Source organism: Pygocentrus nattereri, chromosome 8, assembly GCF_015220715.1.
Source record: "Pygocentrus nattereri isolate fPygNat1 chromosome 8, fPygNat1.pri, whole genome shotgun sequence".
Lineage (NCBI taxonomy): Eukaryota > Metazoa > Chordata > Actinopteri > Characiformes > Serrasalmidae > Pygocentrus > Pygocentrus nattereri.
This window is the reverse complement of record NC_051218.1, coordinates 28,470,329-28,542,417: the sequence shown is the minus strand read 5'-3', so window position 1 is coordinate 28,542,417 and position 72,089 is coordinate 28,470,329.

Here is a 72,089-nt window from a genome sequence, read left to right as displayed (position 1 = left end):
GGCACATTAAGTAACCACAATAACTTTTATTACTTACCAAAAACAGCCAGAAATGAGCTGCAAGCACATGATGAGGGCAAGCACCTGCTCAGAACCAGTCAGTGTGGGTGTTCACCAATAAACTAAATTGATGTTAATAGTCCATATTAGCCAGGGCATATTACAAGTTTATGTCATAAAAAGTGTAAACCTGCGAGCAGAATTCTTAAAATGAAGTATTAAACAGCCATTTTAGAGTCTGCATTGGCTAAAAACGTTCATCAATTAACTAAATTGATGCTTATAAACAGGAATGACAGCCAGAGCATGTTATACAATCTAGTGTAACAAAAATGTCAGCATGTAATATTAAATGTCAGCAGAAATGAAGTGTCAAATAGTTGTTTTAGACTGCATTCGCTAAATAAGGCTGAATGTCAAATGGCTCCCTCCTCCCTGTATAGGGCACTAATAACAAATAAAATATGTCTAACAACAGGTTATTTGAATTGGGTGCAGTTCTTGGTTTTGCACTATTTGGGCTCAAACTCAAAATGTCATTTTTTATAGTGCACAATTTACGTAGTAAGCCTATGTTAACAGGGATTAACTTGCTAATGTTAGCAGAAAGCAAGTCAGGTTTTTTTGTTTCATAGTACCTAGTTTTTGTTCCCGAAGAAAAAAGATGAAAGTTGTTTACATGTCAGCAATTAAAGAAAATTCTTTGAAAAGTCTTGGTCCAACTCTATATTCTAACTTAAATGATGGTTAAATTATTTATTTGTCCTTTTTCCTAACTTTTTTCTAAATTAGGCTAGTTCATCGATTGCACAAGGGGGCTGTTTTTCCATTAGTCAGTCTATGTGCATTTGAGTGAATATTTTATTTTAAACTTGTAGAGAAATTATTTCTTTTAAATTGTTGTAGGTAATAGAAGTTGTTACAGTGCCAACTTTTGTTCAGGTGCCTTACTACTGCAGTATGCAATACCACCACTAGAAGTCAGAGTGGTGAGGGTGGGTATCAAAAGTCATTTTAAAATAATAGATCTACGTGTTTGCATTAAGGCTTAAAACAGCAGTGTTTAAAAGCATATTTTTGAAAGTGAAGTTACATTAATGGCAATGAAATTCACCAGGACAGAGCTGTTCAGGAAGAATTACGTGGAGTTCAACTGAGGTGAATTCTGATGCACAAATTCACATTCTTGACCAATAGCACTAACAATGTGGCTATGTGGACATGTGACGGCGCTGCATTGAATACCCAAAATGGAGGAAAAGTTAACTGAAACAGTGACTAAGCAAGAAACTTTTAACGATTCTTATGCAATCGCTGTACATCAGGAGTGGAGAACTCCAGTCCTGGAGGCCAGATTTCTGCGCAGTTTGGTGATTTTCCTACTCAAGCAAACCTTGTTCAGCTCATCAGCTAATTACCAGGTTTAGTTTGGGAGCCGGAGCAGACAAAAATCATCAAACAATGCAGGACTATGGCCATCAGTTCCCCACCCAACTACACATAAACAAATAAAAATAGATTGTGTGTTACACAAGGGTGGGAAACTGAATTTGCATCTTTACTTTTGCTATTTCACTGTTTGGGTAACTGCAGCTGCACACCCGACTGCCACCAACCATGCCAGTTATCTATTTTTATCACAGATCAAATCAAATCAAATTTATATGTATAGCACTTTTTACAACTGATGTTGTCACAAAGCAGCTTAACAGAATTCCAGCGAAGACAAAGTTTTAACATGAAATGTAAAACCCCTAGGTGAGCAAGCCAGGGGGCGACAATGGAAAGGAAGAACTCCCTCAGAGCTGAGGAAGAAACCTTGGTAAGAACCAAGGCTCACAAGGGGGGACCTATCCTCCTCTGGTCAAACTACCTACAACATTATTATACTACTAATATTAACAGTAGTAGTATTAGTAGTAGTAATAGTTAGGAGTTGTGCAACATTATATTTTGTGCATATCTTTACTGTTATTAGGTTAATGTTTTTACTATTTCTAGTTATTGAGTTAGCAACTTGTTAAACTGAACAAAACGTTTTTTTTCTTTCTTTTTTGTCGCCAAACTTCCAGCCCAGCTTCAGTCAAGGTAATGTTAAATGTAAACATCTAGTTTGAGTGAGGCTTTGGGTTAACTTAGTTAAACTCAGGCTAACATTGGGAGATGTGTATTGTTCAACATAAAATGTGAAACAACACAACTAAGGCTAATGGAAGCTTGTATTAGACCAGAAGCAGCACTATACGGTGGCAAAGTGCAGCATTTCAGTAAGGTGTATGTTCTACATCATGTGTTAATAAGTCGTCTGAGTGTATTTTATAAAAGAGCTTAAAACTACACTATGTGCACACATGGCTGGTAGTGTGGTTACCACTTCTGATTTGAAATGCACTTTACACTGACCTTATGGGAAAAAAAGGATGGTTCTTTTGTGGTCATAAGGGTAGTTTTGGTGTGATCAAGTCTAGTTTTGTGATCTACAAGCCTGGAGTCTTTACTGCTAACCATAATCTAAAGCACATGATCTAATTTGCCAAAGCCTACAGGAGCATCAGAGCCAGGCATTTCGGGACTAAATTATTCAGGGCGGTAGATCACCTGAACTGGATGTGAGCACTTTAGCTGCTAGTAAAAAACAAAATTGACCAGAGGCAAGTAAGGCTGGTCTCAAGGACAGTTTATGAGTCCCTCTTTTCTGGAGACCGAGACTAGGTGACTGTCACACTATCATATTCACTCAGATCCATTAGCACTCAGAGCTTTCTGGTTCCCTTTAGTCAATAGATTCAAAGCTGTTTTGTAACTGTTGTTATGCTCCATCTGACCTCAGCAGTATATATTGTGCTATGGAGGTCGAGGCTTTCAGCTTTCGATCGTATGTCTGGAGCAGGATGGATGTGTGGTGTGATGAGAAATGTAGCCACAGGTTAGTACAACATTTTGCCTTTAACGGCTGTGTAGAAGTGGTCTTTCCACTTACCGACCTCAGTGGTCTTTTCACTTTCAGGGAATAAAACTTGTTGGTTGGGCTTCCAAGAGGTTCCAGTGGTTAAAAGTCTCATTGCTGTATTGAAAGTGGCTTTCAGACTGAAGCTTTGATATGGCCAGATGGTGTTAAGAGATGTCTTTTTATTAATGGCCTGGAAGCAACAGTAGAGGACTAACCCATCTTCATAGAAAGCACAATTTAAATGGTCAGACATGCATGGATAGTACATTCTACACTTAAAATTAAAAGACCTTTAAGTGACATTTGTGTTACATAGCTGTTTGAAACATTAAAAAATGTAAATAATATTCAAAATGTAACATATGATAAATTCAGCCTGAGTAAACTAATAATAAATGTTAATAATAAATAATAAAAGTAAATAAAAATAAATGTTTAATTATATTGAAATAGTTACCCAACACCAACTGGCTCTGTGTGAAAAAGTAATTGCTCTCTTAGTTCCTCAATCAGCCAATCAACAAATTTAACTGATATTTGGGATCAGTAAAGTGTTTTGGAAGACAGGGTCCCTTTGTATCTACTTGTGAAGCTAACACAGCTTCCTGCCAACAGGGAAACATGGTGATGGTAGTATGATGGTGCACTTTACTGTTTCAGGGCCTGGGTGAATTACCATAATTAACAAAACCACAAATTCTGTCCTGTACCAGAAAGTCAATCAATGTGCAAGTGCAACTCAGTTATGCAAAATTATAAAAATAAAAAATCTAAATAATGTGTAATCTAAGCTTGTAATCTGCAAAATTTCTATCAATCCAGCTGTCTGAAGAGGTATGTATGAGGTATGAATACAAAAGGTGAAGGGCAGTTAGCATTTTCAAGTACTGTTGAAAAAAAAAACAAACAAAAAAAAAACTAGCTGTTAGATTTTGACGTGACAGCAATGGCAAGTAAAGAAGATGTGAAAGGTGCAGAAACCACACAAAGGGAATGTACTACTATATATATATATATATATATATATATATATATATATATATATATATATATATTGGCAGTTCCATTTTCTTTTGACTCTGGTTAGACTGAATCGCACTGGTTAGACAGAATCCACATTGTGAAATAATGAAAGCTACTGCTGGGATCATTATTGAATTTAACTGTTCCCTGTTAAGATTTCATCAAGCACCTCTGTTTTTCCATCAGTAACTGCAGAGCCGATTGTCAACACCAGAAATGAGAAGAACAGGACTTACGTTCTTGGGGGAAAGAATTATATGACGCCATTTCTCATTTATTATCTCTCTTTTTATTTTTGTAAAGCCAATTTTTATTAAAATATTTACCAATTTAGACATCACAGCAACAAAAGTATACAATTTAATCTTAATCTAAACAGGTTCTGTCAAATTTTAACTTTCAATGCATACTAAATGTGCATCTGCAAATATAAGATGAGATATAGTATGAATTTAATGTAAATTCATGTACATTTTTTTGGTATGTTTTTGTCATTGACCTCAAAACAGACAAAAAAGTGCACATTTAAATCTGTCATTTATGTATATAATTATGTAATTACAATATAATGAATAATACGGTACACTATAAGCATAATAACCAAAAAACAAGAACTACAATTAACAAAGTAAAATACGAGATCTTTAGGATTCGGGAACACACTTCTTGGTACTCATGTTCTAGAACACTGGAATGCATATTTGGCAATGGAGAATAACATAAAGCAAGTCCACTGAGAGCCCAAGAACATACAAGAATCCTTATTGAACAACAGTCGAGGTTCCTACATGGTGCTTTACTCGAACATATCATTCTAAACTCCTTACGCATTCTTAAAGGGTTCTTTAGTAAAGGCCAGAGTTCTATTTAGAACCACAAGTTCTATTTAAAATCATTGCATCATTCTATGTTTATTTGTATGGTGACATCATTCTTCAGAATGACAGAGAATGTGTTCTGTGTGGTTCTATATTTTGTTCTTCTGTTGCAATAATGTTAAACTTGTAACAATGTCAGAAAACCTTTTCTATGCTACATAGAATCAGTCTCAAAAAAGTTCTATATAGAACCAGACACACATTCACCATTATTCACACAAACACATTTACCATTATTCTGAAGAACCATTTCACCATGCAAAGAACCCTGTCAGCATGAAATGATTCTATGTAGAACTATTCCCCTAAAACACCCTTGAAGAACTATCTTTTCTAAGAGTATAAGAAAAACGCTTCATTGGCATAAAACTATTATGTATAGACATTCTTTACATTTGAAATAAAGGTGCATCACGCTAATATATCTCTTTAACCAAAACACTTTGAAAGGTTATTTAAAGGGAAAAGTGATTCTTCTATGGCCAGACCTGCTATTTCACCTTTATTTAGTTTTACTTAGTTTTTTGCCCTTATCCCTGACCATACAACATCAGTACCTGACCTCACTAACACACAGCAATGTTCAACATCTAGTGTAAAGCCTTCCCAGAAGAGTAGAGGCTGTTACGGCAGCAAAGGAGGTTCTTTTATGGCAAGAAGCATTGTTTTACACCTTTATTTATGAGAGTAGTTTCTGTGCTTTATCCCGTTTTGATTTACTGTGTAATTGATTTTTGCCTGTTTGCTGGTATCCAAATTTGTCTTCTCTAAGATTTGCCTGTGTTCTGAGTTTTGCCTATTTTTGTCCTCTTTTGAGATTATTTCCTCCACTGTAGCTCATTCTGACCTTGGACTGCTTCTCGACTTTGCTTTTTATTTTGAAATACACTAAGAATCCTGCACATGCATCCAGTTTCTCGGAGCCCTATTTCACACCTCCTCTCTCTCCTTCGTTCTCTGTCCTTGCTGTTTGCTGACGGTGTCTTTTCAACTTTTTTTGGAGAGATACAGAAACTTTGTCTTTTTGTCTTAGATTAAGCAGAATGTGTCTGATAGCTGTTTGTCATGGTCAACCTCAAGATTTGGATGTAGGGAAAATATATAAACAAAATAAGTGATACAGTGAAATAAAGCATAAGAAGTAGGAATGCCAGTACATGCTTGCTTAAAAATGGAAAAATTAGGACTGTAACTACCTACATTAGCATTATGAGGAACTATAAGACTTGTCTCTTGTAGTCGTCCTGTAGAAGTACGAACACAGTAAAATAAATAAAATGCAGATATTTTAGCATAGGAATGCTGGTTAAATGTAAACTTCAGATGCTGATAATTCTTTTACAACTAAAGTTTTAGGTATTTACCAGATACATGTGTGGCATAAAGTTGTAAACACAAGGTAATTATTGTTCGTTATGGGATGGTGAGTTTTAAGGCTGAAGACATTACATTAAAATATCTAACAGATTCCTTTTCCTTAGCTTTAACTAAAGACACAGTCATATCCATAATTTTTCATCATTATTTCACTGTAATGTCATATTCAAGCAGGAAAGTAAACTGAAATTTCAAAATAAATGGTGTAGATCTAGTAAAACAACAGTAGGGATGATTGCTCTTTTTTACAGTTCAGGTTTACTTAAGTTTCTAGGTAATAAACAGCTATATAGCCTGTTATTTATGACTATTGCTTATGTTTATCAGCTTTTACTCTGTATAACTACCTGAGGTCTTATTGATATGTAACTACAAATGTGTTCATATTGCAAAATGTGTTCCATATTCCATTAAAAGGCTAAATAATGTTCATCTTTGAATTGGTCAATTTACATCTTATATTCTGAAGTAAAGATGATTATATTGGAAATTTGGAAACCAAAATATGCAAATTGGGAAGTTAGTTTTAACTTATTTTAAAAGCCAAATCTGGATAAATTAAACTACTGTATTAAAAATTTCAGTGTTTTGAATTAGTGATGCAAATTGACATAACTAAAAACCTGTTTAATATTTTTTTCCCTCCAATTAGTGACGATTAAAACTTAACTTTGGAATATGGAAGTATTAGAGATTATTAAACCCTTATTAGCTCTAATGCAATAAACTCCAAAAGGCACCTGATGCCAAGTTTCCAGTTATACACTAATACAATATGAATTTAAATGATTAGTTCATGCTCAGTAATTAGCATAACAAGTTCTTACCAAAGTTTTTATTGCGCAGTGATTACTCTTATTATGTAAATAATTTTGAAAAGTCTAATTGGGTTTATTGAACAAAGACCATGATCTTAATAAAGCCTGTAACTATGTTCCTTAAAATCTTAAAACAAAGCATCACCAAGTGTAATCAATATTAATGGACCATTCTCGTAAAGTTCCTAAATGCATTAATAATCAAACTCACCTGAGTTTCCACTCAATCAAGTTCAAAATGATCAATATCAGCTGAAAAGCTCAACTCATCATATGTCACTTACTGATCAAAAACAGAGTTAATACTGAACTGGAGAGCTCTACAGCAGAGCAGATTCACTCAGATTTGTGATTAAAAATGCTCCTCAGCTCCAGGACAGACATTAGTTCACTGGCCTATCTATAGTTCTTGAGATGGTCCTAATAGAGTTTTTTTTAAAGCCCCACGAAACAGGCTCCTAAGCACTGTAGCTCAGTAATTCGTTTACTGTAATGTAGAAGTACAATGCTGTGTCTCAGAGCTGGTTGTTCAGGGCACTTACTCATGTTATAGATGCTTACATGAGCTGTGTAGGAAGAATTAAACCTGGTGGACATTTTCTCCTCCAAAATGACGTGTAAATCTATTTAGTAATGTGTGATGTTTGTGTGGTGTTGAATGAAAAGATCCACTCTGCTATTTATCCACTTTGCAAAACCTGTGTCAGGCAGATTCCTCAGGGTTCAGATGTACATTTTTTTTGCGGAATATGTTACACTGTCTGAACACAGCTGCTTTAACATGGAGATGCACTTTCAAACACAGGATTCACAGCACAGTCGTCTGCTACAGCGTATTACATTTACTCCACAAAAAAATGTTTTTAAGCTTTGTGTGATGTGCTTTGGCCTTGTCAAACTGGTCTTTCCATTCATGTTTGAGGAACATCTCTCCTATTATCCACACTGAGGTTGAAGGAAGACTTTGGAGGGAGGTTTAAAATCAGTGACCCTCTATTGTGGCTCTGCTAAATGGGAAGTTCGATAACGCTTTAAAAGAAAATGTTATCATTGTTTCAAAGGTCCAACTGCTGGTGATATGAATCTGATATCATCGCCCATCCCTAAAGTCCATCAAATCATAGAAATGCTGAAAAATAATTACATGAAACTCAGAATGACCTATGTATATGTATATATACCTGTGTGTGTGTGTGTGTGTGTGTGTGTGTGTGTGTGTGTGTGTGTGTGTGTGTGTGTGTGTGTGTGTGCGCGCATGCTCACATCTAGCACTGCAACTCCCGACTCCATGAGAATGATTTCATGACGCTGTTCGGCTGCCTGTGTACTACACAATGACATTTCACGCACCAGCAAATCAAGACAAATAGCAAAAAGCCAAAAACATCACATGGGAATCAATTGCAACTCTGAGTTAAAGCAGAAGAAAGGAAAATGGGAAGAAAAGCACAGAGGAGGACAAATGCAGCTTTTTACCACAGCTAAAATTAATTTACTAAGTAATTTAATAGCATTAAAAAAAAAGGTCATGGTGAAATGTATTGTGCCTCCCAAACATATCCAATTTCTTTGTAATTAAAAATAGATTATCCATCCCAGAGTTCAACATTTATCATAATCGTTGTCGCTGCTTTTTAAAAGGCTTAAATAAACTAATGTAAAAATCCATAATTCTTTATGACACAACAATAATTTGTTTATGGCCCTGGTGTATGAGCTGGAGGCAAGCTGATCGATACAGCTAAATCTGAGCGTCTGGGAGTTTCTATTCATGCTTTTTTTTTTTTTTTCTTTGAAGAAAAGTGCCCCAGTCACACTGAATTCCCACACATTTCGGAGCTGTGTTCCTCAAATCAGGGCGAGTCTGGAGCGTCTCAGTCTGCTGCTCTGTCGCCATGCTACAACATTGGATGTGGAAAAGCGTGACATTTGATCCCATACGAGCTGACTGTTGGATTCCAAATGGCAATTTACAGACTGTGAACATTTATCTACTGAAGTAACAGCTCACAGTCTAGTCATTAGATTCACCACATTACTGACAGACAGGCGGACTGACAGACAAACAGACAGATAGACACATGGTGGTACTTACTGAAGACCTTTCCAGTCCTCTGTGGTCATATTTGTGTGTGTGTGTGTGTGTGTGTGTGTGTGTGTTTGTGCGCGCGTGTGTGTGTGTGTGTGTGCGTGTGTTCCCCATAGAGAGAGTCCATGGCTCTTCCCGGAAAACCTCATTAAGCTTTAATTCATCTGCGTATCCTATTTCTATAATAGAGGATTGATTTTTACTTTGTGCGGCAGACCATAAATAATTCTATTTCAAATATATTTTGTTCTCTCCTTTTTCAAGGGAGAAAGCGTGTGTGTGTGTGTGTGAGTGTGCATGATATGCATTTCTGTACTGTGGATTAGTTTTGTCTTGTGTGCTGGATTCACTTATTATCAGTTGTAGACCGACAAGGGGGCGAGAGACAGAGAGAGAGAGAGAGAGAGAGCGAGAGATGAAAAGGGTGAAATACACCATCCGTCCAAATGTTTGTGGACGTCTCTTTTAATTAGTCCATTCAGCTTCATTAAGGTGCTCTTACTTATAATACAGGACTTCATATACACACACAACATGAATCTCTATAGAACAGCACTGACCAACAGAATGCGACACTCTGGAGCAGCTGCACATGATCTTAAGGTCCCTGTGTCCAGTGCTGAGTGTGTGCCAGAGAGGTACAAAGAGCCCCAGCATAGGTGTATAGAGCAGTGGAACTGTATTCTCTGGAGTGATGGAGCTCCATCCAAAGCCTTTGGGATGTGTTGGAGTCGTCCAGGGCTGACCATCCAGCATCAGTACCTGACCTCAGTAATGCTCAATCAAATTCTCACAGCAATGTTCCAACACCGGGCTGTTACTGCAGCAAAGGAGGACAAAACTGAATTTTGATGCAGGAAGAAACATTGGATGAGCATGTGTCCACATATTTTTTGCCATATAAGTAACTTTATATAAGCAGGTTAATTGGAAACAGGTGAGTGTCATGATTGGGTATAAAGAGAGCATCCCTGAAAGGCTCAATCGTTCACAAGCAAGGATGGGTGAGGTTCACCACGTTGTGAACAACATTGTTGAGAACAATGTTTCTCAACATGTAATTGCAAGGAATTTAGGGATTTCATCATCTACAGTCCATAATATCATCAAAAAATTCAGAGAATCTTGAGAAATCTCTGCAAGTAAGCAGCAAGGCAGAAAACCAACATTGAATGCCCATGACCTTCGACCCCTCACGCGGCACTGCATTAAAAGCCAACATCATTCTGTAACGGATATTACCACATGGGCTCAGGAACACTTCAGAAAACCATTGTCAGTGAACACAGTTCGTCGCTCCATCTACAAGTGTAAGTTAAAACTCTGCCATGCAAAGCAAAAGCCATATATCAACAACACCTATAAACACCGCCGGCTTCTCTGGGCCCAAGCTCATCTGAGATGGACTGACGCAAAGTGGAAAAGTGTCCTGTGGTCTGACGAGTCCATATTTCAAATTGTTTTGGAAATCATCGACATTGTATCCTCCGGGCCAAAGAGGAAAAGGACTTTCCGGATTGTTATCAGTGCAAAGTTCAAAAGCCAGCATCTCTGATGGTATGGGGGTGTGTTAGTGCCCATGGCATGGGTAACTTGCACATCTGTGAAGGCACCATTAATGCTGAAAGGTACATACAGGTTTTGGAGCAACATATGCTGCCATCCAAGCAACGTCTTTTTCAGGGACATCCCTGCTTATTTCAGGAAGACAATGCCAAGCCACATTCTGCATGTGTTACAACAGCGTGGCTTCATAGTAAAAAGATTGTGGGTACTAGACTGGCCGGCCTGCACTCCAGAGCTATCCAATTGAAAATGTGTGGCACATTATGAAGCACAAAATATGACAACGGAGACCCCGGAGTGTTGAGCAACTGAAGTTGTACATCAAGCAAGAATGGGAAAGAATTCCCAAACAAAGCTTCAACAATTAGTGTCCTTAGTTCCCAAAAAGGAAAGGAGATGTAACACAGTGGTAAACATGCCCCTGTCCCAACTTCTTTGGAACATGTTGCAGGCATCAAATTCAACATGAGGGAATATTTGCAAAAAACAATAAAGTTTATCCATTTGAACATTAAATATCATATATATATATATATATATATATATATATATATATATATGTGTGTGTGTGTGTGTGTGTGTGTGTGTGTGTGTGTGTGTGTGTGTATGCTGTATTTCCAAAAGTATTCACCCGTCTGACTTCACACACATGAACTTCAGTGACATCCCATTCTTAAGCGACAGGATCCATATGATGTTGGCCCACCCTTTGCAGCTATAACAGCTTAGGGTTAGGATTGTGTTTGTCAAGTTCTTCCACACCAAACTCGCTCATCCTTGTCTTTATGGACCTTTCACTGGAACTGAGGGACCGAGCCCAACTCCTGAAAATCAACCCCACACCATAAGAGAGAGTTGGTGACCTCTGTGCACTGTGTGTCTCAACATCCGCTGACCATGTGTGTATATGTATATATGGTGTATATAGGAGAGACAAATGAAGAAAGAGAATAGAAATGGGTGACAGAGAAAAACAGGGCAGGGGAGAGTAAAAGCATAAGAGAGAACGGGCAAGGAAGGGAGAGGGAAAGAGGGGAAAGAATGGGAGAATGAGAGCAAAACAGTTAGAGATATTGATAAAAGAGTTAGAGAGAGAAAGAGAGCAAAAGAGGATGAGAGAAAGAAGAGAGAGAATGAAATAAAAAGTTACTAAGAAAAGGGTAGTAGAGAAAGTGAGGGGTGAAAATTGGGAAGAAAGTGAATGAATGAGAGAAGAAGAAAAGAAGTGAGATAAAGAAAAAAATGAGAGGAAGAGAGAAAATCGTGAGGGAGAGAGAAATGGAGGGAGAGATAGTGAGAGGGAAAGAAAATGAGACAGCAAAAGAAGTTGAGAGAAAGGAGGAGAGAATGGAAGAAGGAGAGAGAAAAATAAAGTTGTTAAGAAAACGGTGAGATAGATAAGAGAAAAAAGGGAGAGAAATGGAGGGAGAGAGAAAGCAAGAGTGAGAAAAGAATGAGATATATAGAGAGAAAGAAGGAGAGAATGGAAGGATGAGGGACAAAGAGAGAGAGCGAGAGAGAAAAGGGGGAAGAAAGACAGATTGAAAGAGCAGAAGACAAATATAATGACAAGAGAGAACAAAAGAGGGAGAACGAAAGAATGAGCTGTTATGAAAAGGGTGGATAGGGAAGGAGAGATCAAGAGAGAGGGTGGGCGACAGAGGACAGAGAGAGCGACGTTAAGGAAGAGAGAGAATGACGAGAGAGAGAGAGAGAGAGAGAGAGAGAGAGAGAGAGAGAGAGAGAGAGAGAGAGAGATTTCCATCCATTGAAATTGTTTTTGATTGTAAATATTATTTATGAATGGTAAACAGTTAAAAAAGCGAGTTCTTAAGGGTTTTCTAGTAAACACTGTGACTCGTGAATGCTCAAAGAACCCTTTGCATGATTTGTGAAATGGTTATTCAGAATGATGCAAAACGTGCCTTTTAAAATAAGGTTTCTCCTATGCAAAGTGTCCTTGAACCATGTTCTTTGCTAAAAAACCCTTGAAGAACCATGTATTAAAGAGTGTACACTGCTAGAGCTGGTGTTCCTTATTTTGAAAATGAAGGAAATTGACCAACATTTCCATTAATCGCTGGATTTATTCATATTCTAAACAGAATAAAAATGGAAATAATGTCAGTTTCTCAGATTTCTTCAGGTCATCCGACAGCCTTGCTCCACACAAGCTTGGCTGACCATGTAGATTGCGACGGTCTTTCCTCTCCAAAGTAATTTCATAATGTAATTTTCCTGGATGAAAAGCGACATTTCAATTCTTATTGAATCATAACTTCAAAAAACTTATAGCGTGGCATACGCGGAGCGCGTGACCTAATGTGATTAAACCATGTTCTCCAGACCAATAAAGTTCATCCTGTCCAAAGACACATGCTTTCAATCAGTCCATTAGTGTGGAGTGAGTGCGTGATTGATTTTTACTCGCCGTGTCTGTTTTCAGGCTCGGCTGGCTTTCTGGCTGCCGTGGCAGATTCCTGCCGTTTTCTCTTTTATTAAGGGTGAACTGCTCACCCTGAACCACGACCCCTCTCTCTCTCTCTCTCTCTCTCTTGCTCTCTAGCTCTCTTTCTCTGTCTCTTGCTCTCTCTCATCCTCATCCTCCTCTCCAGCTTCACCGTGAGCCTCTACTAATGCTTCATCCTCAAGAGGACACTGAGCAATAACGGCGGGAAGAAATAACGCCATAATCAAATCTAAACGTGCCTCCTGTAACCCCACTGATTCCTTAATTTATTAGAACGGAGGAAAAGGGAGGGTCGGGGAAGGCTCCAGAGACGCCAGGGCCGCTATCGTGTTTTATTGCCTTGAGTTACCCTCATCCTTTTGCACTTAAAGTACGAGGAGAAGTATCGCTTTTGCGATAAAACCCTCGGAACTGTTATTCTTCATCTTCTGCTTCTTCTTCTTCTTCTTTTTTTCAGCAGTGCTCTTGTTGTGCTGTGGCCTGATTCAGAGGTTTTGTAACTCATCAATCAAAAGCAGAGCCCACGCTCTCCCAGAAATGAATACAGAGGGGAGGGAGGGGGGTGGTGGTGCCTTGTGTTGTGGGAAAGAAGAGTGGGCTGATTTGTAGCATTGAGATTTGTGCCATCTTGTCACATCTTAAGGGATGGCCAATGAGGACATATAATTATTTTTACTCAAAAAATGAACTCAAGCCTTTTCTTCATTATTCCTGTTGATTAATGATCTTGTTAATAACTTTACTGCAACAGTTCTATTGTTCTATGTGTATTTTTATTTTATTTGCCATTGGTGATAATAGAGCTTTTAGCAACCACACTAACAAAGCACTGTTGAGCTGAACACTGAGAAGAAATCTAAAGAAACAGAAAAGACACTTTAGGAGTTGCAATAGCTTTGCTTACATGCACACTGATTGTTCAGTAGTAGACAAAGAATATTAGAAGTTTTCCCATACAGTAAGAGGATAGTGGGGTCTGCTGTCAGCAAAGTGGAAAATCACTCATTTTCCACTCATAGTTCAATTAATAACAGTTAGTTAATATTAAGGAAATTAGTAATAACTGCAGTAGGTAATGTCACATTAAGTGTTGACCAACATTAACTAGTGTATGTATTAATTTTAACACACATGCAAGACTGTTAAACATGGTTAGGCAATATTGAGTACCTTGCATTAATTCATATTTTCCAGTCATGCACTGCATGGACAAATCAATATTCAATAAGGTATTGCTAAATGATAGCTTAATTAGCTTTAGAAAATGGATAGTTACGGTCCTGAAATCTGATTGGCTGAGCCACGTTCAAAGCCATTATAAAAATCCACATTATGCAACAGTTAGTTCCAGCCATGCAGGCTAATTGGTTGAGAAGCATTCTAACTGTGCTGTTATCTCACCATAACATCACAAACACTCATTCCGCTGAGATGCCATTTGAACATTTTTACTTCTTACTTTGTGCCACATTTGCTTAAATATCACATTCACGGCTCAATTCATTTATTTCTTACTTTATTTATTAAACTGTTGTATAAAAGCAATAGAAAGCCTTTGGCTCGTGCTTGCAACCAAACCACAGCCACAATGTTATTTCATGATAGCACACTCCCTCTCATGCTCTATTAACATCACATTTACGGCATTTGGCTGACGCTCTTATCCAGAGCGACTTACAATTTGATCATTTTACATAGGTAGGCCAAGGCAGTGTTAGGAGTCTTGCCCAAGGACTCTTATTGGTATAGTGTAGGGTGTTCGCCCAGGTGGGGATTGAACCCCAGGCTACAGCGTAGAAGGCAGAGGTGTCAACCACTACACTACCCCAACCATGAGAACATACCATGGCTATGCCCACTAACAACAACTGAGTTCTGTATCAGTGCATCATAGCACTGAAAAAAATGTTGTGCTCTTAATGGATTAATCTTTAACTCTAAAGCTGATCACATGGAGCAGCGAGTGTCCTGATGAAGTAAGAACCTGGTTTTGTTTAAACTGGGGGGGCTGAAAATGTATTTATTTTACTAGTGTAACGAGGAGCGATGATATAGACACATATGCTGTGTAAAGCGAGATTTATTCTGGGCAAATCCAGGGTCGTAGTCGGAAAAGTCCAGGTTCATATAGCCAACACGGAGAGATCGAGGGACAGACATGACAATAATGAACACAGAACCACAAACAAGACTAAAAAACTTCAAACAATACAAACAGCACATACATCAAACAAAGACCAACCCAGACCAGGGCAGACATGGGGCTTATATACCCCAGGGTTAACGAGGGATAACAGGACACAGGTTGAAACACAGGTGGCAACAATAAGGGGCAGAGTCAGAAAACAAGGGGGCAGGACTTGGATGGAGAAGCACAAATGCACATGGAAGTTCAAAACACAAAGCACGTGGGCAGGACTGGGAGGGGCCAATCGTGACAACTATACCTAGGCAGGTCAGCTCACCAACAGGTTAAAAGTTAGCAAACATACTAAACAACTCCAACATTAATATTACAGGCTTGAATTAAACTACTCTCGATATGATTAACTGAAAAACGACAATATAAAAGTCTAAAGAATGTCACCTGTATGTCTTACATGCTTCAAATGTCCGTGTTGCAGTCAGGAGTCATGTCAAACCCACGGCTGTGCACTCCCTAACTAAATAGTGTGCTGTGTAACATTTAGTTTAGAAGTTTAGCTTCTGCTATCAAACAGCGTACTGCTTGTCGAGTATGAATGTGGATAAATCCCAAATCCCAAAAACTCCTAAAAGTGATGTTGTCAGACTGACAGAAGACTTGCGGTGGTAATTTAATGACCAAAAAGTACTTATAAACTGACGTTTTTCACATTAAACAGTTCTATGTTTGAAAATGCACTGTTATTTGGCAAAAGTTTAAAACAAATCATGAAAAGTCTGCATTACACAGTGATGGGCAACTGAATATTCCTCTCCTCATGCAATGGTCAATGGTTGCTTAGCAATGATACCATCCTCTAAAGGAGGAATATTTCTTGGCGGAATACTTGTGTATGTCTCTTATTATTAATAATATCTTAAATAATTATCTAAACCATTGTGTATTTTCATATATTTTATGTTGGGTGCTGTTTTATAAAAGCAATAAGCCACTGCGTTACTTAGATTTTGCTACGGGGAAGGGAGTTTTACTCCGCTTCGCATCGTGTCTAAGAACACCCTGTCCTGTGATAAAATCGCAGTAACCCACAGCCTTTCATGGCTTATTGCTTGAGTAATAACAGTTAGTAGAGTGTCATTGCAAAGGGATCGTTCTAAAAATAGCAATGAGCACACCAACATACCATTGTATATCACATTCTAGGGCTCTGATAGGATATGTAATAGTATGGTGACTTACCTTCACCTTCAGTACCATTTCATCTCTGCTGCATAACATAATTATGTCATGTTACATCATAATTATGCCATTAACATGTCATGGCAAATGTTTTATACTGCCCTGACAGATTTGGTTCAGTAATATAACAGGGTTATGGTAGCATTTAAGGTAATTGTCATGATAGGTTGTGTCACATGCTAATTTTTGCTAAATGTAAATGAGTTAACCAATATGGTATGACATGACATCTGCAATGAAATTTACCAGTAAGTGTTTTTATTTCTCTCCTTATATGTTTCTGATATCAATTGATTTATCTATAAGGGAACTTGTAACATCTGTGCATATGTAGCACTGCTGAACTGAACAGGTGAATGGGGGAGAAAGAGAGAGAGAGAGAGAGAGAGAGAGAGAGAGACTAGAGAGAGAGAGAGAGATGGAAAAGAGAGATTTAGATCGATTGTGGCTCCGAATCTTTGTCTGTATCTGTTCAGGCTCCTAAATCATTGCTTTTCCTGATGAGCACTAAAGGTTAATCCATTGCTACCTGACAGCGTATGAGGATGTACACACACAGTCACACTCAGTCACACACTTAAGAGATTAATGCTGCATCGATACACGCCGGAGGCACCGAGCTACAGTTATCACTCCACTGTACCCATGCCCACACCCTTCTTTTGTACCGTAGAGTGGAATTTACACACATCTATTTACCTGATCAGTAAGCTTGTATTTACTCAGGAAAAAAGGAGTTATTTTATTTGTTGATGTGTTTGTCTTTCCAAACCTTTTCCAGCACTGATAAAATTGATGTAAATTTATAGCAGGAACTCTTGGTTTGCTTCCAACTTTGTGGGAACAGTTTGGGGACATTTTGCCCTTATTCCACACCCATATCTACATATATGTATATTGGATTTGCATTTTATACATTTTCTTCTGCATTGCTCAGGACTTTCTCTGTGTGCCATAAACAGTCAGCAACTAAAAGCATGGAGTTAACATACTTCCTGATACTTTCTGTATTTTGTTCTCTGCCCCATATGGTGTAGAGCTCAGGAGACCCACAGAGTGGAGAAGTCTTTAGGCTTCTCTCTCTGTAGGGCTGCTGATAGTTAAGTGGGTTCAGGATCTGTACCCTGCGCCATACATCATACACACCCAGGGGGAAGCCTGGTGAGAGGCTTTAATGACCAGACTCTGGATAATATCGCCACTAATTAGATTTACTCTTACTTTCAGACCCAGAGTGGGTGCGAGAGAGAGAGAGAGAGAGAGAGAGAGAGAGAGAGAAATCCATATACCAATGTGAGAAACAAATTTTAGGAACTCACTCAAACTTCTTCCCTAGAATGTCAGAATAAGTTTGCCTTTATATTACAAAATATTCATTACATTTATAATTCCCCAGCAAAACGCAAAATCCAAAGTGAATAAATAGAAGAGGAAATGAATTCCACCACATGACAGTCAACCAAGATACTTAGATGTAAAGCCTACAGTGGTCAGCTTCTGACACAGAGCCACTCTTGGTACTTGATACTTTTGCATGGTGAATTACTCCAACATAGTCTTGTGATCTTGTAAAAAGTTTACATATCTCGAGTTTTACTGAATTTCTTAATTTTAATGCTGGATTACAGCAACATTTGCCTTAAGCAAGGCTCTGTCTACAGGCTTTCCTTCTAAACTTTTCCCCCAAAATTCCTTTGGTCCTTGCACTGCTAACATCCACATTACATTCAGTAACACAGTAGGTGTTTCTAATAAAAGGGCCAGTGAGTGGAGGTACAAGGTAGGTGTTTCTAATAAAATGGCCAATCAAAGAAAGCAAAAGGGATGCATTTCTGATATGGTGGCCAAGGAGTGGATATACAACATAGGTGTTTCTAATGAAATGGCTAATGAATGGACATACAAGGTGTTTCTAATAAAGTAGCCAATCAAAGGGAATACAAGGGAGGTGTTTCTAATAAAGTGGCAAGTCAGTGGACATTTAAGGTAAGTGTTTCTAATAACGTGGCTAGTAAGAAGACATACAAGGTAAGTGTTTCTAATAAAGTGGCCAGTGAGTGAGCATACCTGGAAGGTGTTTCTAATAAAGTGGTCAGTGACTGGAAGAATAAGATATTCAGATATCTAAATGTTAACTCACCATGGCCACTAATGTCCCTATGTCCCACATAAAATTCTACTGCAAGAAAACTGCTAATCAGATGCTAGTGTCACCCAGCATGGTACAGCGCCTCCTCCCTGTCCCACAGTCCCATGGGGCTGCGTGATTGATGTATCAGTCTTACGTGATGGAGGGCTTCAGCGAGACAACACTATTTTCCCCTACGGCAGGCTAAACTGCTGCAAATCCCCGAGTGTGTTAATACAGATTAAGGAGAAAGAAACGCTAAAACACGAATCCTCTTTATCTTTGTTGACTGAGATGGAATAACGACTTCCTCCTCTCTCCCTCACATCTAGAGAATTTAGTGTTTTATTCAAATTGCTCCCAATTAATTGTTTCAGAAGTCTCAGCAAAGCAACCAATTAGATTAGGCCGTCTGAGAGAAGTGGTCTCAGCGAGGCTGGAGAGAGAGAGAGAGAGAGAGAAAGAAAAAGAAAAACTTCATTAGTCCAAAGCTTTTGATCAGCTACTTACAGAAAATCTCTTTTGCACTTTGTCTGCCCTCTGCACATTGCATGCTGCATTTTATTTGAAGCAATTAGAGATCTAGCCCAGAGTGGTGTTTTAATAATCTGTATTTAACTAGGTGAACATGAAAAATGAAACCGCGGCAAAACGGCTTTTGAAGAAATCTCGCTTTTTGCTCAACTGCTCGGTGGAGAAAGGTACATGTTACTATTTCTGTCTCTCCCTCTCTCTCTCTCTCCCCACTGCTAAGAGGACTGGCATGGTTTTGCCAACTGGGGTGGTGGTGCCATTATTCATCACACTAATGCAGTGGCCCAGTCTCATACCACACTCTGCTGCCTTTCCATAGTCACACTGTGTGCCATCTTTCACTGTTCTCTTTTCTGGCAGAATTTCTTCCCTTCGAGTGATGCACACTTCAGCGCTAATAGCCCTATTTTGCAGAGAACCTTCAGCCTGCTAAAGTTAAGTGCTGGTGAATTTCAGGCAGGTCAATTTGATACAAAAACATGTGACAAAACAACTTTAGAGCACATGTCAGCATCAAGCTCACTAATCTGGAGGAAAACCCAACCCAAGACCAGCTGATCCCCATCACAACCAGCCTGTTCAAAAACACCATCAGTGCAGCATTTAACACTAAATATATGAATCTGAATATCTCCAAAAATGCAAGGATCATAACAATCACAACACACTGGTAATGTGACAATGCTATAGCATCCTGTGTTAGCAGGCTAAGCTACACTAGCTATATTTACTAAAATTGGCGCCTAAAGCTTTCAGTTGATAGTCTTGTGAATATACAATTATAGATGCACCTTTGCACTGCCACCATTTTGGTCAGCAAAATCAAGTTCACTCAGCAATGCTGTGTTTGTTTGTAATAAGGTAAAGCCATAACTGATCCAGCAAAGGCAGGAGAACATGATTTTTAATCACTTTATTAAGTGTATTAGTTGATAGATTTACGTGTATTTTCTTGATTTTATTTGATTTGTTGGTGTACTGATAACACATGAAAGCTGAAATCTAACCAGCTGAGATTTCCCACTGCATTACTAGCGTCTTTCCAAAACCACATACTAGCTCACTAAATTGTGTGTAAAAATAGTGCATATCCCATTAGAAGTGCACTCATTAGTGTAGTAGGTGAAGTACAGAAATGTGTGGTTTGGGACGCGGTGTTAGATCAGCCAGTGAGACGCAGCCCTGCTGTGCTGCTCATTAGCTGCTCATTAAACACCTGCAAGAGAAAGTTTGAAGGGTTTGTTCATTGAAGAACATTTATTGAGGTAAATTGATAACATTTATTGAGGTGAATTAATGTGTTTTTTGAGGTAAATAAATGTGTTTATTGATGTAAATTGATACATTTATTGAGGTAAATTGATACATTTATTGAGGCAAATTGATACATTTATTGAGGAAAGCTGATGTTGTTTCATTTTCGCTTTTGTAATTTTTTCTACATTCAAGGCGCCTCAGTGTAACTGCAGCACCATTTAAGGTGGAACGGAATATCCAGATGAGACGCTGGTGAATAAGAAGCTTCACCTTTATATATGTGTTTAGGTTTATTATTTTTGCCACTTTTATTAGTTTTTATAAAATCTCACACACTGGAATGTTCTGAACTCTGGAGAAGTGCAGGTCATACGGTACCACCAGTCCAGCTAGTCTTCTCCTCATAGTGTTTGGATCTGAAGTGCCCACATATCTGTTTTTCATGTTTTTCATGATCATTCTGGTCTGTTTTGTTGGTGTTTATCCACCTGCAGGTCTGTATCTGTAGCAACGGTGATGAGACAAGCTCTATCAGAGCAGAGTCAGAGTTACGGCTCACATACCACCATGGAGATGCTGTCTTCTTAATGATAATTCAAAACTATAAATAGGAGAAAGTTTGGCCAATGCTTTCAAGCAATGTATTACTTTTGCCTAGCAGTGGCCATTTCTTTGGTCAAAGACCTTTTCTCGAGGATACAGGGCTGTTTTATATATTTATTTCTTTTATTTTTTTTTTTGAGTTCTGGAATGTGTTTCCTAAAAGCATCACTAAGCAACCACAGTGGTAGCTGTGGACAGCGAGTGTTCAAAATACTCGTCTTGCTATCATTGCCAATGGTAGTTGTTCAACAAACGCACCCCTGGTTGGCTAAAGGCAGTCCATTCAATTTGAAGGGTGCTGTGACCATTGGCCTGCAGCTCAGAGACAAAGAACATCTCTCTCTCTCTTTCTGTTGTGTGCAGATAACAGCTGTAAAAGAGGTGTAAGTGAGAAGCTTAGAGTTTGTTTTGCTTGATCACTGAGAGAATTTCACTGAAGAGAAAGTGAGCAATCATCTACTGTTGCGCCGCACACACCAACATTAACGTGTGTATTCACCGCCCATAACACACAACACACACAACATGTATTGTTCACTACAGTCTTTTCTTATTTTATTATCATATAATCATATCTCTGTCTCTCATTCTCTCTCCACAGATATATATATTTCTGTCTTTTTGCATGAAAGCATGCTTAAGAGCTGAACTAGTGTCTCTTTTCAGCTTCAGATTTTAGCCTGTGACTTTTGCTAAGAATGTGCTGATGTTGAGAAGAATCCATTCTTCCATCTATACATGCTTTATAGTTGGCAAGGTGCTCTTTACGTCTGATGCTGTTCTTTTTACATGCAAATGTAATTATATGCAAAGGTTTGGTGTCATCTATTTAAATTACATGTTATGTTCATTTCCTCAGTGAACATCCTGCACATTTTGCACATCTAAATGCACAGTTACTGTTTATTTGATGATTTTGACATACTAAAAAAACACTCATTCACATTCACATGTATTGTTACTTCCCAATATGCTAAACCCAAAGTTTGCACAAAAAAATAGCAAAAAATGACATTTGCTTTCAGTATGTGCTGATATTTAGAGGAAGTCATTCTTCTATCTATCCATGTTTTACAGTTGGCAAGGTGTTCTGTTCATCAAATGCTGTTGCTGTTAAATGCGTATGTAATATGCAATGGTTTAATCAGGTCTAATTGCATGTGACAACTTTTGTTGACTTCTTTAGTGAACATCCTGCACATTCTGCGAATCTCAACGCAGAATTACTGTTTATTTTCTGATTTGTTTTGGCACATTTTATGTATTTTATATATTTTTATTTCCCCATAGGTTAAAAATAAGCAAATAACAAAAATGTTTTTTTTTTCTTTTCTGGAGGCACGTTTTTCAAGTTAATCTGTTAATTATATAGATATATCATTTAATCTCTCTTTCACTCTGTCCCCTTCTCTCTCTCTCTCTCTCTCTCTCTCTATCTCTCTCTCTCTCTCTCTCTCTCTCTCTCTCTCTCTCTCTCTCTCTCTCTTTGCTACCTGCTGATTCTCTTCTCGCTTGTATCCCGTCAATAATTTAGTGCAGGCCTAAATGTTCTAAACACTGGGGTTCGCTGAGCTTTAGCTCAGAGCTCAGCGTTAACGTGGCAGAAGGATGATATCTACATATTTCAACAGCTGGAGGCGGCCGGGGTTTGAAGAGCATAAAGCCGTTGAAATAAATAAAGGCGTTTTCTTTGATGTGAGAGCAAGGGAGATATAGGGCGCTCTCAAGGCCTGGAACATAATGGAGTGGAGGTAGAGATCACAAGTATCTAACGGTTTTGATCCTATCAGATCGTGCATGAGATTTAATGCCGTGAAAAGGTTTAGTGTGGGCGTCAGTCCTCTTGGTAAGACACTGCTTACATTTTTGATGTCCTAAATTTAAATATTTTCTTTTCAGTGTGTATGATGATGATGCTCGGTAGGTTCGTGCCATCGAGGCTGAAAGCAGCGAAGCAAATCCGAGAGAGAGCTGAGTGAGAGAGAGAGAGAGAGAGAGAGACTTTGACTTCTAAAAAGCCCTTTATTAAATCTTCAGTCAGAAAAGGGTTGTGTTTTTAAAACGGAAATAAAAAGGTTAATCTCCTAGGACTGTTCTTTAACCAATTAATCAATGACGTATTAATAAAACCAGACACATTAATGACAAAGAAGCAAATTCAACCTTTATACATGATTCAATAGTAGAGAGAGAGAGAGAGAGAGAGAGAGAGAGAGAGAGAGACTAGAGCCTGAAACATACACATCGACCTGAACTTTTAAAGGGGAAATACATTCATTTTTTCTCTTTTTTTTATCTCACAAAAAAAACATTTTTAAGGTATAAATAGATTCATTCAGAGTGGTTTGATGTGAAATATTCAGTTATACAGAAACGTACTGAGTCAGAGTTGTTTACAATGCTGGGGATGGGACTTTATTGCCTTTGAGAGCAACGTTACAGAAAGTTATTATGGTTATTTTGGAGGCAGTTATGAATGATGGTTATGCATTACTGTGCATGATGCCTGACAGTTTTGAGACAGAAGACAATTGGAAGAACCATTTTTTTAAAAAGTGTATACTAAATTATAACAGTATAGTTTTAAAAAAAGATGATTCTTCAAGGTTCCTTTAGTCAAGAAAAATGTTCTAAATAGAAAATGTCTTTAAAATAAAAAATAAAAAAATATATAAAGAGTGCTTTACATCATGAAATGGTTCAATCATTATCTTCTCCAAAATATGATATACAGTATATTCATAGTGGAAAGGTACATTAGGGCAAAATGTTTCATCTAACAACTCAACCTTACATATACAAAACCTGACATAGATTCACTGGTGGTATTGGATAGTAAATAAAATGGCTATATTTGTGTTCAGACATGGCTTTCCTTACAGCTCATTGGTCCATTTGTGAGCTTCGGCCTCATTTATATTTCCCATAAAAGCTGCAGTTTTAGGAGGAAAAGGCTAAAGAGCAGCGTAAGGTCCCCACAAGGACAAAATAGTTATGTTTTTCATCAGCCTGGAGGAAACTGGCCCCCAGAAAGAGATAAATACAAGCACAAAGTAGTGCTGTGAATGCTGAGAAGTTTCTCATTATTGTGTTTTGAAGGCCTTCTTCAGTCTTCTGTGGAATCTACTGTATTATCACAGCAAGTTACCCTCACTTCAGCGTTAAAATTCAGATTTCATCCTTTAAACTCATTTTGTTCTTTATCTCCTCTTCCCTCAGACAGATCAATGATAAGCCCACATTAGTTATACACATCAGCGGACTTTAGTTAGACACTTGATCCGTTTCGCTGCCTTTTGCTTTAGTAGCGATTTTGCCCTCATTTTTTTTTTTTTTTTATAAAACAATCTCTCATGCCCAGAAATAAAATGCGCTGATAACTCAATTTAATTAGGGGCGTCATCCAGTGCCATCCGTCAGACTTCTCTTAACGGGGGTCTAATTTTAAACTTTATCGCCACAGAGACCAGAGAGAAATGATGAATATGGGGGTAAAATAATTTTATGTTTCGTCCCTATTACTTTTGTCCCTGTTGAAAGTGAAACATGTATTAATCTGGCAATTATGATTTCATTAAAATCTATAAATGGCCAAGCGTTAATAGCAGATAAATGAGCTCATTTGTTTTAGGTCCTCGGATCAGGGCGTGCACTCTGTCGCAGCATATATAGAACCGTACAGTGTCCGAAAATATACAACGCACCAAGAACAAGACTGTAGACCAGTGATAGGATATTATCATTATTATTGCAAGTAAGCTAATGTTTCAGCATAGCTAGAGATTATAATGCACCTGTAATGCTCTTATTTATACTTAATTAGCTGGTACGCTAGAAAATATGATTCAGTGCTGTAACAAGAAGTTAAAAAGTTAGTGTTAAAATAGTGTTGCCTTAAAAGTTTAAGTTAACTGAGCTTTAAATAATGCATTAAGAGAATGTAAATGTATGTGGTGTTCTGTTAACTGTTATGACTCCCATTGTAAATAGACATGCATATGGAGAGGTCCCTCTTTGCAGCTATAACAGCTTCCACTCTTCTGGGAAGCTTTCTACAAGATTTTGGTCTGTGTCTATGGGAATCTTTGTCCATTCTTCCATAAGAGCATTTGTGAGGTCAGACAGTGATGTTGGACGAGAGGTCCTGGTTTGATGAGGTTAAGGTCAGGCCTCTGTGCGGGCCAGTCAAATTCTTCCTCACTAAACTGACATTAAGGACCTTGTTTAATGGGGCTCAGTCACGATGGAATAGAAAAGGGCTTTCCTCAAACTGTTAACACAAAGTTGGAAGTGAATTGTCCAAAATGTCTTGGTCTGGCCTCACAGCAAGGAGGGCCTGGGTTCGATTCCCCGGCCGGGCAGCCAGTGTGTGTGGAGTTTGCATGTTCTCCCTGTGTCTGCGTGGGTTTCCTCCGGGTTCTCCGGTTTCCTCCCACAGTCCAAAGACATGCAGTCAGGCCAATTTGACATGCTGAATTGCCCCTAGGTGTGAGTGTGTGAGTGACTGTCTGTGTCTGTCTGTCTGCCCTGCGATGGACTGGCGACCTGTCCAGGGTGTATCCTGCCTTCCGCCCGAAGACTGCTGGGATAGGCTCCAGCATCCCCCCACGACCCTGACAGAGCGGCTTAGAATATGGATGGATGGATGGATGTCTTGGTCTGCTGAAGCATTAAGATTTCCCTTCAATGGAACGAAGGGGTCTAGGCCAATCTCTGAAAAACAACCCCATAGCATCATTCCTCCTACACCAAACTTTACTGTTGGCAGTCAGGTAGGTAACGTTCTCTCTATATATATTGCTGTTTATAACTGAAAAGTCTTTTTGAAAGTTTGTTTTTTGTACATCTTATCTTGTTTTGTGATGCAAATGATGTTACATTTGAATAAATTAAACAATTAAGCTGAAGTTTCTGTAATCATATAGTTCATATTATATACTTTGTTATTTCAATTTAAAAGTCTAAATGTATTCATCCCATGTATAATTTCAAACAACTTGAAAAACTAAGTTTCAGAACTTATTTTAAATGTGGCAACAAGGTCATGATTTTTCAGGAAAGATATCTGAGAAGATCAGATATAACATACTCTATACAAATAATGAAGATAGATGGAGAGTGGTTTAAATCGTTCTATTTAAAACAAAAAGTTTTCTTCTGTTGTTAAAGGCTAGACATCCTAAAAAAAGAAAAACCCTTTATGGTATTTCCAAAAGGTTCAATATATGTAGAAGACTCTACAGCACATTACCTATCAATCTGAAGAACCAGTTCACCATGCAAGGAGTTCTTTGAGTGTCCATGGTTCTAAACAGAACCGAACCATTTTCTTTCTTTAATGCACAAGTACTGCCTTTAAGAGTATAATTAAGTTATAATCCAGTTCTGACTGGAAATTAAGTCAAGGGCTATCTTAATGGCTTGACCCACCCGATATTATTATTACCAGAGTCTGATTTTCTGCAATCACATGTAAATGTCCTGGTCAGTGAACTGTATGTCACCACAGAACCATATGTAGCTGTGCATAGGGCACTCAGGGGAGTTTCAAATATTGTATTATATATTTAGTACAGTAATCTGGGAACAGGTTTATTACAGTTCACAGTGAAGTCTGATAATTGGCCAAATTCAGAGCATAATCTTAGTGAATTAGCAGCAGAATTAGAGCAGAGCAGAGAGAGAGCTGCTTCTACTGAGACTCCACTACTGCCTAATGGGCGTCTCTGAGGAACCTTAATTTAGTGAGAGAGCTTACTGCAGGACCACTGCAGACAGCGAGATAGATACAGACACAGCCTGTTCCTCTACACCTCTCTCTCTCTCTCTCTCTCTCTCTCTCTCTCTCTCTCTCTCACTCTCTCTCTCTCTATCTCTCTCTCCCCATCTCTCTGTATCTCTTCCCCCCTCTCTCATCATCTCTTTCCATCTCTTTTCTCTCCTCCTATCTCTCTATTTCTCTCCATCTCTACTCTCTCTATCTCCCTGCATCTTTCACTTCATATCTCCATCTCACTCTTTCTCACTGTATCCTGTCTTTCCATCTCACTTCTTTCTCTGTCTTCTCTATCTCCACATTTCTTTCTCTCTTGCCATTGCTCCCCATATCTACTCTCTCTCCATCTCTCTGTGATCTCTGCCTTGCTCTTTCTTTCTTGTCTATTTTTTGGTCTCACAGTGCTTGATTTGTATGTCATATCATCATTTAGCAGAAAAGGACACTTACTGTCCACTCTCTCTCTCTCTCTCTCTCTCTCTCTCTCTCTCTCTTTCACACACACACACACACACACACACACACACACACACACACACACACACACACTTGCCTTTAGATGTTATCAGTTTACTCTATCATATTGAGCCAAATCTATCTTGGCGCCACTTACTTCTCGGAATCACCAATACATCAGCACAATGCGCACACACACACACACACACACACACATTTGCAAACAAGGGCAGATGCGCAGATGCTCACACAGGTAGTAAAAGAACACAGGCATACACAGAACAGCATGATAAAAAGGATGCATGCACAGCACCACATGCACACACACACACACACACACACACACACACACACACACACACACACACACCGGAGACATCTTGCTGCCACCACAGACCTCAACACAAAACCTCAGGATTAATATTTAACCACCCTCTCCCTCTTGCCTGACCGCTACAGCCAGAAATACTCGTAAACACACACGCAGTGAACTAGTAGCTGGATTGGAGGGTTTGCTGGGACCCCCATCCTAAGATGTATGCAGCTGTGACCACATTCTATTCCCACATATATTCTAAAATTAAAGGAGCTAAAGTTGTCATATGCGGTCATGAGTTGTTATGGCAAGTTTTGTGGAAACACATTTGAAGACTAACTAAATGCTAACTAGGTAACACATGCATAAGCACTGAATAACATACTTATAAAGCAATATTTGACTATTTATGACCAGCTAATGCTAGAAACAACAAGATGTTCGATGAAGGAATTAACATTGCATTGACATTATAAATATCGAACCAAAGAAGCAGGTTTTGTTCCATTAATGATTAAATACATGACTGACATAATTTTCTACTTCACATATAATTACTTTTCCAAATTTAGAGGGAACTACTGGGTAAACATAAAATTAATATGATTATATGAATTCAGTTCCCTGTAGCTATTTTGAACTCATCATTGGCATTCTTTGTGGGCAAATGTAATGTAATGTTGACCCAAGGCTATTTTTAGCTATATAATGCAGGAATATCAACATTTAACAAACACTTACTTTGGTTATTTTAGACCACATTGATGTGACTACAACAGGAAATCTTATGATCTTCAAAAACTGATTTAGCGGTAACACACCCAACCTAATGTAATTACACCAGTAACACGTAAAATAATATAAACTGTACACATTTAACTTAGCATAACCACACGTAGCACACCAAACCTAACATAAAAACCTTTAACATACCTAACCTAACATAAACACACCTATAGCACACCTAATCACATGAGTAACACACCTAACCTAACATAACTACACCAGTAACACATATAATCTAACATAAACACACATTTAAAATGCCTAACCTAACATAACCGCACCTGTAACACACCTAACCTAACTACACCTGAAACACACCTAACATAACTACACCTGTAACACAAATAGTCTAACATAACCACACCTTTAACACACCTAACGTAACTTAACCACACTGTAACATAACATATCTATATCACATATGTAACAAATCTAACCTAACATACCCACACCAGCAACACAATTAACCTAACAAAACCTCACCATTAACACACCTAACCTAATATAACCATACCAGTCACACACCTAACATAATCACACCAGTAACACATGAAACCTAATATCACCACACATGTAACACACCTAACATAACATAACAACACATGGAACACACCTAGCCTAACATAACCACAGCTGTAACACACCTAACCTAACATAACCACACCTGGAACACACCTAGCCTAACATAATCACACCTGGAACATGCCTAACCTAAGATAACCAAGCCTGTAACACACCTGACCTAATATAACCATGCCTGTAACACACCTAGCCTAACAAAACCACATCTGTTACACACATGGTCTAAAATCAACACACCTGTCACACACCTAAAATAACCTTACCTGTAACACACCTAACCTAACATAACCACAGATGTAACACACCCAACATAACTACACCTGTAACACACCTAACCTAACATAATGACAGCTGTAACTAACCTAACCTAACATAACCACACCTGTAACATGCCTAGCATAACTACACCTGTAACACACCTAACCTAATATAACCATACCAGTCACACACCTAACATAATCACACCAGTAACACATGAAACCTAATATCACCACACATGTAACACACCTAACCTAACATAACAACACATGGAACACACCTAGCCTAACATAACCACAGCTGTAACACACCTAACTAACATACCCACACCTGGAACACACCTAGCCTAACATAATCACACCTGGAACACGCCTAACCTAAGATAACCACGCCTGTAACACACCTAACCTAACATAACCATGCCTGTAACACACCTAACCTAACATAACCACACCTGTAACACACCTAGCCTAACAAAACCACATCTGTTACACACATGGTCTAAAATAAACACACCTGTAACACACCTAACATAACCTTACCTGTAACACACCTAACCTAACATAACCACAGATGTAACACACCTAACTTAACTACACCTGTAACACACCTAACCTAACATAATGACAGCTGTAACACACCTAACCTAACCTAACATAACCACACCTGTAACATGCCTAGTAAAACTACACCTGCAACACACCTAACCTAACATAACCACACCTGTAATCTAACATAACCACACTTGTAACACATGTAAGTTAACTTCACCAGTAACATACAAAGGTAACCACATTATAATATGCACAAAAAAGCTTTTTATAAGCTTTACCAATAAACTACTTTAAAATGTTTAACATTTCACAACAGTAACATTTGATTTCCTAGGCTTTAAGTTACAAACTGCTCCATCTGTCATACATAACTGCTGATGCAACTCAGCAGTCATGCTAGCTCACTCTTTAGCATAATAAAGGTAACAAGAACAAAAAAAAGCACTACAAGACAGCTTCACTCGTTTATAGCCAGACAAAATAATGATGCCCATGTTACATATGTTATGCTGAAACTTCTTAAAACATGTTTTGCATTGGAAAGTTTGCATGTCTAGCCACTTAGCTCACTGTGACTGACCGAGCAGAGGGTGAGTGTGCACCATTTAATCTGCTTCTCAATGCTCCTTCCTCCCCTTCTACACTGAGTGGACACTTGTGGAACATAGGAGTGATGCACATCAGGGGCAAAGAGTAAGAAGACAGTTGAAATGGTATTCAGGTTTTATGCTTGAATTATACATCAACATTCAATGGCAGAATGACCCATCCTAGCTGGTATTATCCTCAAAAACAGATTGTTGATCATTATGATGCCCCCCCTCAAACATACTGAAGCCTGTCTTGCCCACTAACTTGGGCTGTGCTTCAGGATGGCCGAGTGCAAAGAGTACAAAATCAGTGTCAGTTCTAACAGTGATGACCTTCATAATGCTGCACAAACACACACGGAGCTGCTGACACACTGTCTGTTCTATAACGTACAGCCGAGCTCCATCAGTTTAACAGTGGAACTATCACCATGTCACAGATAATTGGCTTCTGTGCAACATTCGTGTGTTTGTGTGTGTGTGTGTGTACATAGGAGAGAGACCTCTGCTGACGAGGCTGAGGGAGTGTCTTTCACACACTCTGTCACTACATCAGTCCATCTGCTGACAAAAAAAAAAGCATTCACGCACACACACACACACACACACACACACACACACACACACACAGTCTGGCAAGGCAAAACAAGAATATGTTTTTTTGATGGGAGGGTATGCCTTAGATTGTTTTCTCTGTATGTGTCTTTTTTCTCTTTCTCCCTCTCTCTTTCTTCTTTTTCATGTTTTCTCCCCATTTGTTCTACCATATCCCTTTTACCCTCTTTTTCCAGCCTACTATCTCTCTCTTTCCATTCCATTCTCTCATCATTACGTTTGTCTCCACCTGACCTGTCATCTCCCTCACTCATTCCATTCCTCTCTCTACTTATCTCTTTCTCTTTTTATGATCTATCTATCTATCTATCTATCTATCTATCTATCTATCTATCTATCTATCTATCTATCTATCTATCTATCTATCATTTTTGTCATCTTTCTCTCCCTCTTTCCGTGCTTCAGTCCAGCTCTTTCTCTCGCCTTCCATGTTTCCCTTTTTCCATCATACTATCTCTACCCACCTCTCTCGTCTCTCTTTCTCTCTCTTATGCATGCTCTTTCTCTTTCTATCTCAGTCTTTTCTTTTCAATCCCCCCTCCCCCCTCTCTCTGTCTCTCTCTCTATCTCTGTAACAAATAAACAAAAGCAGCAGAAGAAAGCTCAAGCTTTGTCTCAGTGGAGAGAGAGAGATACAACATTTATAAGCATTCTGAGGATGTTCTCCCGAACACACAGCAGCCCATGCTTTTAGCTCTGATCTGTATGTCCATGCTGATGTATCTCTCACACACACACACACACACACACACACACACACAGAAATGGACTGTAATCAGCACAAACATTGCTGTGTGTATGAGACTGTATACATTTCTAGTCTAAATCTAAATTTCTAAATTTCACTGTTATTTGCGCTAAATGTGTGTGTGTGTGTGTGTGTTTGTGTGCGTGAGTGTGTGGGTGTGTGATCTATGACGCAGACTGTGATCTGACAGAATGTTTCCAGCTCTGTGTGTGTGTGTGTGTGTGTGTGTGTTGGTGTGTGTGTTGATCTGTCCATCTTCCCAGCTAACACACTCTTTGATCTTGCCAGACACAACACAGACCAAAACGTTTACCAACATCTCGCCTTTTAAACCATGTTTTCCCTTCATCTCCTCAGCACAATGAAGAATTAAAATTCACATTGACTTAAAAATGTGCAACAACTTTTTATGTCACTCTTTGAAACTAGCTTTGTCAAAAATTCTATCAACTCCCTTTTTCCAAGAATTCTGTTGAGCTTAAAATAATAGTTACATACTCTCCCGGTTTATTTGATGCCACAAAGTCAGGAAAAATCTAACAAAACATTGGAATTGTTATTTTTTGGATAGTTTGAGCATAATTTTTGTTTTGATGTATTCAAATGTAGAGATAACAGTGACTAGGCTAAATGTTTTGTTTGGGCGACCAAACATTCTCCTCATTCAACTGCCCATGGTTGCTCTGCTTTGTGCTGTGCCTAAGAACACCATGTATTCTTTAGTTTGTTATGCTTACCATTAATATAACTGCCATTAAGTGATACTTTTTAAATCCCACAAACGGGGAAATTCCACCTGTGAAGTGAAACACCATATACACACCAGTGAATACGCACACACTAGGGGGCAGTGAGCACACTTGCCTGGAGCGGTGGGCAGCCCTATCCACGGCGCCCGGGGAGCAGTTGGGGGTTAGGTGTCTTGCTCAAGGACACCTCAGTCATGGACTTTCGGCACTGGGGATTGAACAGGCAATCTTCCGGTCACAGGGCCAGTTCCCTAACCTCCAGCCCACGACTGCCCCCAAAGTTCTTTAGAATATAAGAGAAATACAGAGAGCGAAGTTAAGATATAACTATTTAATATTAGTATTATTATAGTATTACTATATTATGACATTGTTATTAATATTGAATATTTGTTATTATTTTTAACAATATATCTACAAGTACTTTTTTAGAATATGTTCAACTATAAACAATTACTATTCTTTGGCAGTGTACTACATATAGTTATGTCAATAACACTATCAGGAATTGAACAGAGAGAGAGAGAGAGAAAGAGAGAGAGTCAGACAGAGACAGAGAGTGAGTGTGTGTGTTTACCCTGGAGATTTTCTCTTGGTTGAAAGGCCCTCCCACATACAGCAGACAGCCAGTCTGTCTGTTTGATTCATTCCCTGTGTGTGTGTGTGCGTGTGTGTGTGCGTGTGTGTGTGTGTGTGTGTGTGTGTGTGTGTGTGTGTGTGTGTGTGTGTGTGTGTGTGTGTGTGTGTGTGTGTGTGTGTTGGGGGTGGGGGTGGGGTACTAAAGAGTTTAATACATCACAGTGAGTAATGGGTGCAGTGCCCTCTTGTGGAGTGACAAACTGCTCCTCTCTGAACATCACTGAGAGACGTGCCCTCTCTAACTGGCCCTGGGTCAGTGCTAAACCTTGCCTCACTCTTCATCGTCCTGTCCGCCACCCCATGCTGCTGACCTTAGATCAGAGCGATGATCACATTCACAGGCTGGAATGGCTGTTAGCCCAGCCTCAGTTCCCAGCTGACTGGACCACCTGGATGGTTGACAGCACTGTGAAGCTTTCTGAGACACTCTGAATACAAAAAGGTGATTTTTATATAGAAAAATAAATGTGTGGCCAAATGTTTGTGGACACTTGCTCTCTCAGCATTTCACAGATGTTAATAATGGGTCTGTGCTGCAGTAACAGCCTCTACTGTTCTGGGAAGGTTTTACACTAAAAAGATGGTTCTTCAAAGGTTCTTTAATAAAGAAAATGGTTCTATATAGACACTTAAACACTTAAAGAACCAGTGGCATGACTAATTGTTTATTGGCATTGCTAAATAATTCTTTAGATTGTTGGATAATGTGCTGTAGATGGTTCTATACAGAACCTTTTTGAAAAGGCTTCTGTATAACACCAAAAAAGGTTCCACTATTGTTACAAGCCAAAGAACCTTTTTTGGTACTATATAAAACCAAAAAGTGTTCTTCTATGGTGCCAAGCTTAACATCACGACAATTATATGCTGTAGATGGTTTTATATAGAGCTTATTTAAAAGGTGTTCCATAAATCATCAAAAAATATTTGTATGACACAGTAGTAGAACCCTTTTTGGTGTTATATGGAATCTCTTTCCAAAAGTTTCTATATAGAACCATCTAAAACCTATTATCTATAAATGTGAAGAACCGTTTCACCATGCAAAGAACCTTTTAAAATCATGCAAAGGGTTCTTTGAGTTCTTTTTTCATAAATAAATCCTAAATACTTGAAGAACCATCTTTTAATTGTGTAGATGTTGCAACATTGCTGTGAGGATTTGTTTGAGCATTAGTAAGATCAGGTACTGATGTTGGATGGTCAGTTGTGGATCACTCCAACTCAAAGGTACTGGATAGAGCTTCATCACTCCAGAGCACCCAGTTCCACTGACCCACAGGGGGCTTTATATCCCTCTAGTCGATGTGCTTATGAAGAAAAAAAAATAAAATTAAGAATTCTGTTTTAAGCTATTGAAGTTCATACTTCTTGCATTCATCAAGACTATGGCCTGTGTTAACGCACACATGTGCGCACACACACACACACACACACACACACACACACACACACACACACACACACACACACCTGTCAAGTGTGGATTTTCGCCAAACAGGACACTTCAAAAAATAAAACAACGCTTTAGAGCGCTGTCCAAAACACACATGTATCCAGTGGTGGGCGTGGAGAGGTGAAGAGTGTCTGCTCTCCACTTTCTGAACAACAGATCAAAAAGAAACAAAAAAATAAGCTGTCAGCTGTTTCTCTCCTCTTTTCTTCTCTCCTCCAGCTGCTGATTCTCTCCAGGCAGAGGGAAAGGTAAAGGAGGAGAGCAAGGTTACGCTGAACCAGCAAACAGCAGATTCTTCCACTTTTATCACTCCATCTCTGTCTGCCTGTATCTCCCTCTCTCTTTCTCTCTCTCTCTCTCTGTCTCTCTCACTCTCACTCTTTCTCTCTCACTGTGCATAAGGATAGACAGAGCAGATGAAATGAGAGAACAGAGGGAGTGGTCTGGCCCCAAAGTCTGCTGCAGTTTGACCTGCCTGCTGCAGTAGGTGAAGAGCTGATTAAACAACTAAAACTGCCTGCCGGCCAATGCTGTGTGCATGTGTGTGTGTGTGTGTGTATACGTGTACATTTTCAGGAAATTTTCAGGACAAAAAATTGAAGGATTATGTAAAGATCAAAGAAATTTCATTTCCAGTTACTAAACTTTGGGTTAGGCTCAGGAAATTTGTATTTTGTTTATGGGGAGAAAAAAAAATACTTCAGGCATTTTAGTTGTTCTGGTTGTTTACTTAAGTTTAACACATTGGAGAAAATAACTAAATAAAGTACAGAATTTGGCAAATCTCTTGAACACATCTCTGATCACATTTAACATTTTTCCCAGTAGGTAAACAGTAAGTTTGTTAGAACAAAACCTTGTATCTCCAATATGGTAACTTTACATAAGAAAACTTTACAAAGGAAAAACTTAATCTATTTTAATGTAAGTCAATGGAATCAGACTTTTTTCAAAGTAACTGTGGGTCATTTGTGTTGGTCCATTCATCATGAAATGTACACACAATGTAACGAACCATGTATACTGGAGAATTATGTGAAAAGCTGAAAAACGACAAAAATGGACATACAACGTTTTGTTCTGACAGCAGCAATATATATCAATATATCAATCAATATATATATATATATATATATATATATATATATACACCCCAAACCTAAACATGACCGTAGATCCTAACGCATCAGTTGAGGCTTATCGTTGTTATACATAGGCACTCTTATTTACAATATGTGATATATGCAGGACATTCTTACATATAGATTATATATACAGGACACAGGTATTTGCTGGAAAGGAACAGAGCTAACCTGCAAGTCTGATGCTTCTGATTTAAGGAACAAAAACAATGATAGATAGATAGATAGATAGATAGATAGATAGATAGATAGATAGATAGATAGATAGATAGATAGATAGATAGATAGATAGATAGATAGATAGATCAAAAGTTTTTGATAATTTGCGATAAGTCCTTTACATCACTGTAGAGGAATTCTGGCCCACTCTTCTTTACAGAAGTATTTTAATTCAGCTACAATCCTTCAGCAGGAGGGATTTCGAACATGAGCTGTTTAAGGTCTGTTATTTGTCATATTATTATTATTGCTTAAATGTATTTACATATATAATAAATTCAAATACTTACATGTATTTATAAAAAAATACAACATAAAAGGCACATTAACATTATTATGTATATTATTACATAAAGATGGATAAAATACATCTTGGTTTAATAATAATAAAAACAAAAAACAAAAAATACAAGCCAATGCTTGTGTGTGTGAGTGCTTGTGTTTATGTGTGTGTGGGCGTTTATGCATTTTAAATTTCACCTCTTTATCAAGACCTTGATGGTTTCTGCAATAGTGAAGGTGAAAACTGAAAACTTTATGATTGCAGTGCTCTTACAGCACAAGCACAGCAAGTCCTGCTGCTATATAATAAATGCTGTTCTGCTTTGGCTGTAGTTTCTGTCAGGTTGTCAGTCTTTCTGTATTGCAGTGCTGCAGGATTGCTGCAGAGTGGTAGTTGTTGTCTGTTTTATGATCCATAAGTGAAAGCCCATCTGTCATCTACACTATAGCAACATCATATTCAGGGACACGCTTTACTCATTTGGCGCCTGGATTCCAAGAGAAATGGGTAGCTCCTCATCTGAATACAATGATATTCAGAATCTGCATTGGTCTGTTTTTAATATTTACATTTACAGCATTTAACAGACACTCTTATCCAGAGCAACTTACAAAAACTGCTTTGTCTATCTAGAGAAAGTATCTTTGCTAGTTACCAATAGGTTAGAGAGAGAGACAGTTCTGAGCTCAGATACTGCTACAAACAAAAAGTCACTGTTGATACCCAGAGAAAAAGGAACAGAGTTAAACGCAGAACAGTGCAATACAATACAATACAAGATTCAAGATTCAAGAGTTTTATTGTCATGTGCACAGCAGAACAGGCAGTTGCACTCCATCCATCCATCCATTTTCTAAGCCGCTTCTCCGTCAGGGCCGCGGGGTGGTGCTGGAGCCTATCCCAGCAGTCTTCGGGCAGAAGGCAGGATACACCCTGGACAGGTCACCAGTCCATCGCAGCAGGTAGTTGCACTGTACAATGAAATTCTTACTTTGCTGTTCCTCCATTCAACATATATACTCTTAAGAGAATAGAAAAAAAGAAAATATAAGAATAACTCTAAAAAAACGTAGTAAAAGGTAAAAGCAAAAAAAGTGTACAGTACGTGCAAAGTTGAAATAAAATTAAAGTTACACGTGCGTATGTACAAATAAGTGGAGCAGCTGTTCATAAAGTGCATCAAGTGACAGATGAAAACAGATGTAAACAGTAAACAATATTACTCTGTGCAGTAATAGATGTAAACAGTATTGTTCTAACAGCAGCAGTACAGTGCAGGTAAGGTGCAGTTGTTAAGTGCAAGGTTAAATCAGTTCAGATTGGGAGGGGGAAGAGGTAGTTAGTGAGGTGTTCACCAGTCTGATGGCCTGTGAATAGAAACTGTTGGTCAGTCTAGTTGTCCTGGTCTTTACACTCCTGTAACGTCTGCCTGGAAGTAGGAGTGTGAAGAGTCTAATACATAAGTGCAGTACAATACATTAGAATCAATACCTAACTCAGTGCTCATTTAAGTTCTGTGTAAAGAGATGTGTCTTCAATTTGTGTAAGAAGACAACGAGAGACTCTACTGTACAGACAGCCAATGGGAGTTCATTCCACCACTTGGGTGCTAGTACAGAGAACAGTCTTGATGCTTGTCTTTCATGCGCCTTGAAGTATGGTGGGTCAAGCCGAGCTGTACTCAAAGCTCAAAGGGCTTGTGGTACAGTTCGAGATTCAATCATTGTCATCAAGTAGGCAGGGGCTGGTCCATTTTTGACTTTGTAGGTAAGCATTAGGGTTTAAATCTGATGCATGCAGCTACAGGGAACCAGTGAAGGGATCGCAGCCGTGGGGTGACGTGACTGAACTTGGGGAGTGCTGCCACATTCTGGACAAGTTTCAGTGGCTTGATGGCTGCATAGGAAATCCACCCAAGAGCAAATTGCATTAGTCAAGCCTTGAGATAACAAGAGACTGCACTAGCACTTGGATGGCCTCTCTAGTGAGAAAGGGTTGGATGCTCCAGATTGCAAACAGGAGAAATCTGAATAACTGAGTTAGGTCGTGATGTGAGTCGAGAACAATAACTGGCCATCCAGAATCACACCAAGACTTCTTGCCTCTACATGATGACGAGGACTTGTTGTTGCAGGGATGAGTAGCAGCTCAGTCTTGCTAGGATTGAGCTTCAGGTGGTGAGCTGTCATCCATGAAGAGATGTCAGACAGACATGCCGAGATACAACTGGAAACCTGTGTCATAGGGAGAGAAAGAAAGCATTAGTTGTGTGTCATCAGTGTAACAGTGATAAGAGAAGCCATGAGATGATATTACATCACCAACAGAGCTAATGTTAAGGGAAAAGAGAAGACGATCCTTGTGGGACACCAGTGGAGAGCCTGCATGGAGTAGATGTGGACCCTCTCCATGCTACCTGATGAGCGATCCGCCAGATAGGACTTGAACCACTTCCATGCATAGCCAGTGACTCTAAGGTTGGTGAGGACATCTAGAAGGATTGGACTGACCATGCCAAAAGCTGCTGAGAGGTCTTACAGTTTGGCTGATCTTGATGATTGGCCCTTCTCTGTCACTGCTATAAGAGCAGTTTCTGTTGAGTGCGCTGGTTTGAAGCCAGACTGGTTGGGGTCCTGGAGCTGGTTCTGTGTGAGAAAGAGAGACAGTTGATACCATATTGCACATTCAAGAATTTTTGAAAGGAAGGAAATGAGTGATACCGGTCTGTAGTTGTTGACATCAGAGCTGTCAAGTGTGGGTTTCTTCAGGATGGGAAGTACTGTTGTAGTCTTGGAAGTTGATGGAACTTCACCAGATGACAAGGACTTCTTAATGAGAAAAGTGATGAAGGTTGAAGGACAGCATCTGTGGAAAGAGCAGAAAAACAGTTTAAGGGACTGGGAGCGAGAGGAGGTGGTCTAGTGGAGGGAGTGGGAATAGAGGAAAAAGACTATTATTGTTTTAATATTAGTTTTCCCTACTGCTGGTGATGTGAGAAATTGGGTTTAACCCTTAAAAAACCCAGTCTTAAGCCTTATTATTTAGTAACTACAAGGACTTCAATGAAAATCTGGCAGAGCTATTCTTATATGGGCTATAGAAGTGTGTGATAAAACTGAAAAATTATTTCATGTTCACTTTACCTCCAGTCTTCAATGCAATATGTTCAGCAACTTTGTAGAAAAAAAAAAGAAGTTCTTAATATCCTTTGACATACCCCGCGACCCTGACGGAGAAGTGGCTTAGAAAATGGATGGATGGATGGATGGATGGATGGATGGATCCTTTAACATAATAAATACCTTATTCTAAGGAGATTTAGGCTACAGATGCATCAATACTGATACTGGCATCGGATATTGGCCCAATACCATGCTCATTTTCTCATGCTTCACCTCGTAAAAATTCACATCCAAAGTTGTTTAAGGTAATTTTTTGGTCAGTTTAAACACTCTGCATTGCCATATTCCTGCCAGAAATGCACTGTGCAATTTTATCCTGTTTGTAAACACACACAAACACAATGATAACAACTTAAGTACGCTCTTGGGTCTGTATGTGTTGACTTTACCTGACTGAAAAGAACTATGAGAAATAAATGTTAATTGTTTACACTGTAGAGAGGCCGCACTGTTCCTAAGATGCAGAATTCAGTGCACAATGCTGTTAGCCAAGGTGTGTTAGTTTAATTTCTCAGCAATTCTGCTCAGTACTCCACATGCTATTGGAAATAAATCAGCTTTATTGATAATGGTCCATAGACACAGTTGTCTGTAGAGGCTGCATTTCACATAGGAGGTCAGCCAGACAGAGTGTTTTCGTATAGTATGAGTATATAAATCACAGACTTTGTCCAAACACAATGGTCTGTTCAAACGTATAGTGTGAGTCACCAAAGACCAAGGTTTCTAAAGTCACACAGTGTCTGTATGGCTTTATAGGACATTCAGCTACAGCTCAACCAGTCAAAGGATCTTTGGATGACCTGTGCTTCTGTGCAGAAGAGCTTTTCTGACAGTGGAAAAAAAAAAAAAAACACTCCCACTGCAGTGCTACATAATAACAACTAGCTAAAGATAAATAATAACTAGCTAATGCCCTTCATTTAAAATCAGATAGATTTAATGATTTATCAAGTAAAAAAAATTACGTATTCATACTTATACTGGTATTGATGTATCCCTAATTTAAACAATTTCTATTAGTCTGTTCATTAGTAAATAAATGCAGCTGCTGTTATAAAAAGGCTGGTTATTATATGAAAATATAACAATATAAAATATTTTTCAAATATAAAAATAATATTTAATAATATATAATAAATACTCTGTAATAAATTATATAAAAATAATTTTAAAGTATGTGTGTATATCATATATTACATAGTATATAATAAATTGATAATAAATTGACAATAGTATATTATATAATAATACAATGGCATATAATATTACATAGTGTATTGTATAGTATTATTGTATTATTATTATACAAGATTCTATATAAAAATGATATTTTTACATATAAGTTTAAAGACTGTTTGTTTAATTGTTGTATTGGAATTAAAACAATAGTAATAATTCTAGATTACAGGGCAGCTAATACTGTCATATACAAACATTTGGGCGCTCCAATTAGATGATATGGTTTGTGAATTTTTTAACTGAAAACAAACAAACTTCTGTACATTTTAATGCACAACTGCTGATTCTTTGCTGAGTGTAACATAAAACCCCAATTTCAAGGAAGTTGGGACGTTGTGTAAAATATAAATAAAAATGATATTTTAAAATACGATAATTTGCAAATCCTTTTCAACCTATATTCAATTGAATACACTACAAAGACAAGATATTTAATGTTCAAACGGATAAACTTTACTGTTTTTACAAATATTCACTCATTTTGAATTTGATGCCTGCAACATGTTCCAAAGAATTTGGGACAGGGGCATGTTTACCACTGTGTTACAACACCTTTCCTTTTAACAACACTCAATAAGCATTTGGGAACTGAGGACACTAATTGGTGAAGCTTTGTAGGTGGAATTCTTTCCCATTCTTGCTTGATGTACAACTTCAGTTGCTCAACACTCCGGGGTCTCCGTTGTTGTATTTTGTGCTTCATAATGTGCCACACATTTTCAATGGGAGACAGGTCTGGACTGCAGGCAGGCCACGCTGTTGTAACACATATAGAATGTGGCTTGGCATCGTCTTGCTGAAATAAGCAGGGATGTCCCTGAAAAAGACGTTGCTTGGATGGCAGCATATGTTGCTCCAAAACCTGTATGTACCTTTCAGCATTAATGGTACCTTCACAGATGTGCAAGTTACCCATGCCATGGGCACTAACACACCCCCATACCATCAGAGATGTTGGCTTTTGAACTTTGCACTGATAACAATCCAGACAGTCCTTTTTCCTCTTTGGCCCGGAGGACACGACGTCCATCATTTCCAAAAAAATGTGAAATGTGGATTCGTCAGACCACAGGACACTTTTTCACTTTGCGTCAGTCCATCTCAGATGAGCTCGGGCGGCGTTTCTGGGTGTTGTTGATATCTGGCTTTCGCTTTGCATGGCAGAGTTTTAACTTGCACTTGTAGATGGAGTGACGAACTGTGTTCACTGACAATGGTTTTCTGAAGTGTTCCTGAGCCCATGTGGTAATATCCGTTACAGAATGATGTCGGTTTTTAATGCAGTGTCTTCTGAGGGATCAAAGGTCACAGGCATTCAATGTTGGTTTTCTGCCTTGCTGCTTACTTGCAGAGATTTCTCCAGATTCTCTGAATCTTTTGATGATATTATGGACTGTAGATGATGAAATCCCTAAATTCCTTGCAATTGCATGTTGAGAAACGTTGTTCTTAAACTGTTAGACAATTTGCTCATGCAGTTGTTCACAAAGTGGTGAACCTCGCCCCATTCTTGCTTGTGAACGACTGAGCCTTTCAGGGATGCTCCCTTTCACTTTCCTTGTTTCCAATTAACCTGTTCACCTGTGGAATGTTCCAAACAGGTGTTTTTTGAGCATTCCTCAACTTTCCCAGTCTTTTGTTGCCCCTGTCCCAACTTCTTTGGAACGTGTTGCAAGCATCAAATTCAAAATGAGTGAATGTTTGCAAAAAACAATAAAGTTTATCTGTTTGAACATTAAATATTGTGCAAGAGTGATGAGACTCCATCTAGTAACAGTATACAGTGTTCAATGAAAAATGGCTGATGGTTTTCAGCAGATACGAATCTAAATGTGAAAAGGAAAGTTTAATCCGCTCATTTTTATTCTACAGGACCATCCATGCCAGCTGGGGCGTGTGGGCACTGGGCTGCATGTACAGGTTGTGTGGAGTGGTTTGTTTGTTTGGTTGGTGTTTGAAAAGCCTCTGATGCTGATGATGACACACCGGAGCAGGTTCTTCACCATCACCCACACACACACACACACACACACACACATCGTCTGAAACACTCCACATGTAGTACACCAACACAAAACAGCTCAGCAGGTTAGATGTACTGCAGTATTGTCATTTTCAGGAGTGGTCTTAGTGATTTATTTCCATTGTTGAAGTAGGTCAAACACACACTCACACACATAGCGTGATTGAATGAGTGTGTGTCTTGTTGTGACTCTAACCCTTGGCTGGGTGGATTACAGTAATCCATAATCTAATAGCTGGAGTGATCTGAGTTTTGGAGGTTGAGGATGCTCTCTGCTGAGGTGAGGTTTTTTCTGTGTGTGTGTGTGTGTGTGTGTGTATGTTTGTTTTAATAAATTTTCAGCACATCAAATTGCAGTAAAAGCAGAGAAAAACAGTTCGGACAACAGAATTCCCCTGAACATTTTTGTTTGTTGGTTGGTTTTGTTTTTGAGGTGTGAGGTATTGTTGCATATATGGATCACTCTACTGAACTGATTCATAGTCAGAGCTGAAACATATTTCAAAATTTTACCTGATTTTAATTTTAGATAAAAATTCAGTTAATTTTATGAAAATAATTGAATCCATCCATCCATCCATTTTCTAAGCCGCTTCTCCGTCAGGGTCGCGGGGGGATGCTGGAGCCTATCCCAGCAGTCTTCGGGCGGGATACACCCTGGACAGGTCGCCAGTCCATCGCAGAGAAAATAATTGAACATTCCATTATTTTATTATGAAAACAATAACACCTCAAAACTACCAAATGTTTTAGTAGTGGCTGTTTAGGTGGTGATAATTTAAGATCATTTGAGTTTAAAAACACAGCCAGTACATGACTAGCAAATGCAGCTTTCAACAGCTGTAAACACATAAAATTTACTAAATTGCAAAAAAATGTGTTTATTAGTGACAATTCTTAACATTCCACACTGATTTAGACTTTGGGACACATTTACTTTAAAACAAAGGGATCTAACTGCTCACTGTGTGGACATGAGGAAGAGGGAAGATCTCACTTTCTACTCTAAATCTTAGGAGTGTGGCTCTACCTACAGAATAAACATATTTGCTTCATTAGTGACATGGAAATGTGGGAGAGCATTTTTTTTTAAATTTAAAAATAAAGATCAAAATAAATCTGTCTTTCATGAATGTTTGAGAAAGTATCCTTTTTCTTAATTAAAAAAATCTCCACAATGCTGTAACATTGCGGTATATTTCATCATGTCGGTCAAAAAGTCACCAGGGACTATCAGGGAGCATCAGGGACAGGCTCTCCTCTCCATTTGATAATTGTTTTTTTTTTATCCAGGACTTTTTGAGCTCCCTTAACTGGCACATTTCCAAACAGCCTTCACACATGAGATGGAACAATAACCAAAAACCATGACTCACCAGCCAAGCCGTCCACCGAATTTGCAGCAACATTATCTGCTCCCCATTCATGCTGCAATTCTCCTTCCCAGTTTCAGCACAACACGACATACAATTCTCAGCATTTTTGGCCCAACCTCCATTACTGAAATGGCACGTTTCCAAAGGGAAAATCTCTCTTCCTCACGTCAAGCTCAGTACAATACAAAACAAAACAAACAGCCACATTTTCTTCTCAATTTATAGCTGTCAGGAGAAAGTGTTTTATTTCCAAAGCTGCAACTTTTTAGGGCGGGATAGCAGCATGCAATTTTGCTGTAATTAAACACTTGTAGATAGGGTTTTGGATCTGATCTTTGTCCCTCAGCTATGAAAAACCTTGAGTGCATAAAGGAGACAATCATCTTTCAAATCATTAAGAGGAGAAAAAATGAGAGATGTGGTTTCTTAAGGCTGTTTATACAGCCGTGGACACAAGCTGGGATATAATATGGGTAAATTCCTGCCTTTAATGGTGCCTCATTTAAAGGCATTGATTAGCTGTAGATAATTGCATCCTACAGTGCAAACTCAAGGAGGCCCATCTTCAAGTGCAGAGACCAGACGAGTCCTTGAGAGAACAATGCATTTGGCCATGTTTGTATGGGTAGGGAAAGACTGCAGAGTCACTGTCCACTTCTATAAAAGAAGATGCAAATCAGTGTAGCAGGTGATCTGATGGTGCCATTCTTCTGCATTGAGAATTTGAGTTTTAGACTTTCTAGTGAAAATATTGCAACAAAACGTATACAGTCAGCTGAGCAAAGATCCAAAGTGAATCTGAAGCAAATGTCATTAAAGCAATGAGCCAAGAGAGGCTGTGTGTAACTGTAATATTATCATGGGGAGGGGTGTTGTTTGGCATAATGTGAAGTGAAGCAAAACCCCCTTCCCTGTGATAAAATCATAGTAATGCATGGCCTCTTGTGGCTTATCATCATCATCGTCGTTAACCACTTAAGAGCAGAGAATCCTAGATAACCATGTCCCCCACAACTTCCTCCAGCTCCCAGGCCAACTTGGAGATGTAATCCCTCCAGCGGGTCCTAGGACGACCCTGGGGCCTTATCCTGGTAGGCTGTGCCTGGAAAAACCCCCACCGGGAGGCATCCAGGGGTCATCCGAACCAGATGCCTGAACCACCTCAGCTGGCACCTTTCAATGCGGAGGAGTAGTGGCTCTACTCCGAGCTCCTCCCGGATGGCCTTCATTCCTTTCCTCTCCAGTGCAAACCTCCACCTCTCCAGATTCTCTTCCACTTGCTTTCTACTCTCACCACAGATTACAATGTCATCTGCAAACATCATGGTCCATGGAGCCTCCTGCCTGACCTCATCTGTCAACCTTTCCATCACCATTGCAAACAAGAAGGGGCTCAAAGCTGATCCCTGATGTAACCCTACCTTCAGCTTGAAACCATTTGTCACTCCAACTGCACACCTCACCACTGTCTCACTATCCTCATACATGTCCTGCACCACCCTAACATACTTTTCAGCTACACCTGACTTCCTCATACAGTACCACAGTTCCTTTCTTGGCACCCTATCATATGCCTTCTCTAGATCCACAAAGACACAATGTAGCTCCTTCTGACCTTCCCTGTACTTCTCTACCAACACTCTCAAAAAATGGGGGACCAATACACCGCTTCTCCACTCATCAGGCATCCTCTCACTCTCCAGGATTTTGTTAAACAACCTGGTTAAAAAGTCCACTGCCTTCTCTCCTAAACATCTCCATACATCCACAGGTATGTCATCTGGACCAACTGCCTTTCCATTCTTCATCCTTTTTAAAGCTTCCCTCACTTCCACCTTGCTAATTCTCTGCACTTCCTGATCCACTATCTCTCCCCCCGTTGTCCTCCTCTCTCTCTCGTTTTCCTCATTCATTAGTTCTTCAAAGTACTCCTTCCATCTACTCAACACTCTCTGTTCACTCACTAGTACATTTCCCTCTCTATCCTTTATCAGCCTAACCTGCTGTACATCCTTTCCAGCTCTATCTCTCTGTTTATCCAAACGATACAAGTCCTTTACTCCTTCTTTACTGTCCAGCCTCTCATACAGCTCATCATAGGCCTGAGCCTTTGCCTTTGCCACCATTCTTTTTGCTACGCGACTAGCCACACAGTACTCCTGCCTACTTCCATCATCTCTCTGGTTATCCCACTTTTTCTTAGTTGCCTTCTTCTTCTGAATACTCTCCTGGACTTCCTCATTCCAGCACCAACTTTCCTTGTCTTCTTTCCTCTGACCAGACGAAACACCCAACACATTCTTGCCAGTTTCTCTCATCACCTTAGCTGTAGTTTCCCAGTCCTCAGGTAGCTCCTCACTGCCCCCAAGGGCCTGTTGCAATTTTTCCCTGAACTGCCTGCAACCATCCTCCTCCTTCAGCTTCCAGCATCTAATCTTTGGCTCTGTCTTCACTCTCTTCCTCTTCTTTGTTTCTAATCTCATTCTACAGAAAACCAACCTATGCTGCCTTGCTACACTTTCCCCTGGCACCACTTTACAATCTCCAATCTCCTTTAGGTGGCATCTCCTGCTAAGGATATAATCCACCTGTTTGCCCCTCCCTCCACTCTTGTATGTCACCCTGTGTTCTTCCCTCTTCTGAAAATACGTGTTCACCACAACCATTTCCATTCTCTTTGCAAAATCTACAATCATCTGACCTTCCGCATTTCTGTCTTTCACACCATACATACCCAGCGCCTCTTCCTCCCCTCTGTTTCCTTCACCAACATGTCCATTGAAGTCTGCACCAATCACCAATCTCTCCTCTCTAGGGACACCATCTACCACTTCATCCACCTTACTCCAAAATTCCTCTTTCTCCTCTAACTGACAACCAACCTGTGGTGCATATGAACTGACCACATTCAAAATCACACCATCAACCTCCAACTTCAGGCTCATGATCCTGGTTTGACACTCTCTTTACATCCAGAACACTTTTCCCAAGCTGTTCCTTTTGGATTATCCCTTTTCCATTTCTCTCCCTCTCTACACCATGATAGAACAGTTTGAATCCACCTCCAATGTTCCTGGCCTTGCTTCCTTTCCATCCAGTCTCCTGAACACACAGAATATCTACCTTCCTTCTCTCCATCATGTCTGCAAGCTCTCTGACTTAAACAGTCATTGTCTCTATGTTCAGCCAAAAGAACAACGTCATCTGCAAATAGCAGAGACGCCACCCTTCGGCCTCCACACATAATGCCCTCCTGACCTTGGCTACGCCTTAACACCCTGTCCATGAATATCACGAACAGGAGTGGAGATAACAGGAGGGCATAACCCTGCCGGAGCCCAACGCTAATACTGAAAGGGTCCGACTTAACACTGAGTATTCAAACAAAACTCTCACTCTGGGAGTACAGAGATCGAATGGCCCAGAGTAGTAGCCCCAGTACCCCATACTCCAAGAGGACCTCCCACAAGATATCCCAGGGAACCCGGTCGTAAGCCTTCTCCAAATCCACAAAACATATGTAGACTGGGTTGACAAACTCCCATGCCCCCTCAACAATCCACTTGTGGCTTATTACTTTATAAAATTGCAGCAAACATGTAATATGTCAAACAACACAAATTTTGTGAAAATCATTTTTAAGAATAGGAGGAGAATATTTGGTCACTGTATACTGCAGTCATTTACCAATGAACATATTATAACACAGCACTGTTTAATGCAAACACTTTTGCTTTATAACAACTTTTTGGTCTCCAAATTACCATAGCAAGTCTTATTCAGAATCTCAAATGGCTCCCTGCTCCCTATGTAGTGGACTACATAGGAATTTAAAAGCTGGATCCTGCAGCCCAACAGCGCAAAATATAGCTGAGAAATAATCCTTTGGGATTCAGACACATCCACACTCAATAAATGGTGCACTAGTTGGCTGTAGAGGCTAGAATTTCTAAACTTTATAGCTAGTACACTATTAAGGGAGTACAGAGTCGTTTGAGACACAGCCTGGGTTTGATGTGACTAAACAGAAACAGCTCGTAAGACATTCAAGTAACATTTTTTTAGACTGTAATTGCAGTTTTACAGTTAATCATATACTTCTCATATACAAATCAAGTACTTTATTCAAGCCTGCGATATTAATGATGGAGTTGTTTAGGCTGTTAGATATCTTTTAGCCTGTTAGCTGGCTGACCAGCCTAGTTCTAGTTAAGAACATAAGTTGCCAGCCCATCAATTAAAAAAAAGAAAGAATCTTATTTCATCAGTACACTCAGTGGTCCATGCAAGAAGCATGAGAGTCAAATATTATTGCATTAACAGCGCAAGGGTTTTTGTGTACAATGGTGTAGTAATACATTGTTCAGTTGTATATTGTGAATTTTACAATGGCTTTGGCTCAGCCAATCAGATTTCAAGACCGTAACTATCCATATAATAAGCAATTTTTGTAATTACATTTAGATTGCATCACAATGTGACAGATTTACCTGTAGAGATCTGAAGCTTCACCAGTGTACTCGGATAAGATTTAAAAAGATCTCTACTGTATGTTCCTCAGTCGAGAGTTCATTTCAGTTCAACTCTAATGCTTCCTTGTTAAGAAGGATTTGAGAAAAAAAAGAAAAAAGGCTCCCCATTGTTAGCTTGTCTCTATTTAATGTTTGTGCCATGAAATGATGCAGGTCACAGCAGTTCCTTTTAAGAAAAAGTTATACTGACTGCTACTTTTTGTAAACACAGTGATAACTCTGTCTATCACAGCATGTACTCCTGTAAGCTAGCATGAGCTCTCATGAAGGCCAACAATCAATACATTTGAAATCCTTGCATTTGTTAACAACTAGATCAAGGTTGACTCATGCGTTCACTATGGCCCCACTATGGCTGTGTTGTTGTAGCTTTGATTAGACTTGAGTTTTAGGGAATGTAATATGGAGAATAATCCAAATGCACTGCTGGAAGAAAGAGGAATTAGTTATTTGTTTTGAGCTTTGTTTGCTTCGAACAAATAGCAACCACAAAAGACGTGGTCAAAAATAGCATGGTGATGAAAACAAGGATTTATATGTAGTTGATAAAGTATAAAACACATTATATGGATGGAAAGTAAAAAATGGTACTGAATTGTCACTGAGTTGGTTCCCCTCATGTCACTCAAGGTTTATCTTAAGTTTCCTTAGTTTAGTTATGCTAATTGTATCAAATTTCACTGCAAATATACTTTCTATTGCATTGACTCCACACACCTTGTCTCAACTCCAAGCTTTTTACTTTTCCATTTTAAAACGTTCTGAAAAAAGTGAAAAACATGTACATTTCCATTGGATAAACTTATTTAATGTACACAATTGGACATTATCATCACTGTTGTACCTTTCAGGCTACATTTACATTGTTTGGACCTTGATAAACAAAATTGTACCTATACTGCACTGCTTTCAATTTATATTAATCTAATCTGAACATAGTGATTAAATTCACCTTCATTTTCCCCAGTCCTAATCAATCCTTAACCCTGAACCACAACAGCATGGGGCCAAGATTTGCTAGTCAACCCAGTCTCATGGTAAATCAGTCACATCAGTGTAACAGACCTGAGAAGGAACAGATGCACATTTATCAATATTTACCCATATGGAAAAAAAATATATCCCATTTTTTTAATGGCCAAAAATGTGTCTATTAAATTGATTGTTTTTATTGTTTTTGTTATTATATTTTTTCAGTTGTGTGTAATTTTAATAAAGGTTACATGTGTAACTAAATTGTACAGACTTCTGTGATCAGCAATGTACTTCACATTAACCATGTACAACTGCAGTAAAACAGTCATGCGCAATGTAATTCAAATAAACAAGACATAAATCATAACTGGAGTATCAATACCTACAACACTTACATTTGTCATGTAAAAGATTTATTTGCTTATATTTAAAATTAAGGTACTGGAACGCAAACTCATTTCAAATGGTGTCAAATAATGAAGTGCATTAAACATGATTTTAGCTATTTTCATACATTTTTCATACATTTGGTATGGTGTATGGTAAGTGCAGACAATTGGTTCTCAAACTGGTCCTCAGGGACTTCCAGGTGGTCTACATTTTTGCTCAGTCCCTGTGTGTGAGCACACAGCTGGCACCACTGGTGTAGAGAACCTTTTGGGGGCCATCACAATCATCAGACATGACTGTATGCAATTTAAAAAAGTCCATTGACAAGACGTTGCGGAATTCAAGGTACCAAGTTATTACATTTCTGGCAGAGAGATGAAAACATGTACACTTTGATCACCTGCATAGCACTAAAACTTCACCAACTTGTCTCAGAGGTCATTGTAAATGTGTTATTTTTTTTTAAACATCTCCTCAAATCAAATCAAATCAAATTTATTTGTATAGCGCTTTTTACAACGGATGTTGTCACAAAGCAGCTTTACAGAATTTTGGAAAAGACAAAGTTTTAACAGGACTGTAAGAATGTACAATCTGGGCATGGGCAGCTGGTCTGAAGTGGGTAGCAGGAGGGCTCGGCAGTCGGTCGTCCTTCAGTGTCCAGCCGGACATATGGGTGATTGTCTAGTCTTAAAGATTGAGACTGTGTCTGAGTCCCGAACAGTTTCTGGAAGATCATTCCAGAGTTTGGGGCTTTATAAGAAAAAGCTCTTCCCCCAGCTGAAACCTTCTGAATTATGGGGACTATTAATAAGCCAGCACTCTGTGACCTGAGTGGTCGTGATGGCTCATAATGAGAAACAAGGTCTTGCAGGTACTCGGGAGCGAGACCATGTAGGGCTTTATAAGTCAATAAAAGGATTTTATAATCAATATGGTATTTAACAGGCAGCCAATGAAGTGATGATAGCACTGGACTAATATGATCAAATTTTCTAGTTTTAGTGAGGACCCTGGCTGCGGCGTTTTGGACTAGTTTGAGTTTGTTTAAATTCCTGCTTGTGCATCCTGACAGTAGCGCATTACAGTAGTCTAGCCTAGAAGTAATAAAGGCATGTACTAGTGTTTCTGCATCAAGCAGGGATAGGGCATTTCTTATCTTGCCAATGTTGCAAAGATGTAGAAAAGCTGTCCTAGTGATGCTGCCTATGTGTTGATTGAATGATAAATCTGAATCTATTATAACGCCAAGATTTTTTGCTGCTGAGCCAGGTGTGGCTTGAAAGTCTGCAAGATTTAAGATTAAATCTGGTAATTTACTTTTTGCTAATTTTGGACCCAGAAGGAGAACCTCTGTTTTGTTACTGTTTAATAGGAGGATGTTGCATGACATCCAGCCTTTCACGTCTTTTACACAGTCCTCTATTTTCTTTAACCTGTATTGGTCATCAGGCTTGGCTGATATGTACAGTTGAGTATCATCTGCATAACAATGAAAGTTTATGCCATGGTTACTTATAACTCTGCCTAACAGTAACATGTATAGGGTAAATAATAAGGGTCCTAAAATAGACCCCTGCGGAATTCCAAATCTCACTTTTGAATAATTGGAAGATAAATTGTTTACCCTAACAAACTGATAATGTTCTGATAGGTAAGATCTGAACCATGATAGGGCTGTCCCTGTGACTCCAACCATGTTTTCTAACCTTTCTAGGAGAATGTTGTGGTCTACTGTATCTAAAGCCGCACTAAGGTCAAGTAGCACTAAGAGAGATATGTAGCCTTGATCAGAGGCAAGAAGAAGATCATTAGTTATCTTAACTAGAGCTGTCTCAGTGCTGTGGTGTGGCCTGAATCCAGATTGAAATCTTTCATAGATATGGTTCTTGTATAGATATGAACTAAGTTGTTGGGCCACAGCTTTTTCTAAGATCTTTGATATAAACGGTAAGTTAGAAACAGGCCTCTAATTAGACAAAACGGCGACATCAAGATTTGGTTTCTTGATCAGAGGTTTGATAACTGCTAGTTTAAAAGCTTTGGGAACATGGCCCAGACTAAGGGACGAGTTTACAATAGTTGAAATAGGGTTTATAATGACTGGCAGTACTTCTTTGAGTAATTTTGATGGAATTGCATCGAGTATGCAGGTTGTGCAATTTGCAGAAGAGATAATCTTCTCTAGCTCTAACTGTGGGAGTGGGCAAAAAGTTTCCAGGCTCTTTTCTACAGCTGTGTTTTGTTCTATATCAGCCAAGTCAGATGACAGCCAAGCTGGATTTGAATTTGATACTGTGGGTTGAATTTGTTGTCTAATATTTTCAATTTTATTATTAAAGAAGTCCATAAAAACTTGTTGCTGGAATTTCTGGTTCAGTATCTGCCTGATTTTTTGTGATTTGGGAAATCACATTAAACAGTATTCTACGATTATACTTATTTTTCTCGATCAGTGAGGCCAGATATGCTGAGCGAGCTTTAGTGGGAGCATTTCTATATAATCGGTTAGTAAATTTAGTTCCATTGGGTCTGATGCAGTGGAGGTTGATAGCTCTGGGAGATTTTCTACAAATTGTAGGGTGGTAAAAGGTTTTATTGAGTGCTTTGTAGAATAACGAGGGGACGTACATATATTATGGCTAAGACGCAGCTCATATGAAATTAGGTAATGGTCGGAGACAGCTGAGGTTTGTGGTAGGATATTAAGCTTGTCTATGTTAAGACCTAGTGTCAAAACTAAATCTAGCGAGTGACTGCAGTAGTGTGTAGGCCCTGTTACATTTTGGGTAAAACCAACAGAGTCTAGGATTAAGGTAAATGCCCTTTTTAATGGGTCGTCTACCTTCTCAAAGTGAATATTAAAATCTCCTACAATTATTACTTTATCATTGCACACAGCCAGGTTTGCAGCGAAGTCACTAAATTCTTTTATAAATTCAGAGTATGGCCCTGGTGGCCTATAAATGTTAAATAATGAGAACGCCTTCTTTTTTGTGACCGGATTTGTAACGTGAATAGAGAGGACCTCAAAGGAAGTAAAAGTGTCGCATTGTTTCTGACTGATATCGAGAGTATTTTGGTATATTATACAGACTCCACCTCCCTTGCCTGATAATCTTGGCCTATGTGCATAATTATAGCTTACAGGGGTGGCTTCATTTAAAGCTAAATATTCATCTGGTCTAACCCACGTTTCAGTAAGACAAAAAAAGTCAAATTTATGATTGCTAACAATTTCATTTACGAGGACTGCTTTAGAGTTTAGTGTTCTTATATTAAGTAGTCCAAGTTTTAGATCGAAGGTGTTAGTGCTATCATCACAACATGGATATATGTTCATTAGGTTATTTAAACGGACTGATTGAGTTTTTCTATGATTAAACTTAGTTTTAATTCGGGTCAAAGACACAGTCTTGGGTGACACCTCAAAGCGGATCGCAGACGGTCGGTTTAGCCTGTCTCCTATGTTTAGAAAGGAAACATCCGAAAGCATTTTCAAGTATCACAGAATAAAACTGCAACCTTAGCAAAGTGGGACCATTTGGTGTTTATTTTACAATTAGCATCCAGTTCTGCTTTCTCTGGAATATATTTAGCTGTGCTTGAGATATTTCTGAAGCATAGATTAGAGTGATCATTCCCGCAACCTACTTTTACTTCCCCATCCAGTCTCTGAGCCCCTCCCAACCTCATTTGGCTCCAGTAACATTCCGCAACTGTTGTTTTTTCCTGTTTTTCAGAGGGAGGGATTAGGTATCGGATGATAATGCCATTTAATCAGAGCAGATCATTGATTTCAGATGTGCGCTTTTGTTCCCCCAAAAGCAACAAACCTTCTCTGACCTTTAGAATCCCTGGAACCGCACACATCATTGTAATCCTCCAAGTAACTGTTATTAGATGAATAATCTCATCGTTCTCATGATCAGACTGTTTGTTCCAGCTATGGACGCAGGCCACACTGCACCGAATCTCTTTGGATTATAGTCTGCCATTATTGTAATGAAATTTATAATCTAATCATCCTCTGCTGGTTTAGAAATGATCACCGCTTAGGATGTAGAAACGCTACTAAAATAATGTATAATGGCTAAAGTGGAACGTTTTGTTTTCTCATTCATGACAATGTAGGTCAGCTGTACTCACTATGATTAGTGCTGTGGTTAATGGCTGTTTTTCTTTTACTGCCTGATTGCTTTGGCACAAACGTTTCCAGTTATTTTAATGCTGTTGCTGGGTGTCTGTTTTATTACAACCCTAAAAATAAAGCTGGTGGAAATAAGAGTGGCTAACTATGAGGATGAATATCCAGACGTTCGTTTTATTGTTGGCAGTTCAGTGTTTTTGGCTGCCACATACAAATGAAGCATTTAGAGTCGGAACAATGGCTTATTGTCTGAGCTAATAGTGTTGTATTCCCCACTTGAATATTATATATGTAATCCTTAATTATCAGCCTATATGCTGCTTTACATTCAGAGCGCGGTCCGACTCGCTCTCAGACGCACCGTTGTATAGAGGTGAGCTAATTAGTGGAGGTCCAGATGCTCCAGGATAATCCGGCTACTGGAGACATGCCGAACAGATCCACGCTCGTTCATCTCTCATTCCACTTTGCTATTCTGGTCATGCACAGGCTATGGATGAGGACTGCTCATTAATTCTCATATTATCCTTTTTAACTTTTTTTTTTATCCTTTAACTTTATATTATCCCATAACTTTTCAACCACGACAAAGCGGATTTGTATTAGATTTTTATCTCCATGTTTTTATACCCCTCACACCCTGGTCATGAGTTAAACTTTTGTCAGATTTTCCACCTGGTTGTTTTGTCTTCTGCTTCTTTTCCCCAAAGCCATGAAGCACATGCAGTAGGAGACAGTGGGCAGCCATGTGTCTTTCCTCAGGTGGTGATATGGGTTCCTCTCACAGATCTATAGAGCCTGCAGGCTGCGCCTATGGTTCAATAAGCTCTGGCCGATAACAGCAAAAGAACAGCGCTTGACATTTGGAGAATAAGTTCGATAGTACAGCTCATCAAAACATGAATAGAACCAACATTGATCTCCTCGTGTAGTAGTAAAGATGTTCCTGGCTGGGTTTGGCCCATTAGAAGCCTCATTCTCTCTCTCTTACCCGTTTGTTTTTATATGAAGTCAGAATGTGTGGCCATACATATAACCCATTTTTCTTTTTTTTCTTCAGAATTTGAAAATGCCACATACCCTTCATAATATGTTAAAATCGCAAGCAATAGAAATGCATTAGATTTCATTGGTAGAACATGTTGGTCCATTATCTTCCATTCAGAGTTAAGTTTTTTCTTTCTCCTGTGAAGTTCCTACTTTGGAGATACAAGATTTTGTTACTACAGTCATGTGAAGAAGATACTTTTTCAACCTTTTTGGAGATACAGATGTGAAGTCATCATTTAAACAGTTGAGAGAAAATATTCTCAATATATGTTGGAAGATCAGTGGTTTTGTTGCTTATCCTCTCAGGTGGCGAGGGAAGACTGGTATTTGGGAAGACCAGTGGTTTTGTTATTTATCCTCTCAGGTATTAAGGGAGGCCCTGTAGTGTGAAGGCTGAGTTATCCTCTTAGGCAGTGAGGGAAGATTGGTGTTTTGCCTTAGTTTTTTAGCTTGTTACCTCACCATGACTAGTACAGGCCAAAAACTACAGAATCTTCACATCAGAAAAAGTACACTAGTCAAGGGAGGAACTGAAATGCCCGATTGGACTGAATTTGCATTTGGAAAGGTAATGGATGAAATAATAGGGAAACACATTCATGAGCAAAAGACATCTCAGTACTTTTTATCTAAAGGTTTTTTTCTGCTGATAAAGAATGGATTCTTCAGAAATGTAAAACAGCTTTGGGCTATGGTATTAAGCATGATTCAGTTAAGCATTGTCTTTTTGTAATAAAGCAGTACTGGAAGTATAAGATTAGATACATGGAGGCTAAGCTAGAGGAATTTGAGGGAAAGATCCTAGAGCTAACCAGCGAATTTAAAAAGCATAAAATAGCCATGAATGCCCAGAGAACATGTGAAAAACCAGTCAGTGTCAGTGCCAATCTTTACCAGTGGGCCCGCCTCCGGGTCAGCCATGCTACACAGAGGATGAAGATCCTCCACTGTTGGTTAGGCTATATCCAGAATTGAATGCAATCCACTCTGATGGATCGGAATTCTGAATCAGCAGTAAGGCAGTTCAGATGAGACCAATCACTATTAGATCATCTGAGGTCCTTAACAAGGGAGGTGAAGTTTGATTTCAGGTGATTTCATTGATCTCATGCAAAAGAAAAGGACCTTCTACTTATTGCACCCCAATGATGCTGTTGTCATAGCAAGCCAAGTACTTAACAGATAGTAGACAGCTTGCTGATAAGGTATTAGATGCGTTGGGTGACATTGACATTGAAAGGGGTGGTTGGAAAGCTTTCAATGACTGGATCAGCTGTAAAAGTCCCAAAACTACTGACTGGGGACAAATAACCAAATGCAGATAGAAAAGAGAAGAGTCAGCTGCAGATTTCTGTGAGTGTTTTTAAAGAGTCTTCCTGTGTCACTTGGTTATTGATGAATACAATAGTGATAGCATTAATTCTATAACTGAATAACCTCATTTTGGACAACTTGTTGAGTCACTGCAATAAGACCATAGGCAAGCACTAGTGACTGTTGTTCCAAACTGGCGTGAAACTAAATGGGCGAACCTTAAAGATGAGCTTGATCGCCTAGACTTTCTGCAGTGTTCCTGCATCTATACAGTGGGTTGCAAAAGTATTCAGCCCCCTTGAACTTTTCAACCTTTTGCCACATTTCAGGCTTCAAACATAAAGATATGAAATTGACATTTTTTGTGAAGAGTCAACAACAAGTGGGACACAATCGTGAAGTGGAACGAAATTTGTTGGATATTTTAAACTTTTTTTAGAAATAAAAAACTGAAAAGTGGGGCGTGCAATATTATTCAGCCCCCTTGCTTTAATACTTTGTAGCGCCACCTTTTGCTGTGATTACAGCTGCAAGTGGCTTGGGGTACGTCTCTGTCAGTCTTGCACATCGAGAGACTGAAATTTTTGCCCATTCTTCCTTGCAAAACAGCTCGAGCTCAGTGAAGTTGGATGGAGAGCATTTGTGAACAGCAGTTTTCAGCTCTTTCCACAGATTCTCGATTGGATTCAGGTCTGGACTTTGACTTGGCCATTCTAACACCTGGATACGTTTATTTGTGAACCATTCCATTGTAGATGTTGCTTTATGTTTTGGATCATTGTCTTGTTGGAAGATAAATCTCCGTCCCAGTCTCAGGTCTTTTGCAGACTCCAACAGGTTTTCTTCCAGAATGGTCCTGTATTTGGCTCCATCCATCTTCCCATCAATATTAACCATCTTCCCTGTCCCTGCTGAAGAAAAGCAGGCCCAAACCATGATGCTGCCACCACCATGTTTGACAGTGGGGATGGTGTGTTCAGGGTGATGAGCTGTATTGCTTTTACGCCAAACATAAGTTCGATTTTGGTTTCATCTGACCAGAGCACCTTCTTCCACATGTTTGGTGTGTCTCCCAGGTGGCTTGTGGCAAACATTAAATGAGACTTTTTATGGATATCTTTGAGAAATGGCTTTTTCTTGCCACTCTTCCATAAAGCCCAGATTTGTGCAGTGTACCACTGATCGTTGTCCTATGGACAAAGTCTCCCACCTCAGCTGTAGATCTCTGCAGTTCATCCAGAGTGATCATGGGCCTCTTGGCTGCATCTATGATCAGTCTTCTCCTTGTTTGAGCTGAAAGTTTAGAGGGACGGCCGGGTCTTGGTAGATTTGCAGTGGTCTGATGCTCCTTCCATTTCAATATGATCACTTGCACAGTGCTCCTTGAGATGTTTAAAGCTTGGGAAATCTTTTTCTATCCAAATCCGGCTTTAAACCTCTCCACAACAGTATCTCGGACCTGCCTGGTGTGTTCCTTGGTCTTCATGATGCTCTCTGCGCTTTAAACAGAACTCTGAGACTATCACAGAGCAGGTGCATTTATACGGAGACTTGATTACACACAGGTGGATTCTATTTATCATCATCAGTCATTTAGGTCAACATTGGATCATTCAGAGATCCTCACTGAACTTCTGGAGTGAGTTTGCTGCACTGAAAGTAAAGGGGCCGAATAATATTGCACGCCCCACTTTTCAGTTTTTTATTTCTAAAAAAAGTTTAAAATATCCAATAAATTTCGTTCCACTTCACAATTGTGTCCCACTTGTTGTTGATTCTTCACAAAAAATTACAATTTCATATCTTTATGTTTGAAGCCTGAAATGTGGCAAAAGGTTGAAAAGTTCAAGGGGGCTGAATACTTTTGCAACCCACTGTACATGTACTTACAGAGAGTAGCTCTAACCCAAGCTCCCAACAGGAAGGATAAGTTATCTGAATTTCAATACTGTCATAAGTTTGGCCATCGGGCCAGACACTGTCATAAAAAGCAGGCAGGAATACACAAAATAGGTGTGAGGGTGAAAGGGACCCCAGCAAGGAATTTTCACAGGCCCAGCAGGAAACGTTTTTTTCAGGGAATTTCAAAGTAGCAGTTTTCTTTGATAATCAGAACCATGCAGGGAGTCACAGAGTAGTTGTCTTTGGTAATGAAGGCGATAGAAGGAGTCGTAGTTTTGGCGGCTCCTGTTTTTAACGAATTATTCTGATGCTTAAGCTTATCTGGGTGTTTCTGTTGTTATTTAAGCCAGATAAAAAAGCACTTTTTGATTTGTTTGTAAGCAATGGATAATAGGGCAAACTAGTTGGTTGTGTCAATTGTTGTACTGTTGTACAGTAATTAGGGAAATTGACTACTAAGTGGTTCAATTTTGCCTTATAGAAGCCTTCAGATTAATGCAGTTTTGTTGCCTACAACTTTGTGCCTTGTTTTTTAGGTCTATGTATATAGTAGGCCTTGAAACAATCCTTATGCTACCATTTAAAAAAAACACTGTATGATCTGCTGCTAACTCTACAGTCCAGACTGGGAACTGGACATGGCTGAATTCAGATGCAAAAGTTGCTCCAGATGGTGTTTGGACCAAAGAGGGAAAACTTGCATTTCTTTGCCTCATGACACAAACACATGTTTTGGGTCACGCAGGGGTATAAAAATGTAAATTAGTTTTTCATGGTGGAATTCTAATTTTGGGAAGTGAGTAAAAGCAGATTTTCCAAAAAGTGCTACTAGGTCAGTACTGAAGATATCCATATAATAGTTTCAGGCCAGTGAGTCATGGTGAGGAAACATGGCAAGCAATCTTTATAATCTAGAAGAGAAGCTCCATATTAAGGGTCTGCTGATAGCTGATGCAGGCATTAAGTATAAAGAAAAGAAAACACAGATACATGTTTCCTATTGTGAGGTTGTGTCTGCACCCCAGAATTGAATACAGGGACAGTTAGAGAGGGGGTGGTTGAAGCACAGAGCCTTAGGAAAGCCGTGGTTTTTAAGCCATTGGGGGCCACCCCTGTAGGTGAAGAATTTAACACACTGTGTGAAACCATACCAGCCCCCTCTGAGGGACACATAACAGGAAGAGCAGATAATCTAATTGTGAATGAATAACTTCCCAACACTGATGAACAGTTTACTGCACAAATATTTCTATTTGTGTATTACAGATAAACTGGAGCCTGTGTTCCTGCCCAGCATGGCACAAACATCTTGAAACTGCACACCTATGCGACAAAGAACTGAGTGCCTGCTGTTGAAAATGGACTTCCAGGATGATCTGCCCAAGCAACTGCTGTCGTGGAATTCAACTTGCAATGACACTTCACCATGTGGAAGCACACTGTTCAAGTTTCAAGATCCTACATCTCTAATCGTCTTCAAGAATATTTCCACTGCAAAGTAGCAGAACGAAACAGCTCAAAACACTGACTGCATTAACACTTTGGACACTTCTTGGCATAATGTTATAAAGATAGGCATTGCACTATTCTGTACAGTTGTTTCCACTTTAATTGTTTGTTTCTGTGTTTGACTCCTCAATGTGCATATGTTTCGTAGTTGTAGTCATAATAGAGTGTTGTGATTCTGCATTAGGGAGAATCAAAGGGGGAACTGAAAGAAAATATTCTCAATATATGTTGTTTTCCCTTATGTTATTTTCTTAAAGTCTAAAACATGTTCATTGTAGAGTTAAAGCAAAGGGCAGAAAGGTGGAAGTGGTTGCATTCTCACTTTGCCCGATCACTTATTTGTTTGTATTGAAATGACCCTTTGTCTCATGACCATAAGGTAATAACAACCACTCCCCTTATCTCTACCCCCTACAACTCTATTCATATTCTCCTTTCCTCAACCCCTCCTTATCCCTCCTCAAACTCCTCCTTCCTCCCCATCAGTATTCAATGTATGTAAGGTCCTTCCAAAATATTCTTGTTAGACTGGACTGTAGATTGGACTGCAGACTGGAGTACTGACCACACTGGTGACCAGACTAGACTGGTGACACACTGATGACCAAGCTGTGCCCATGCATGAGTGTTCTCCTAGGTTCTACTAGGCTCCTGATCCTGCTGATTGACTGTTGATCGACCACACCACACCCATACTCTGTATGTGGTAATAAACTCCAGTCAGTGCTGAATCTCCAGTCTCCTGAATCTTCTTGTCAAATTTCTAAGACAGTGTTGATAGATAAAGGTGATATAACTTTGCTTTCTAAGTGACACTTAGAAAAAACATCTTTGTCATTCTTTCTATAACTGGAAAACACAGTAATGCAATTTTCTTCTGTGGAAAACAACAAAAAAGTAAGTACAAGTATCCCCAGTTTAAACATGTCAAAGTGAATCCATGTGCATGTGATCAGGTGCTAACTATTAGAGGATATTTGGAGAATATCTTGAAGGAACTTTTCCTAACTAAATCTCAGATATCTGAGCCTTTGGAGTATGTGGTATCATCATGCCTAGATCAAAATAGCTCTCTGAGACCTTCAGAAAAAAAGTTGTAGATGCCTGTAAGTCCAGGAAGAAGTTCAAGAAGACATCCAAAATATTGGAAATCAATCACTATCCGGAAGATCATCTACTAATGGAGAAGACTTAAAAACACTGCCAGGCTGCCCAAGCAAGTTTAAACTAAGACCACAATGTCCTAAGAAGCCCAGAACTTTATCACAGGATCTACAGGTAGCTGTTGATATAAAAGTGCATTTGCCATTTTAAAAAGGCTGCACGAGTTTGATCTGCATAGGAGGAGCACCAGGAGGAAGCCTTTGCCAGTTAAAAAAAAAAAACCATCAGGCTAAGATGAAAAGTTTGCTGCTCAATATCTAGGCAAGGATCAGGACTTCTGGAGCAATGTGCATTGTACAGATGAGTCAAAGATTCAGTTGTTTGACCACAGTAGCAAAAGCCTTGTGTGACAAAAAAAACAAAGATTTTGATCATAAAAAAACGTGATGCCAACGGGGCTGCTTTGCTGCCTCAGAGCCTGGCTAACTAACAATTATAATATCAACTATGAATTCTTTTTCATATCACAGAGCACTTGATGAGAATATGAGATCATCTGTAAAAATGTTGAAGTTGAAGAAGTGGACCTTCCAACAGGATGAAGACATAAAAAGTTAATCCACCAATGAATTGCTCAAAAGGAAGAAATGGAGGTTTGTGAAATGGTCTAGTCAAAGCCCAGATCTGAATCGCATTAAAATGCTGTGGGGGGATTTCTGCATGGGACATGGAAGAGTGGGCATATAGTTCTCCCAGTAGATGAAAGTGGTAGACAGACTGGTTAAAGGAAATTCCTACATAAAGATGTTTCTACCAGTTACTGAAGGCTGGGGTGTACTTCTTTTTTAATGGACAAAAATTACACCATTTTTTAAAATAAATGATTGCTGAATAATGAATGATTGAAAGTCACACTTCCATTGTTTGTTCTGTTATGTAACCTATATCTATCCATACTGTTTAACTGAACATCAATTATTGTACATCACATATGTCCCAGGAAAACCCTACCCCACCCCCTTTAGACTTCACACACCTACTGTATGTAAACTGTGATTTCATCACCATACCTGCGTGCAGTGTCATCAACACTCCATGTGCAATACCTGAAAACATCTCTATAGTGTACCATTTTTTTTCTTTTTCTTTTCATAATGTTTATATTGTTAATTAACCACCATTCGCATGTGCAATATAATCAATACTTTATATTGTAATATTCCATGTATAACTCCTTGTAATATCCTTACAGTGCAATTGTGTTTTTATTTATTTATTTATTTTCCTTTTTATTATTTTGTTTCTTTGAATAGGGATTATGTGAAGAGTAGATATTTTCAATCTTTTTTTGCTGCTTAGTATTATATATAAAATAATCAACCTGGTTAATTGATTATGTACTTAATAAGGGTACAATTTATTAGTAAATTGCTGAATATATATATATATATATATATATATATATATATATATATATATATATATATATATATTTATTTGTTTATTTATATACACACACCCACACACACGTCTATATAGCAATAAATAACACACTTTAACCTCGTTAAGAGGTTAATTACTTTGTTAATTTTCTTGAGTGCCTTGCTATCCCTTTGGTGCTGTAGCACTGTGAATTTTCCTGCTGTGGGCCTAATAAAAGATTATCTTATGTCAAGAATAGAGAAACACATCATGTGTGTTGACTTTTTTACATGACTCTACATCTAGTAATTAAAGGCAGCATATCAGTATTGATGTGTATTGTCATTGTCAATATGAGCAGAAATGCTGGATTGGATATGAGAGGGGAAAAATGAATGAATGTGATCCAATCATGTAACAAATCTGTCCTGAAACAGCAATCACTCCGATTTTCTGAAGTGATGTTGTAATATTGTCAGTTATTAGTGTGTTCAGACAGATTTTAGTTGGGGCCTGTAACAGGGATAGAGGTAGCGGACGCATGAGCGGAGGTAAGCGACTTTTATTGAGGGCAAATCCAGGGTCATGGTCAAAAACGGTCCAGGGTCATAGAGACAATACGGAGAGATCGTGGGGCAGACATGACATAAACCAGAAACACATCAACTTAGACAGACAGAGATAGAAACAAAGCAATCCTCAAACAACAAACACAGACCAATACAAAGACCAGCAAACACAAGGGGCAAACACAGGGCTTAAATACATAGGGATTACAAGGGACAGGTGAAAACAATCATGGGTGGAGACATGAAACGAGGGGCTGGACTAAACCAAAACAAATGCACATGGAAGATAAAAACACAAACACATGGACAGGACTGGGAGGGGCCAATCGTGACAGGGCCTTGAGCCACTACACCTCTTGTCCACAGACTGTACAAGTGCCCTCTGTTTTGGTGTGTATAATAACAAAGCAATTTCCTCCATTGTTGTTCAAGATCAGTATTAAGATGGAGATAAAAATAAAAAAAAATATTTCAGTGAATATTTTTCATTCCCACGTTAAACTTTTTTTTTTTTTTTGAGGACTGTAGCTCCTCTTGACAGCACTCACATCAGAATTAGCACTGTTTCAGTTGGCAAGTTAAGCTGCAGTTTTAGAGACCATCACACAATTACAGGATAAAATGTTTATTATCAACATTTCAGCAAATTCAAATTAAACAAATTGTTAATCGTGGGAACAAATTAAGAAATCATGACCATGAAATAACAAATCTTGAGATAATGAGTTAATTATGTTGTTATCTCAAGAAAACAAAAGTTATTTGGAGGTAATAAGATTAATCTAATAAGAGGTAATCTTGTGATTTTCAGATAACTAAAGTTGTTATCTTTAAATTACAAATTAATTACATTATTTTGTCAAGATAACAACTTTGTTATCTTGAAACAAGTTAGTTATCTTGTCATCTCAAGATATCAAAAGTTGTTCTTTTGAGATAATGAGCTAATTATCTTATGATCTCAAGATGACAAAGATTTTATCCTGAAACAAAGAGTTAGTTTTCTTGCTATGTCAGGTTTGTCTTGAAATAACAAATAAATTAACATATTATCTCAAGATAACAGTCCAGAAAATTATAGCAACAATTTTATTTTTACCTCCATCCACTCCGTGAATGGACTTGGGTATTATGAGATTGATCACTCTTGGACGCCCCCTCTGGTGGCCCGTGGTTCTCCTCAGTGACCCTGACCTTCCACAGCAAACACTGAAAATCACTTCAAGAATGAGTCATATTCCACAATGTGGTCATGTTGATCTTTAATCAAACCATAATCGGTGTTCATAATTTGCTAAACCATTTTATTATTGTAAAAAACAGGGTTGTATACAAAACTCTGTGGTGCCCTTAAAAATAATTATAACTGTAGATTAATATAGTAATTAAAAAGCATAGTGAGTAACGGCACAGCCTTTCATGTTGACAACCGGGGTTTAAATCCCTGCACAGATAGTAGAATTAGTGGTTTTGGCTGCCTTTGGAAAAAACTCCTAACAATACATTTAGTTTCTAATGAAACATGATTACACTGTTTCTATTCATTAGAGTGGTTACAATACACAGTAAGTGAAGCTCTGAGAGCATTTTCTTCATGTTTGTATATATATTTTAAATCCTCCTTTAAAGGCTCTTACATACAACATGACACCCACATGTTAAATATTAAAATTATTTGAATATCTCAGCTCTCTCTGTAATCAGGCTCTTTTGAGTGAACAGTGATTATTCAGCCCTAAAGCTGAAAAGCTACGGTTCAGTTTAGTTCTACAAAATCTTGGAAAAATCACTACTTTTCAGACCCACTGCTGCAACTTCAGCAGTTGTAAACTCTCTGCATGCCATTTCACATGTGTCTCCAACATGGACATTGTATATAATATGAATAGGCTTTTAATTTGGTGAAAAATATCTTATTTACATTCCAGTACATTACCATGTTACATATGTTTTCACATAGAAACCAAAATCAAACAGTTTTGCTCTTAAAATAAAAAAAGAAAAAGTGAAGCTTTTAAAAAAATAAATAAATATTTGAGAGTGTTTCATGGTAGATTAGAACTGTTTATCTATGAAATCAAGACTGTTTTATATTAAAACAAGTATAAACATACAGCTTTATTCAGCATTAGTTCAGACATTGTGTTTGCCTCCCTGTGAATGAAACACACAATGAAAGACTAATTGCTCTGAGTAAATGAGGTTAACACTGGGCATCGTGGGAGTTGGAGTTCATTATGTTTTTACTGCGTGCATTATCTGAAGTGCAAGGCCGTGTTTCTCTCTCACTCTAAATGCACACTGTCATCGGCACTTCTGTAGTAACATTAATCTTAAAGGTGGCAGAAGAAAGTACACCCTACCCCTCTCCTCCTCTGTCTCCCTCTCTGTCTCCCTCTCTGTCGTCCATTTGTCCATGGAAGGGAACACGTGGCTGGAATCAAAATGTCGTAGTCAAATTAAAATTATAAATGACGAAGCTAAATTAGGACATGCAGCTCCCTTAATGTCGCTAACATCCTAACCATAACATCCTCACTCAGCACATGCAACACAGTGCCAATGGAATAGTGGAATAACAAGGGAATAGCCTTCAGCTGAATTTGTCTGCTTGCTATTTAGACTGGTTTGTTTTAGCTGTGTCAAATATTCCTGAGAGAGAGAGAGAGAGAGAGAGAGAGAGAGAGAGAGAGAGTTTAACCTTTGGAGAGCAGAGGTGACCTGAGGGAGAGACAGTGCTAAAGTGAAGTGTCCGCTCCCTCAAGAGAACTAAGAAGGGAGAAATCAATCTCACATGCACTCCCCCCTCTTTCTCTTGCTCTCTCTCTCTCTCTCTCTCATATATATATATATATATATATATATATATATATATATATATATATATATATACTATATATATTGGCTGCAACTCAGTGCATTTAGGCATGTAGAGATGGTCAAGACAACTTGCTGAGGTGCAAACTGAGCATGAGAATGGGGAAGAAAGGTGATTTAAGTGACTTTGAATGTGGCATGTTTGTTGATGCCAGAAGGGCTGGTCTGAGTATTTCAGAAACTGCTGAGATTTTCATGCGCAACCATCTCTAGGGTTTACAGAGAATGGTCCAAAAAAGAGAAACTATCCAGTGAGCGGCGGTTGTGTGGACGGAAATGCCTTGTTGATGTGAGAGGTCAGAGGAGAATGGGCGGACTGGTTCGAGATGATAGAAAGGCAACAGTAACTCAAATAACCAACCAAAATCTCTGAGGAATGTTTCCAACACCTTGTTGAAAGTATGCCACGAAGAATTAAGGCAGTTCTGAAGGCAAAAGGGGGTTCAACCACCTAGCAAGGTGTACCTAATAAAGTGGCATATATATATATATATATATATATATATATATATATATGGACCATTTCTATTTCTAATAAGACCAAGTTATTCCTTTTCCAGCACCAGGAAAGACATATATTAAATGTATAGACACATATTTAACATAAAATTATACAGAAGCAATTAATCTAACACATGCAGAGATATTGATGTCTGGACTCTGGGGTGAATAGTCCGGTGTTCAGATTCTTTGTTTCATGTGTCTGTCTCCTTTTCTCAGTGAGACTTCTTGATCAGCTACACATCCTTTCAAGTGCTGAGTTGTCTTCTCAGCTTTGTCATTTCATTAGCTACTAGTCAGGCGAGGTGCCTGTGTTGCTGTGTGACCAGCAGTCTGTGCGCCAGTGTTCAGGGTTTTAGCAGTTATTCATGAATTCCAGCTTTTAGGACCATTTTTTGTTAAACTATATTAGAACTGTGTGTTAGAGCTCTCAGGAAAGCTTATTTTATTGGATAGTTTCATTTTACTGCAGAGACCAATTATTTTATTGTTACCTAAGAATCTGATTTGACTGTGGCGCCACTAGGGGCAGTAGATGTGTTGTTTGTGGCTCCGGAACTGCATGTTACTGCCCCCTGGGTTAGGACTTCAGGAGCGGGACAGAAGGCCTAACGAGTCAGATTATACACTACCATAAGAGGTAACACTAAATTCAACCAACCACATGTTGATTTTTTTAATGGAGCCAAATTTGTAAGAAATATTTAGACATTGTGTGAAATCCCATGCTGGCTGACAAATCCAGCATCGGCTGGCTGCTAACTCAAACACCATAGCTGCACCAATCACAGAAGTCCTATAACCTTTATGAAAACTACATGCAAAATTTAGCCATTTTACATCACAAAAATATATGTTATAAATACATTTGGAATAGATATATTATTTCCCCTATGGGTACACTTTCTAGGCTATGAGGGGCCAACTGGGTAAACAACTTTGCTGAAGTACCACACTGTCAGTTAAGAATACCATAAACAGAAGCTTGCTTTTTAGTGAGTGAAGCAGCTTAATAATGACCTTAAATTTGTATTGGTCTGTTTTAATTTACGAACAGCATAATATACTTGTTTATTTATGGGAACAGAATATTAATTCTGGGCCATTCGGGCATCCAGTAGGTTAATTACTGGGTCCCAGGACCCCCTGTATTTCATACATTCACTCTAGGCCTTGACATCACTGACTGTAAATATTCACAATTTAATCTAGAAGAGCCAAAAAATCCTATATAGGCGCTAGCAGAAATTAACATTAATTTTACAATGTTTTTTCCTCAAATGTTTAAATTTGTTGCCCCGAATGAAGGTCTAGCTCTAATAATCATTGTGCAATGCTATCTGCCTGATTGTATATCAGCACACCTGTCTAGAAGTATCTGCACTTGCTGTGTTCTACTCATTTATTCACCTGTCTGTTTATGCCTGCAGGCTGTGGTTTTACTCTGGCTAAATCAGTAAATAGGTCAGATCTTGCATTCTTTCTCTTATCTCTGAACCTCTCCTAGAGATGGAAGTCACACGCACACAGAAATGGAAAGGTAGTAATGGACAAAAGCACCTTAGGAGGAAAAAAGTAATATTACAGTGTTATTAGAAAAGTCACCAGCATTTCCCGAGGCTTGCATTGAGAGGAACATGACTCACCTTCTTCGCTCTCTACCTGCGTCCCAACACCGCCATCCCACATCTTCACACCCGCCACACTCATGCCATTTTCATGAGTTCACCATGTACATACAATATTAACCATAACACAGTCTTTCAGGGCGTTGCGTCAGTGGGATGCTACTGAGGCTACTTCAGGCTTTGCCCTCCTAAATCAGTGCTATCACTCTTTCTGTGGTTAAAGCGCACGTCTCTTAGCCTGTTCTGGCCTCATGCTCCATTAGCATCTGAGCGTGTCTGATTAGAAGAGTCAAGTACACAGTCATTAGCATCACAGCACCCGTGGTTAAATCGTTAAGACTGTAGGGGGAGTGTGGGGGAACCTTGTAGAAATCACTGCAGTTAGGTGCCATTCTCATTAACTCTATCTAAACTGAAGTGCCGCCTGCTTTCAGAGCAGGGTGGCAAATTAACTTTTTACACCACATGCCACATCGTTTGGTGGAGGCTCAAATTTTACTATCCACTGAGAACTTTCTAAATTCATTTTTCATGTCATACTGCTACTACTGCTTAAAAAGTAAAGGGGCAGAATGTTTGGTTAATGCTCCTTTTTTCATGTTCAATTAGAATAAGTTCACTTACAACTATACACGAATTTAAATCATATCAATTTACTTGCAAGAGTGAAAGATGATGCTTAATATAATATAATGTAATATAATATAATTGATTCACAGAGCACATAATGTTGTGTAGAAGTCTGTCAGGTTCTGTACACACAATGTAAATGTTCCCTCAAAGGCACAACAGTGGTCTTAATGTTAACTGTGTATATTAAACAATTTTTTCCAGGTGAAAAGTTTATATTTGTAATTTTTCATAAAATGTTTAAAACAAAACAATAACATAAAAAGTCTGGAGACGAGACAGGGTGTGTGGAGTAAATACAACTTAGAAAATATAATTTCAGTGGATTATGGTACAGTTATGTTCCCTGACTAAAGGTACTGAGATGTACCCTTAAGGGTACCATCTCAGTGAGAAGAGGGGTACTGACCCAGTGATAGTTCACTACCTTTATTTCTGAGAGTGTCATGATCACTCTGTGAAAAAGACCAAGGGTTTGCTCAGACAAGCATATATGCCACATTAAGTCATTGACATGACCCCTATTGCTAGATTTGTCTCTTTAACATGATTCAATTGTTGGATAAGAGCGCCCACCCACTGTAATGCATGAAAACATATATAAATGCCTTCATACAGACATAAATCCAAGTAGACAGATTTAGCTAGCTACATGTCTAAATTAGCATAATAGCTAATGTTACATGCCCATCTCTGTCAGATCTAGTGAGCAGATGATGGAAGAAAAACACACACTTTCATAGGAGCTTCATTAAAGTGAATTGACTGAGCTTTTCAGTTTATCTTGTTTGGGGCTCTGCTAGTCAGGGTGTGGTAAAGAGAGACAGAAAGAGAGAGTTTGTGTGTGTGCTCTGCCCTCAGAGGTGGAGACAGTTCAGTTCAGTGATTGATTGATTACTTGGCTCTGCCAACAGCGATGGAAACACAGACATCAGGAGTAAAAGGAAGAGAGAGGAGGCGATGGAGGCTCGGAGAGAGGAACAAGGGAAACAAGGAGAAACGAGAGGCATCTCCTCTTTATTTCTTCTCCAGGAGCATTTCTGTGGACCATCTGGATCGATCAAGAGAAGCACCGGCTCTTCTGCAGAAAATAAGATATTCTTTTATTTCTTTATTCTCCACTTTAATTCTAAAGTCATGAGATTTGATGAAAGATCGCTGCTGTTTTGAGTTTTGAGTCTGAGTTATTAAAAAAATACTGAAATTAAAAACACACAGAAGAACAAAATCAAATTCCCCCAATGAAACCTCCTGCCGTCTGCAATTCACATCAAAGCAAGCCCATCTATCTATCTATCCACCTATATGTCTGTCTGTCTATCTATCTATCTATCTATCTATCTATCTATCTATCTATCTATCTATCTATCTATCTATGTGTCTGTCTCTCTGAAACATCTTTATTTTAATGGATGGCAATCACAAGTAGAGAGAGAGGTAGAAAGAAAAGAGGAAAGAATGGGAGAGGAGGAAAACTAAAGAAAAGTAAAAAAATAGAGAGAGAGAGAGAGAGAGAGAGAGAGAGAGAGAGAGAGAGAAATGAAAAGAGACAGAGGGGAGAAAGAGATTAAGCACAAAAGAGGAAGTGGAGAGATAGAAACAAAGAGGGACTAGCTTAAGGAAAAGGAGATGATGAGGTGAGATAGATAGATAGATAGATAGATAGATAGATAGATAGATAGATAGATAGATAGATAGATAGATAGATAGATAGATAGATAGATAGATACAGTGCCATATATAATGATGAATGACATTCAGTGTAACAGTTTGAGTTTAGCTGTTTAACTGTAGAGCTGATATCACTATTCATACACTATTGATCTAAGTCCAGACGTCCCTTAGTGAATTTAGCTAAACTGTACCCATTATTGACACAGATATTCAACTGTACCCAAATAGCTTGTATAATCTCTCACACAGAAAAGCACTGACCAATAGAATGGGACACTCTGGAGCAGTTGCACATGATCCTATAAGAGGAATAGGGCTATAAAGACCTCCAGCATTGGGCTCTAGAGCAGTGGAACAGAGTTCTCTGGAGTGATGGTGCTTCTTTGGGATGAGATGGAGTGATCAAGAATCGACAATCCAACAACAGTAACTGACCTCACTAATGCTCAATCAGATCCTCACAGCAGTGTTTCAACATCTATTGTAAAGCCTTCCCAGGAAGGCTCAAATAACCAGGCTCAAATACAGGCTGTTTTACACATTAATTTCAGAAGAAATGCTTGATATGCAAGCCAGTAAACGCCGCTCAGATTATATACAATAATGCTCATAATCAATAATTATGTTTTTTACACAGTGATAGGAAACAGAAGACAGAAACAGTAGATTACAGAAAACTCCAACTGATCCATTGCAATGTAAACAGTACCAACTAATCTGGAGCAGATTTTAATGACTCTTTATATACCACCAATGTGAAATTAGGTGAGGTGCAGTGGCTCAGCATAAATCAACAGTCAGGGCAATATTTAAATAAGAAAAAAATGAAAATAAAAAATGACATCTGATGTTCCATCCCTGCAAGTCGCTGCCAGAGCCCTGGAATTTTGCCTAATTGATTAATTGGCTCATTTAACAACACAAAATGTGCACCTGTGTGAGGCTTCTAATCAACCTGCTGCTATCAGAGGCTTCAACCATCAAAAGGTTGAGTGCTCTCTCTCTCTCTCTCTCTCTCTCTCTCTCTCTCTCTCTCACTGTCTCTCTCACTGTCTCTCTCTGTCTTTCTCTCTCTCTTATACTGTACATATTTGTATTGTCAAAGCATTTATAGTATAAATAAACAGTGAAAATATACATTAAAATATATACATTAATTGAAGATTAAGTGTTAAATGTATACATGTGCATATATAAAACAATACTATATAAATATAGGTGTTTCACTCACTGTCCCGGAGTGTGTGACACTCATGTACGTATCTGGCTGCAGTGGGGGCTGATGGACCCTCTCCGAGTGTAATGGTCAGTTTCTGGCTGTCGGTCAGCGCTCTGAAGCCGCTCTCTTCTTCTTCAAACTGCCTGAAGTATTTATTTCTGATGTGTTCATATTTGTGGCAGTGTAGAAGGAAGTGCACCTCTGTCTCAACCTCACCTGTCCTGCAGTAGCCACACACTCTGTCCTCTCTCGGGATCCAGGAGTGTTTAAAGCGGCCTTTCTCGACGGCCAGGCTGTGGTCACTCAGTCTGCATTTGGTCAGGATCTGTCTCTGCTTCGTATCTTGGACAGTGAGGAGATATGTGCCCAGGGCATATTCGTGTTTTAGGGTCAGAAAGCAGTTCAGTCTGTTTTGGGAATGAGTTTGGGTTCTCCTATGTTCCAGATAAGCGTTTTTGCGGTGTTTAATAATTTGGGTTATTCTGATTGGTGTTTGGGAAGCAGGGCTGGTCAGAGAGTTGGGGTTATTAGGGGTCAGTGTGTTGGTCAGTCTCTGGACCAGCTGACACAGGG